We start from the raw sequence: 72,089 nt of genomic DNA on the forward strand, positions 1-72,089 counted from the left end.
AGTCAATGGAAAATGTTGTCGGAAGAAGATGTGTTCCAGCTGCAGATGCTCTATATGCAAAATGTATTTCTTGATGTTACTTACTACTGGTCATAATTTGTCTGAAGATGGACAGGCAGGCATTATCGGTATAAATGTAGATGTACACAACACATCCATTTACCTGCAAGTCTATGATTTGTAATCGCTAACAGGAATAACTGATTGTAATCATCCATAAAGTCAAACTGTAAAATGACTGTAGCTCACCTGGATGTATAGTCAACAGATGAATTATCATATGAGACTGCCTCTTAATACAGTTTGATGACCGTATTGTTAATCAAACAGTTTCTCCATAAATACAGGATTGAACGGAAAATTTCCTCAGTCTGTCAATTTCAGAGATTACAGAGACATTATTCTCAGAGAATATAATGGCATGATTAAGGTGCAATTTTACAATACTTAAAAGGATGAACTATGTGTGTTGAATCTTTCTAAATATATCACACATTTCATTACGTTGTGAAACAAGATGTCGCAAGAGTCAGTAGAGGACATAAAGGAACATTTCATTATTACAAGCACGTCGAACCCTTCCCCTCTCTTTTCTCAAAACAATTCGTGAGAACAAATTTCTCTAATTCAGAAGTCTCAGAGTCGTCTACACCTGACAACAAATATGAATCCATCGAAAACCCTTCAACCTGCAGATCTGGATTAAAATTGGTCTTCAGTAACCCATGCTTCAGAGGAGACTAACGAGATCGAGTGGTCAGGCTCGCTGACTTGGTAGACACGTCATCAGTTTCCAATTGCGTAGATCGTAGATCGATGCTCATGATGTTGATTACTGGTTTGTCTGCCCCAGACTTGATTATTTACAGACCGCCGCCATATAGCGGGAATATTGCTGAGTGTGGCATAAAACTAAACTCACTCACTCACTCAACCTGCCTCAACTCAGACAGCAGACAACCTTCTTCAACTCCCACCAGCAGACAACCTGCCTCAACTCCCACCAGAACCACACTTCCACCAGTGGACAACCTGCCTCAACTCCCACCAGAACCACACTTCCACCAGCAGGCAACCTGTTTCAACTCCCACCAGAACCACACTTCCACCAGCAGACAACCTGCCTCAACTCCGACCAGAACCACACTTCCATCAGTGGTCATGGCACTGAAAACATTCTATTCTACACCATTTTGAAAATTCTATTGAGAGCTTAAGTGAAGGCGTCAAATCCTGGAGATTTGGAACATATTCTTCCTGATACAAAGGTAAATAGAAAAAGCAGAAAAACTTTCCATGCTTCATGTTCAGAAATGCATCTTTTTCAACACATTTTCATGAAGATATTTCTACTTTAAAATGGTTCACAATTTGCACGTGCACGCTAATGCACAACTTGGATGTGTGCGTGTTTCTTGGGGGCATGTCACACATGTCACACACGTTTTCTTTAAACAATGTGAACAGCACACAATGATTCTGTAGCTATCAGATGTTTATAAATACACAAAGTCACCCTTCTGCTGTAAACAACGTATACCGGTATGTGACATGGGTATACCACAAACAGGATAGGCTGGACACTTCAGATGTTCACTAAAACTATCATTTCTTTAGAGAATACATCCACGTCTTTTATTGCATCTCAGATTGCAAGTAAGTTGTTACCAAATTTCTCTTTCAGTTTTGTGTTTATCAAAGTAAAATATTTTACAGTTACCATTTTAATGGTGGAATTTGGTTTTCAATGTATATACAACAACATGTGGTGAACAAGCAGGTGATCTTCCATTTTCAGATGATTTTTTTCAAAAACATTTCAAAAGGCTTCCCATAATTCCAGGTAGCCTAACAAAGATGAAATAGCATCATTCATGACTTTTTCTAGGTCTGGTATACACATTTGGCATATCCTATATAAACACGGTGGGGTTTATGGCAGCAGCCATATTCTGACAAAGTCTTAAACCACCCATTAACAGAGGGCCACTTAACAGAGTCACAAGGCTATGTAGTTCATCACAACATTTATTAATCATTTTTTGTTTTAACAATAATGTTTTGTTAATTCATCAATTTCAGATATTGTCAGCTGCCAGTATTTAAATAATAATTTATATGACAACAACTCATGACAAAAAACCCACAAATGATCAGTACATGATGAATCAAAACAATACTCTGGAAAAATTGAACTCCCACAAATATCTTCACTCATTCCATTGAACATCAGAAGAATCACATGGTAACATTTACTACTTGCTGATTTCAATCTGCTAAACTACAGGTTCACTTTGGAAACAGTTACAGATATGCTTCCAGTATATGGTCATCATCCACAGTGCCTGTTTTAGGACCTTTACCTTGGTGCTTGTTTCATCATCTACTATGACGCTTGTTTCAGGAAACGGGTCATCTATTATGGTGCTTGTTCCAGGAATGGGGCATCAGCTATGATGCTTGTTTCGGGGACTGAGGCATCTACCATTGTGTTTCTTCCTAGATCACATCACTGGGTCATCTACTAATGGTATATATTTCAATGATTGGGGCATCTACTATAGTGGCTGCCCAGCAAACTGAGGAATCTACTATTGTGTTTGCATCACAAACTGAGGCATCTACTATGATGCTTGTTTCAAGAACTGGGGCATCAGCTATGAAGCTTGCTTCTGTAACTGGCAAACTTATTATGGTGTTTGTGTCAGGAACTTGGACATCTGCTATGAGTTTGTTTCCGGAACTGGGGCATCTACTATGGTGCTTATTTCAGAGGTTGGGTTTCTACTATGGTGCTTATTTCAGGGACTGGGGCATCTACTATGGTGCTTTTTTCAGGGCCTGGGGCATCTACTATGATGCTTATTTCAGAGGCTGGGGTTTCTACTATGGTGCTTATTTCAGGGACTGGGGCATCTACTATGGTGCTTATTTCAGGGTCTGGGGCATCTACCATGGTGCTTATTTCAGACACTGGGGCATCTACTATGTCGCTTATTTCAGGGACTGGGGCATCTTCTATGATGCCTGTTTCAGGAACTTGCACCCCAGGTGTGGTACTTGGTTTACAAACTATGTCACCAAGCACACACCTTGCTCCAGAATGCTGTTCATCTTCTGGGATGTATGTTTCAGGAACAAAGTCATCCTCAACGGAGCTGTATTCGAGCATGTCCTCTTTCATATATTTGATTTCAGCAACTGGATCATCTGTCTTGGTTCTTAGAAGTAGGTCATCCATCACAGAGCTTGTGCCAGGGAGTGGTTCATCCATCAGAGAGCTTGTGCCAGGGAGCGGTTCATCCATCACAGAGCTTGAGCCAGGGAGCAGTTCATCCATCACAGAGCTTGTGCCAGGGAGTGGTTCATGCATCAAAGAGCTTGTGCCAGGGAGCGGTTCATGCATCATAGAGCTTGTGCCAGGGAGTGGTTCATGCATCATAGAGCTTGTGCCAGGGAGTGGTTCATGCATCATAGAGCTTGTGCCAGGGAGTGGTTCATGCATCATAGAGCTTGTGCCAGGGAGCAGTTCATGCATCATAGAGCTTGTGCCAGGGAGTGGTTCATGCATCATAGAGCTTGTGCCAGGGAGCAGTTCATGCATCATAGAGCTTGTGCCAGGGAGTGGTTCATGCATCATAGAGCTTGTGCCAGGGAGTGGTTCATGCATCATAGAGCTTGTGCCAGGGAGCAGTTCATGCATCATAGAGCTTGTGCCAGGGAGCAGTTCATGCATCATAGAGCTTGCAACTGAAACCAGGCCTCCCAACAAGTTGCTGGATCTTTGAATTGGTTCATTTAGAGTGCCTAGAAAACTGCCTTCTTCCTCTATAGGTGGTGCTGCATTTTCTGTTTCTACCTCTGTGTTAACTTCAGTAAAAAGTGCTGCCAAGTCACCAATTGTCATTGTATGATCTTCACCACTATAAGCTGTATCAGAAGTTGACATTGACTTGACCATGCTATTGATTCTTTGTTCAATAGTTCCACGAACAAGGAACTTGTGAATGTGTGTAGACCTGAAAATACACAAAACAATATGCCTCATATTTCATAGAATAACAAGCACTAGTCCCCTATGTCCCAGCTTTCATAAGGACATACTAAGAAATCAAAAAGTACTTTTCAAATAATTCAAAGAACTGAAAGTGAGTGAGTGAGTGAGTGAGTTGAGTTTTACACTGCACTCAGCAATATTCCAGCTATATGGCGGCAGTCTATAAATAATTGAGTCTGGACCAGACAATCCAGTGATCAACAGCATGAGCATCGATCTGCGCAATCAGGAACCAATGACACGCTCTCAACCAAGTCAAAGAACTGAAAGAATTTTGGTTATGATCACTACACTGAATGTGAAAATTACGACACTCTTCACTGTCAGCAATACATAATTAGTTGTGTCACTAGCAGTGTCTCCCTTCAAGACAAGCACCAGACAGGAAAAACTTCTTTGCAACATCTACAATAGATCCAGAATAATGGGAAGGTGAATAGAATAACTCCTGATGTAATGGAAGAAGTATTCTTTGAATTAGAGTGGTAAGCATTTTGGATTCATTAATTCTTCTGAATATAAAAAACTCTACTACATCATTACAGGAACATACCTAAGGGATAATTGGGTTTTTAAACCTAGTAATACATAGGATAGCTAACAGTTTTATAATGTAAGTGGAAGATATACCCAGAATTACTTATTTTGATCCCAATTGTTTCATTCCACTACATTCAATACTTTGGGGTACATAATTGTTTCAAACCATCATTCCAGATTATTTGACCAAAATTAAGTGCATGTAAACCTGAAATCATCTCAAAAGGTCTAAATCCAGAATATTGACTCCAACTAACTTACTTTTTATCAGGTCCAAGTCCCCACTAATGTATTTCCGTAGCCTTCTGAGCTCACATAATTCTTCAGATTGTGACTCCTATTACATCACTTCAGGTTCTGATACCATCATATCCCACACCAATATGTCCGACTGATGAACTTATGTCCTTCATGTCTACTCCTATTAGAACCAGTACAAAAGATACACTAACTTTCTCAAGCTGCTGTCGCAGGAAGTACACCTTGCACAGTATGGAAGTGACTGACTGGTGTAACAACCAGACCAAGAATGGTTACAATACAATACAGGTCTGGTTGAATATCCTTAAGGTAGACAGCAATATACCTTTTGCTTGACAGATAATATGATTTGCCAAGTCATTAGGCCAGTTACTGTCAGTCAACTTCAACCATGCCTAATAAAGCATACGACTTTATGGATAATAACTTCTTGTTCATTGCAAAGAGCGATGCTTTGGTGTAGATTCTTACACTGTTTTCAAGTTTAAAGACTGTTAGCTTGAAATGGTGAAAGAATCTACACCGAAACATCACTCTATGCAATGATTAAAGTATGATGATAGCAATACATAAATACAAGAGTTATGGTACTGAGGAAATGGAGGTTTTGTATTTGCAAGAATTATCAATTTAGTTGAATTCTATCTAGCCCTGTCATCAAAGTGTGACCTATGACGTCAATAATATTGACTGAATCAGAGGATTATGGAACAGTGATCATACCCAACTCGTGTGGGTCTTCATGTTTTCAGTCACCAGTGTGTCCGATGTAGACTTCACTATCTACACATCACTGTGAAATATTGCTGACTGGTATTTTATAACATTCACAGACAGAAAGAACTTTTGTGTTCCACATTACTGCTGTGTACAATACTTACTTCGTCTGGCCTATCCTATGAACTCTGCCAACAGCCTGTAATTCCTCAGCTGGGTTGAGAATAGGTTCAACCAGCAAAACATGAGTAGCCTCTATAAGATTCAACCCTTTGGAACCCAAGTGAAGGGGTATCAGTAGACATGTTACATTCACGTCTTCTTTAAATTCTCTGAGGTTTTGCTGCAACAGAACATGAAATACAGTGAATGAGGGGAAATCTCACAAAAAATCAATGTTTATTCCTTATACAGGAAAACTATTATCCCTAACACACCCGCATGATAACCTCTATGTCTTAGAACACGTTCCCCACATTATTAAAATTTCACCAAAAAAATCTTTTACCAAACTGAAATTGAATTGGCATCTAGTTCCTATACTTGAGCAACAGCTTTTTCATGCTACACGTGATAGTTTCACGTCTTCAATCCAGTTTGAATCAAACCTGGTGAGGCATCATCATCTGACTTGTTGATCTTACAATTGTATAATGCTCTACAACTGTCCCATTACAATTGTATAATGTTCTACAACTGTCACGTTACAATTGTATGATGCCCTACAACTGTCCCATTACAATTGTATAATGTTCTACAACTGTCCCATTACAATTGTATAATGCTCTACAACTGTCCCATTACAATTGTATGACGCTCTACAACTGTCCCATTACAATTGTATGATGCTCTACAACTGTCCCATTACAATTGTATAATGCTCTACAACTGTCACATTACAATTGTATAATCCTCTACAACTGTCACATTACAATTGTATGATGCTCTACAACTGTCACATTACAATTGTATAATCCTCTACAACTGTCACATTACAATTGTATAATCCTCTACAACTGTCACATTACAATTGTATAATCCTCTACAACTGTCACATTACAATTGTATAATCCTCTACAACTGTCACATTACAATTGTATAATCCTCTACAACTGTCACATTACAATTGTATAATGTTCTACAATTGTCACATTACAATTGTATAATCCTCTACAACTGTCACATTACAATTGTATAATCCTCTACAAAGTTCTACAATTGTCACATTACAATTGTAGTGATACAATTGTATGATGCTCTACAACTGTCCCATTACAATTGTATAATGCTCTACAACTGTCACGTTACAATTGTATAATGTTCTACAATTGTCACGTTACAATTGTATGATGCTCTACAACTGTCCCATAACAATTGTATAATGTTCTACAACTGTCCCATTACAATTATATAATGTTCTACAACTGTCACGTTACAATTGTATGATGCTCTACAACTGTCCCATTACAATTGTATAATGTTCTACAACTGTCCCATTACAATTGTATAATGTTCAACAACTGTCCCATTACAATTGTATAATGTTCTATAACTGTCCCATTACAATTGTATAATGCTCTACAACTGTCACGTTACAATTGTATGATGCTCTACAACTGTCCCATTACAATTGTATAATGTTCTATAACTGTCCCATTACAATTGTATAATGCTCTACAACTGTCACGTTACAATTGTATGATGCTCTACAACAGTCCCATTACAATTATATAATGCTCTACAACTGTCCCATTACAATTGTATAATCCTCCACTACTGTCACATTACAATTGTATAATGTTTGTGAGACATCCAACACCAAGACCTGAATCCAACATTTCACACTGGACAGGCGTAATGCCACTACTGTAACTGTAATTTCCATATACTACTTATAAACCAGGAATTTGGAAGACCTAAAACACATTAGTTTCGTTGTTACAGCCATGCATCTGGTCTGCTTCAGATGACTTATCCTGCCTCTGCCCTGAGTTGGGTTCCCAGTTCACCAGGGTACCTGTGTTTGTCAGCACCAAGGTGGAAACCATCTGAAAACCTTTGGGCTTTCCTCTCACATCAAACTGACTGGTCCTGATATAACTGGAATACTGCTCCAAAAGGTGTCTCACTCACACACTCACTCACTCACACAGATTTCCTGAGACGGTCAGACCATGACTTTTTGGGATAATTTATCAAGACGTAGGCAGGCAGGAAGGCAGAATAAAAGGCAGGCATTATAGTTTCTGCACACAAATGTATCAACACTTGTTTAATCAGTTTCACCAATTACTTCAATCACGATGCAAGTTGATAGCCCACTTTGATCCACTCCAGTTGAAGTTCACATTTATGTATTAAATAGTTCCAGAAACAATATAAACATTATTCAGGGGCCAAATGAAAACAAACTGACAAACTAGTCAGTAACGAAGACAAGGCCTGGCCCATGACAAAGACAGTTTTAATTTAGTTTAACTATTACCTGTCAACATAGTCATCAGGATCAAACAGTGACTCACTAAACTGTTCCATATGTAAACATTATCAAGCAAAAACAAAGTGCTATACTTAAGGTTATTATTACAGATTGAAATAAAGATGCGGCAAATAGGATTTGGGTGATCCTGGCAGAGTCAGGCTGGTTAAGCTCAAAATTAGCTCAGGGCCCTTGCCCCAGACAGCAAATGGAGCTTCTCCCAAATCAAACCCATGAAAAGAACTTTCCGCAGAATATGAAGACTCCCCAACACTGAAGCCTCCTGCATTACCCAGAGTATCAGGAGAGCTGTGCTCCCAGGAGGTACCAACTCAAGGGCATCTAAAACGATGGGGTGTCGTACAACTTAGTACATAGTAATTCTTTATTTACTAGTCACTAGATCATTAAATCAGTTACATGAAAAATGAATGAAAAATGAAATGTTAACTGTAAACAAGAAGACAAAGTCATCAATATCCCCCGCAATGGCAAAATACTCTTCATGATTATGTCTACGAGTTATGATTATGTCAAATGTTTTGGTGTGTATATAGAAAAGTGGAAGGAGAGTATTGAAAGGTTTTTAAAGTTCTGCTCCAATTCCAGTCTAAGTCAAACCTGTTACCATGGAAATGCCCAAAATATTTTATTCAGAAATCCGAAACTATCAAAAGGCACCAGTACACCACCACACCAAATTAAGTTTTGTGAAGAAATAGTGAACGGTTTTAGAGTTCTGCTCCGGAAAAGAGCACTACCACCAATTTCAGTTTTAATCAAACTTGTTGCCATGGAAAGGACGAAAATATTTTATTCAGAATTCCAAAACTACCAAAAGGCACAAGTACACCACGAGATCTATCTATGTGCCAAGTTTTGTGAACAAATATTGAACGGTTTTAGAGTTCTCCGCCGACAAAGAGCCCTACCACTAATTTCAGTCAAAGTCGAACTTGTTGCCATGGAAATGCCAAAACTATTTTATTCAGAATTCCAAAACTACCAAAAGGCACAAGTACACCACGAGATCTATCTATGTGCCAAGTTTGGTGAAGAAATATTGAACGGTTTTAGAGTTCTGCTCCGGAAAAGACAAATGTGCACGGACGCACGCACGGACGGAGTCCAATTTTATACCCCCCGCAAAACGTGTTGCGGGGGATAAAAATGGTGGCAGCTGTTATTGGTGGCTTTGGCTGTTTCCTTCACTGGTCCTGACAAGCTGTGCCCTTGGCTCACTGCCCATAACAATGTCTTGTTCAGTTTTGACATTCAGACATTTGTCTTCACAAAATCTATATCTAAACTAAGTGCACATTAACATGCACGCTAAATCCAAGGACTTGGGTCATATACATGCATGTAAACATCCCTACCTGAAACTTTCCTGCGATGTGAAGGGATCTGAAAGCTAAGTTGTTTTGCTGCAAAGCCTTGGCTATAACGTCCAGCACATCATGCCACTGAAATGAAGACAATTTATGAGATTAACCATTAAGAGGAATTGGTAGCACAGGTGCAATGAGAGTTTGTCCCTTCTGGTGATAAACAGAATATCATGATACAAAGTGCTACTGTGCTCTGATACAAACTAAACCACACCACAGTACAAGCAGACAAACTAAGGCAGAAATCACAGAAAAATACTCAAGCAGCCATAAAGTTACGAAAATATAATTAATAATATATAATAATAAGTCACTTGCAATTAAAAATCATGCAGGTAGAATGATTTTTGAAAACCACTGTTATATTGACACCAGACAACACTGACAGAAAAAGCAATAAAGCAATTCAGGCTGAACTTTGGCACCACTTTAACCTTCTAAAAAATGGCACATGTCTATAACACTGCTAACCAGGATATGTACGAGACAGCTGATTGACAAGAGTATTACAGTTGAGGGAATCGTGTGAGTTTGGAGCCTTACTTGCATGATTATTTCCCTAGGAATTGTATTGTACTTGGAATAAAGGACAGTTGCGTGAGGGATGTAAGGAGACTTGATTTGATTGGCAAATATAATGGACACCTATATGTTAGTGAAGTTGCCAGACTTCTACATCACAGTAACTGTTGTACTACAACTCAATAAATTTATATTCTGATGAAACCAAAGATCCAATGTGTCAGCTATCAAGTACACTTTCACTTCAAAAACATAGCTGATGTTATATGGGTATCTTCATTATGGTAAGTTAGCAAAATCTCACAAAAATATTACCCTTAAGGAGCGAAAGAAGTCACTACTGGTACAAAGATTTTGTGCAAGCTCCCTTTCAATCATCCTCGATAATCGCCAGGGTATAAGTTACGATCACTCTCCACTATACCCTGGATGCATCCAAGGCTTATTTTAATAATATTACCTCCCTTTGCTGGCTCCGCATTCTCACCGTAGCCAATCAGCTAAGACGCCGTTACATCCGATATTACCCGGTGAGTGTCAACAAAGATAGCGGTCGCAGTTGCAAAGTTTGTTGGCAGTACCACTCAGATTTTTTGGGAAATAATACAGACAAATTGACAGATCTGAAACTTTCAAAAAATATATAAAAGAACTCCTTCTACATCTTTCAGAGTACCTCTGCATCAATTGTGTTGCCAAGTTTAAACGGTTAGATAATTTAAGAAGCGAAAGTGAGTTGTGATTGGCTCGCTCAACTTCCCAGTGTAAACACCTGATTGGATGAAAAGCCAGCCAAGGGAGGTAATAACATCATCGGGGCAAGCCGTGGATGCATCCAGGGTATAGTGGAGAGTGATTGTAACATGTACCCTGGAGATTATCGAGGATGCCTTTCAGTTGGATTTCCTAAAATATATGAACCCCAAACAATCCATTCAGGAGCGTTAAAAATTCCCGCCTGCCCGACTGTCCGGAACGGTCTATTTTCATCTCTGACGGTCAAATTTCAAAAGCAGCCTGTCCGGTGGTCTGGTAGATATTTTTACCCCTAGGAGTAAAAATTTCATAATATCAGACAGGTTCTCTTGTCATCAGTTTGAGGTGTTTAAGGTATTATGGTAATTATGTTAAACTACTTACGATTGGACAGTTCATGTTACGATAAACTTGGTGCATTGCCTGTTAGTGCTATGGAGTTCATTGCGATGCCTACAAACAGTGAATGGAGACTGCGTGAGATAGACTGACTGAGTTTTTAGTTTTACGCCGCTTTTAGCAATATTCCAGCAATATCACGGCGGGGCGTGAGATAGAAATGGCAGTCACAGTTTTTAATTGTTGAAAATCGGACAGGCAAGTTTGTATCCGGACTGGTAATTTTTAAAGTTACCAGTCCGGCTGTCTGGCTTGGAATTTTGGGAGTTTTAAACACTGCATTCATGCACATAATCTGAAACTGCGACAGAACAAGCCTTACGTACACCCTGGGTTCTGGGAATAAATCTATCTAAATCCAAACAACACCTACTGAGATAATTAATATGTCAAAGAAGTGACAGGCACAAACATGACCTCTATACATCATGTCTGTGACAGCACAGCTGCCAGTGAGAGCCATGGAGACATGTTCTAACTTGAGGATGTCATCCGACGTTTTGGATTACTACCAGCAAGCATTTAAAGATGGTAAGGAAAAATAAATGCACTTAGTGTCCTTTCCACATAGTGTCTACAATCCATAAAATGATTGATTGTTTGTTGTTTAATGCCTAGCTAAGCAGTATTCTAGAGACATGACAGCAGTCTTCAAGAGCTTCAGTTTACACAATTGAGATATGATAACATGTGTCAACCAAGTCAGCGAGCCTGACCACGCAATCCTGTTAGTCGCTTCTTACAACAAGCATGGGTTGCTGAAGATCAATTCCAACCCGGATCTTCACGGGTCCATACTAATGGAGGAAGTAGTCAGAAATCTATCCATACCGCAACATAGTGAATGTCTGATGCAAGGGTTGAAGTGGCTTGAGAATTTTCTAGGGACAGAGGAACAACTCTGAATATGTGTCTGTGGAATCAGACTTATCATACCTGAGCTGATTTCTGACTGCCACCATTTGGCAAAGTTCCATAAGACTGGCGCTACAGATACAATTTAAACAATTTTTCCTGAAGAATTACCTCCACCTTCTGTGCTGATGCTAAAATGGGAGGGCATTGGAGCACTCAAAGTATTTATCAAAACACTTCCTGATCACATATAGCAAAGAATGAAATATATCTTCGTCTATTCCTTGAAGATAGCTCACTGGCTTTCACTGGGAGCAGCATGAATGCAATGTTTCATCTTCATCATCCGAGTGATTGTTGCTGACAGATGATTACAAGAGAAGACACTTGACAATGGATGTCAGACAAGAGCCTGTGAGACAACAAGAAACAAGCATACAATAGAAATGAGTGGTCACTAACCGTTGAGAAGATCAGAGCTTTGGCTGTTTGGTCCTCCTTGCATATTTTCTTGATACAACTGACAACTGCCTTTACCTTGGTTGAGTGGCTGCCCTGTATGGAAGATAATCAGGGTGAAAACATTTATAGTGGACATATGATTTTAATTAAATTAACATGCTAAAAATGTAATTTTTTAAGTAAAAATATAATTTTCGGAATAAAATTGATATTTTATACTTATCCTGACTCATGCTACTTGCTTGTCTTCTTCTTCTTGCGAACACAGTGGAACACTTGTATCTCCCAATTGAAGTTCCCTTCAATGTAAAATCACTAATTAGTACTCACGAGTTATCTGTCCCCTCAAAAGCGTGGGAATGAGGGCGCCACCTCCTGCCATGTGCCTCACTCTCTCCTCATATAGCGAGCCCAACACTTGAATTTTCAGGGAAATCCAAAGTGTTATGTGGGGAGGACGGGAGGGCTTACCTCATGAGTCAGGATAAGTATAAAATATCAATTTTATTCAGAAAATTACATATTTTTCCTTATCCTGACTCATGCTACTTGCTTGTAGAATCCGACGGATACGGAGGTGGGAATACAGAATACTTTGGATTTAGATAATTAGTGATTTGTACTGTAATAACTGTAATAACCCATATGGGAACTTCATAAAGGCACTGAATTGATGAATTCCTGCTGCTAACTTATCAGCTGCCATATATGGGTTATTACAATATAAATATTATGATAAAAGTATATACAACATGAATACTATGCTTAAGACTAAATAGACTTAAGCTTGACAATATGATAGCATAAACTTCATAGAGTTTGTTAGCTAATATACTTTCATGATATAACTATAGTACTGAGCTTAAGATATGATTAAACTTAAGCTAAAAAACTTAAGCTAAATATATAATAGCAAAAAAAAAAACTCCGTAGAGTTTGTTAGCTAATATACTTTTATGATATAACCATAGTACTGAGCTTAAGATGTGATTAAACTTAAACTAAATATATAATAGCAAAAACTCAGTAGAGTTTGTAAGCTAATATACTTTTATGATATAACTATAGTACTGAGCTTAAGATGTGATTAAACTTAAGCTACATATATAATAGCAAAAACTCAGTAGAGTTTGTAAGCTAATATACTTTTATGATATAACCATAGTACTGAGCTTAAGATATGATTAAACTTAAGCTAAATATATAATAGCAAAGACTCCGTAAAGTTTGTTAGCTAATATACTTTATAATATAACCATAATACTGAGCTTAAGATATGATTAAACTTAAGCTAAATATATAATAGCAAAAACTCCGTAGAGTTTGTTAGCTAATATATTGTTATGATATAACAACCATAGTACTGAGCTTAAGATAATAAATGAACTTAAGCAAAATATATATAGCATATAGCTATTTAGTATTGTTATAAGATAAGTAGTAAATCTGTAAGATTGACTTATCTTCTCCGAGGAACTGTCAACTGTTGTGCGAGGACCATGGGACCGAAATGGTGGATACATGAGATGTACTTGGTGATATCTCTCAGATAATGGTTGGCAAACACCATATCGGATCTCCAGAAACAACCCTCCATTATGGTATTCTATTCAAAGAGCAGTTGCCGTGTAGAGCAAGTGTAGATGCTAGCTCTCTAATTTCATGAGGATGAGATGCTCTTGGAGGGTCGAGTCCTGCAGCCTTGCATGCACGTAGTATGACAGTTCTGATCCAAATGGAGATAGTAGTATGTGAGACTTCAGTCTGCGTAGCTGTTGATAGAGGAATAAATAATCTCTTGAATTTTTACCTCCTCTGTTTGGATCGGTGGAGATATATTTTCAGTGCTCTTACTGGGCATAGTGATAGATCCATCGTATCATGAGCTCCAAGTATAGATGAGAGAGCTGGGACGTGGAATAACCTGTCTGGTTGACCTGGTAATTGGTTCTTGGCGATAAAATCCCAACGTAGTCCCAAATGCATGATGTTATGAATATCATCAAAGCGTGTTCTCTCGTAATCCAATGCGTAAATCTCTGACATCCTGGCAGCCGTAGCTAGAGATAACAGGAACAAAGTTTTCTGAGTCAGAATTCAAACGATGTAGATTCTAACGGTTCATATGCCTCACTTGTGAGGTGTTGGAGCACTATATTTAGATCCCAAGCTGGAGCGTGAAATTTTTATTTCTGATCCTCCAATCGGAATGCTCGTAGCAAGGCGAGTAACTCTGGGGTCTTGGTTAGCTTGACACCCGTTCTAATAGTTATGACAGAGCTTAATGCTGCAAGATAAGAGGATAAGGTTGAGCCTTTTAGATTTTTAGTCTGACGTAGATAACATAAGTAGTCAGCCACTTGAGGATGAGTAGCATATCTAGCTGTAAATCCTTTCTTTGCAGCATAATTGACAAGACTGTGCCATTTGTCATCGTATCAGTTGCGAGTGGAGTTATGCAAGGCAAGCGTGACTGCTTTGCCGCTCTGGCTGAATAACCTCTCTTATTTAGACACGCCTTGATACAGTCAATACGTGAAGTTGGAATGTTTCTGGCTTTCCGTGTGCTTGTTTGGTGTGCGGATGTATTAACAGATTCGGGCACTTTGGAAGTTGTAGTATAGGTTGTCCGATTTCTTGTATAAGAGTAGGAACCACGTTCTCACTGGCCAGTAGGGCGCTACCAAAAGAGTTGGAGGCTTTGAGTTAGCTTGATTTGAGTAACACTTGTGGGATTAACGCTGGCGGCGGGAACGCGTACACGTTCAGTCCTTCCCATGATATGCTTAGTGCGTCCGTTGCCCATGCTAGTGGGTCTGGAACTGGTGATACGAATGTTGTCAGTTGATTGTTGAATCAAGTGGCAAATAGGTCTATTAGTGGAGCTCCTATTTCCTTGATAATTTGTGCGAATATCTCTGTATGGAGCATCCATTCTGTTGGTGATGGTAGGTGTGGCCGAGAGAGAGCGTCTGCTATTACATTCTTTGCTCCTGGAATGTGACATGCTCTGACATGTATGTTGACATTGTTGATTAAATCGAACAATTGAAAACAGAGTCAATAGGTTCGGGGACCTGGTTGAGCCTTGTTTGTTCACATAAACGCCACTGTCGAATTGTCTGTGAGTATCATCAACTGAGCATTCTGTAGTAAGTTGCTCCAGTGCATTATGGTGTTTATCACTGCTTGCATCTCTAGCAGATATATGTGTAATTTGCTCTCTTGATTGCTCCATAGCCCTGATGCCGTCCTGTTGGCGAGATGAGCTCCCCAACCTTGTAGTGACACGTCTACGTAGAGATGTGATTCCGAATCCGGCTCTATTACGGAGACGCCTATGCAAACATTCGATCTCTTGGTCCACCATAGTAGGTGAGGTTTGACGTGATTCGGTAGACTGAACGGTAGAGAGTCCTCGAGATGCGAATTGATGAGGACTTGCAACGGACGTAATTGTAGTCTGTCTCTGACTGTCATGTCTTGAGCTGAAGTGAGTAACCCCAACAGGCGCTGCCACTGTCGTAGTGGTAGCGGAGAGAGTAAGGCTTGTGGGATTGATTGTTGGATCTTGATCCATCGGTCCTCCGGTACAAATATACGATTCTGCGCCGTTACAATTCAAATACCTAGAAATTGCAGATCTTGCTAGGTTCTAGGTCCAACTTAAGTAGATTTACTAACCATCCTAGTTGTGTTAGTAGCTTGATGATGAAGTTCAACTGTAGTCTGAGACGCTGTGGATCTGGATCCACTTGTATCCCGACGTCGAGGTATAATGCGCTGCGAAGTCCTTGACGATGTAGGTGAGCAACCAGGGGTGATTGCCATCGTTGAACTTTATGTAAAAAATCGCCTGACTGCCGTGCCCTCGTCCTTACTTGACAGGGGAGGTCTCTAATCTCATGAAGGCAGCCCAGTCATGAAGGTTCAGTTTAACTGGACTGTAATGGAGGCTTTGCTCGTTCACTGATATGTTGTTGTCACTTGCAACCTATGTCTTGAACTGTGAACTATGATCGACCTCTGTGTAGGGCGTTGTCCCTCGCGGTCCAATCAGAACAAGGCATTTTGATTCTGTAGTGTACCCGCGCTGTGATGCCACCGGGTGTAGCAGGAACCTTGTATAATTTAGTGCCGTCGTTGATATTAGATCAATCGTGGGTCTTGTCCGTAACTTCCCGAAGTTACACGAGTGACCACGTGTTACGAGGGTTAAAGGTAAACGCGCGAATCTTCCGGCGCGAATTATCTCGCCCTGTAATATTAATGCTGGGTAGGTTATTTTCCTGGCTGCTGTGAATGTAACTTCAGTCTTGAAGATAATGCCGTCGTCCTTATATATAGGCTCAATAAAACTTGCAAGTTGTCAGCTTGTACACTGCATACATCAATGCAGCGTCAAATTTGTAGAATTAATGCTGAACTTGTTGCACATATTTCTTCTCAGGAAATCGTTGACGATTATGTGTTTGACTAGCTGTAACAAGGCTGCTGCTCAATACCGTTATTGAATTGTCTGCAGAACTGCGTAGTGGTCAACTTGGTGTGACTGTATGGCGCCTTGCATGTAAATAATCGTATCGTAGTCCGGGATTGCATACCTAGCAATATATAACAAAATGGTGATTCCTGTGATGATCTGCGAAACGTCGTTGATGCCCTTGATGTAGGTAGTCGGCCTGAAGATCCTTAATAGGCTCTTCATCTGTAAATAGTACTTCGCGTAACTATATAACGTTCAAGTTAAAAAGTTAAGTACTGCGACATCTGTCTTGTGGAAGTCTGTGCGAATACCTACGCGCAGGCTCGGTAATGACATATAGCGTTCTGTTGATAAATAATTACAGCGACGTTCTGCGTTGTAAATAGCCTGTGCGAATGCCTTCGCGTAGGCTTGTAGACGGCATGTGGCATACAGTTGATAGACAAGTACTGCGATGTCTCTGCTTCGCTGGATTCCATCCAGTATCTAATTTCTGCATCCGAGAATACAAAACCCTCTTCTTCTTCTGACGTCGGATCACAGATAATAGAGTGAGGTGGAGTCCTAGATCTATATGAGGATCGACGAGAAGAATGTGGTGAACGGACTGACGAGAGGCTTGTATAGGGAGACCTAGGTGGAGACTTCCTTGGCGAACGCTGGTGGCTTTGTGAAGCTCTCGATGAATCCCTTAAAGATCTTCTGGATGAAGATGACTTGGAGCCACTTAACCTTCGTGGAGTCCTTCGTGAAGGTATCGAGTCAGAGTCCGAATCATTAGATAGGAGCTTGCTTCGCGAACGACCTCTGTGTTCTTCAGGGTCTGAGCTCGGTGAAGCACTCCTCCTTCGTGAAGCCTTTCGCGAATGATGAGGATGTGGGTCCTTCGTGGAGGCGGCCTGGGACGTCCTTTGCGAAGGCTTCGATACGGGTTGGGTTGCCCTTCGTGGAGGCGCGTTTGTGGGCTCTAGGGCCCTACGCGAAGTCATAGCGGGCTCTGGGGCCCTACATGACTGTGAGTGGGGTGGGCTCTGAGGCCCGCGGGTCTGAGGCCTCTGTAAACTGTATCGGTCTTCCATCAGCATCATAATCTGGTTGACCAGATCGTCTGGGACGGTCTGCGCTAATGTAGACGCTGCCCTCTCTATGGTAGCGACAGGACCCTCAGGTAGAATCTCTGGCGTCAGCGTAGGCATCTCTAGCTGCGTGTTGATCTGCGCCTAGGTGACGGTAGCCGATACTGGTCGCTTCTTATGCCGTACATCTGGAATGATAATTGGTAGATCGTCATCATATAAGGTCAATTCTGAAACAGGAAGAATGTCAGATGAAAAATTTTTTAGTAGTCTTTCGACTTTCACTTTCGTCGAAGCTGTAGCCCTGGGGGTGCGGAGCGTACGTTGTGACGACGTAGAAGCTCTCCTGGTCTTAGACTGGGACGACGGGATGTCCTGGGATGCAGTTTGCTTCTTGGATATAGCGGACTGCGTCCCACGCTTCTCCCCCGAGGGTAATTCAAGCGGAACACCAGACGGTAGAGGGTTGTCCGCCAACAGTTGACAGGGTATATCTGACTCTGATCTATCAGCCATGACTAAAGTCTGTTTCCGTGATCTATCTGCTGTACGTCTCAAGACGCAAAATAAATATTTATCAAAGGCAGAATTAGATAATTTTATACAATAATTGCAACGTGAAACAGTAGAGCATGGTGTAGTACAACTAGAGCATATTAAAAGCGGATCAGCAGCAGAGAAACGTAATTTACAAACAGTGCAGATTTTTTATTAACGCAATCTACTGAGCAAGCACGGCAAAACCGTGAATAAAACTGTAGAAACACGAATAAATATCAATGCATCATGTATAAGGATACTAGTTACACCTCTATAGAAGATTATAAGAGGTAAACAACTAAATATAAATAAAGGATATAATGTGTAGGGAGACACAGGCCCTCTCACGTCCTGCTCACTGGGCCAAATAGGAGAGAGTGAGGCACAAGGCAGGAGGTGGCGCCCTCGTTCCCGCGCTTTTGAGGGGACAGATAACTCGTGAGTACTAATTAGTGATTTTACATTGAAGGGAACTTCAATTGGGAGATACAAGTGTTCCACTGTGTTCGCAAGAAGAAGAAGACAAGCAAGTAGCATGAGTCAGGATAAGGAAAAATTTGATATTTTTATACTTATCCTGACTCATGATCTTTTGCTTATCTCCCTTTCCCTTTCGAATGGTAGCGGAACACTTGAATCCCTTGAAGTTCCCGAAGCGGACGTATAAATACACTCACCCACGAGTTACCTCCCTTTGGCCCTTTCCCCACGCAAAACAGTCATAACAGAATTTCTGCCCATGCACTTGGATCTGCTGTGAAATCTCAAGTGTCTTCAACGGGGAGGTTGGGAGGGCTTCTCGTCATGAGTCAGGATAAGTATAAAAATATCAATTTTACTTTAAAAATTACATATTTTTACTTATCCTGACTCATGATCTTTTGCTTATGGATTTCGACAGATTGGTGGTGGGTTAAGCCACTTTGTGGATTCAACAGCTGTCCTTAGATACGTCCTGTATCCCCCCATGGGAACTGCGAAACGGCATTTCCGTGATCCTATTCTTCCAACTTCCGTTATAACTCGGGGGGACCACTTTCTTGTCTTACTTCAATCTCAGACAAGTTGAATCAGGTTGATTCATGTGGCTACAGATAAACTAGTATCTTCCTATTACTAGATATCTCATAACAACCCATAGATTATGATAAGATCTTGATCATAAATAAGTTGTGACCCCTTCACGTACAGGTAAGATCTTTACCCGTACAGGATCTTTAATCACTCATGATAGCCTGTGCTAGACTGTGCGCATGAACTTTCAAACTAGTACTTTCCTTTTAGTAAAAGTTATCAACAAGTCAACGTGATAAAGGGTGAGATTTTCCAACTCAGCGCCTTTGAGGAACTGTTAGTTGCTGTGCTACAACGAGAGGCCCAAATTGGTGAATGCCTGAGATATCTTCAGTGGCTATGTCTCGGAGGTAGTGGTTGGCAAACACCGTGTCCGACTTCCAAAAGCAGCCCTCCATAATTGTTGGTACAGAGCAATTTCCGTGCAGAGCCAGTGTTGATGCAAGTGCTCTGACTTAGTGTGGGTTGGAAGCTCTAGGAGGTTCTTGTCCTGCTGCTTTATAGGCTCTCAATATAACGGCTCTCATCCAGAACGATATGGTCGTTCTTGAGACTTCTGCTGAAGTCTCTGTTGATAATGGGATGAACAGGCGCTTGAATTTTTGTCTCCTTGTCTCAGTCTTTTGAAGATATATCTTCAGGGCTCTGACCGGACACAAGGATAAGTCCTCTATATCCTGTGGGCGAGGGATTGTAGATAGCTCTTGTACGTGGAACTGTCTATCTGGCTGACCAGGTAGCTGGTTCTTGGCAATAAAATCCCATCTAGATGAACTGCATTATGTTGCCCTCTGTCGGATCTGGTTCAACCAAAGTCCAGCCAATGTATCTCTGATATCCGAGCTGCCATGGCTAGCGCAAGCAGGAACAGAGTCTTCTGTGTTAGCAGCTCGAGTGTAATCTAGTCTAGTGGTTCATAGACATCACTCATAAGATGATGTAGAATTACATTTAGATCCCAAGCTGGAGCTCTGAATTTCTTTTGCTGGTCCTCCAGCTTAAAAGATCTCAGCAGAGCAAGTAATTCTGGTACTTGTGTCAACTTGATGCCTGATTTCATGGTAATCACTGTACTGATAGCGGCGAGGTACGTAGATAATGTCGAACCTTTCAGATGTCTGGTCTGTCTAAGATGACACAGATATTCCGCTACTTGAGGATGAGTAGCTATCATCGCAGTGAAGTCTTTCCACCTTGCATAAGTCTCAAACTTCAGCCATTTGTCATCATATAGGTTACGAGTCGATCTGCGTAACGCTAGCGTTACTGCTTTGGCTGCCCTGGCGGAGTATCCTCTTTTCTTCAAGCATGTTTTGATACGGTCCACATGTGCAACTGGAATACTGTCAGGTTTCCGTGGACTTGCTTGGTGTGCGGATGTATGAATAGGTTCGGGCCAATCTGGTAATTTGATTACTGGACTTCCAAGATCTTCTATTAGGTCTGGGAACCATGCTCTCGCTGGCTAGTAGGGCGCAACGAAATTCAGTTGTAGCGTCTGAGTCTGTTTGATCTTGAACAGTACTTTTGGCAGTAGTATCGGGGGCGGAAATGCGTAGGCATTTAGTCCTTCCCACGACATGCTCAGTGCATCTGTTGCCCAGGCTTGAGGATCTGGAACTGGCGAGACAAACGTCTCTAGTTGTTTGTTGAACCTCGTGGCAAACAGGTCTATGCAAGGGGATCCCTAAGGGGAGCCGAAACGCTTCTGGATGGAGCATCCATTCTGTAGGTGACGGGTGCAGTGGTCGGGAGAGAGCGTCTGCCAGTATGTTCTTGGCTCCGGGTATGTGACACGCCTTTATCCAGATGTTTGCTTCCTGTGTGATCTGGAACAACTGGAATGTGAGCTGCAATAGGCTTTGAGACCTTGTGGATCCTTGCCAGTTTATGGAGAATGGCACTGTAGAGTTGTCCGTCTGGATCATCAGCATTTTGTTGTTCAGCAAGCTCGACCATAGTTGTAAGGCGTTGATCACGGCTTTTATCTTTAGCAGATTGATGTGAAGCTGCTGTTCTATATTGGACCACTTTCCCGACGCCATTTGATCGTTGAGATGCGCAACCCATCCCTGCATTGAGGCGTCTTGAGAGATGTGTGTCGAAGGCGGCTCTTGTAAATAGATCCCTCCGCATAAACGTTTCGACCTGTGTGTCCACCACAGTAGATACCTCTTAAGATTGTCTGGCAGCAAGATAGGAGTGACGCTGTCCAGATGTTTTGTCAGGAACCGTTGCAGCGGCCTTAGTTGTAATCTTCCTGTGCGAGTCAAGTCCTGCGCCGAGGTTAGTAGACCGAGTAGACACTGCCATGTTCGTTGTGTTAACGGGGAGATGACTGCTTGTTGAATCATGGCTTGTATCTTGACCCAATGATCTTCTGGGAGCACAATTCGATTCTGTGTTGTGATAATTCTTATTCCCAGTAATTGAAGATCTTGTTTGATTCTAACTCCAATCTTCATCAGGTTCACTAGCCATCCTAGTTGCGTGAGCAACTTAATTGTGAAGTTCAGCTGCTGTCTGAGTTGATTGGCACTTTGAAGAACCTGTATGCCGTCGTCCAGATAACCGGCACTGCGTAGACCTCGATGCTGCAGATAGGTGACGATAGGCTTGGTTATTCATATGAATAATCATAGAGCCGACGATATTCCAAACGGTAGGACGTTCCATTGGAAGGGCTAACCTCTAATTGCAGTGATGATACATCATTTTTCCCCTTATATACACAGGCGATCTGTGTTGACATCGAAGCGTTGTCTATTTATAGCAAGGCTGGTTCCCGTGTAGCATCGGAGGGGACAGGTACTCATACCAACTTTTATCAGCGACAACTTCCAAAATAAACATTGTTTATCCTGCTGTCAAGGTTAGGCATCTATTAGATTCCCATGACAGGCCGTAGTTGTATACTGTTTCCAAGGCTGCCGATGAAGTATTCCCCCGTACCACGGGTTTGTTTACAAATCAGAAAACATGCTGGAGCCTGCTCTGTCAGTGGGAAGCGTTGTCTGACGTGGACCAATCAGCTTCAAGCATGACGTCACCAGTGTTGTAGCAAGTTGGCCTCCATAAAATCTGATGCAATTAGTTGGTTGAGTAAAACCGCGCGTAATTCTACGCCGCACATATAAACCTCTTGACTAAGGGTTGCTCCAAGTGTAAATTCTTGTTCAGTGATATAAATCACTTATTCCCAGCATGACGAAGGAGGCTGTCCAGACGTATGTCTGTATGGATCTTGAAGAAATACCGATGTTGAATTTAGTTGATAGGATATAAAGTCCTAATTCCCACGCTGAGTGACGAGTGTTAATAATATCTGTACGTCTGTTCAAGGATACTTGAAGGCGTTGTTAACCTTAAGCCCTTTACAAAGGTCGCCTTGAGGTTCTCCAGTACTTGAGATATCGGCTTCATAGGTGATATCATATTGGAGTCGAAGTCATCAGCGTATATGCAGTACGTCTCTGTTGGGTTGGAGTGAGTGAGTGAATGACAATATCCGCAGGCCATCTGCTACCTGGTATAAGACCTCAGCATCTGTGTAGATGAAGTGATTCCTATCATCAAGTAGGTTGTTGTCCGAAACAGTACCTATACAGGTATAAGGTTTGTGCAGGTTGTAGAGTTGTGCAGACTGTAACTGTCGAGATCGCACATGTAGATCTTTTTGTTGAGTTTTAAACTCTGACAAAACCATCCGTTTTCATCATTGCTTCGTTTTATTCAGCCGTATGGTAATAGAGTCGACGTCAACATCCTGCCTGTTGGTGTAAGGGTTTGTTAACCCTAGGGTTTGCGAACCCTGTAGATGTCTGCGTTGCTGTTATCTGCCTGTAGATCTAAGAGTTCTCGAACTTTGTAGATGTCTGTAGCTTTCTCAAGGCTGTGCGTAGGTTAGAAGGTACCTTGGATATAGGTTCAATCGGAGGAATAGTCACCGAGTTAAAGTCGTCGTTGCGCATCATATAAGTGTAGACTTCATCTTTATCCTTAGAAAGAGACTCCAAGTTCAACCCGTTGGCAATCCATGCTGTAACCTCCTTTCGCGAACCACTGTCTGAAGATTCCTCCCTATGCGAACGTCTATCCTGGGAATTCTCTCTTCGCGAACCTCTATCTGTAGATACATCTCTTCGCGAACTTATGTCTTATGGTCTTATGGTCTTACCTCTGTCTTATGGTGAGTGACTTCGTGAACGTCTGTGAGAGATATGAGATCTCGACCTAGAGCTGGCTAGGTGTAGGAGCTGGATCCTTCAATGTTCTCGAACGTTGAGGGTTCGCATATGTAGAATTGAGAGAAGGCATCTCATCTCTTCTATCCTCCAAGACGACAGAGTCGTCTGACTGTGGAGACCTTTGCAAAGGTGTACGTTCGCCAACGTAGTCTTGAGACATAGTTCTATAAGGAGTAGGTTCGCACAGGCCCGTAGGTTCGCACAGGTCCGTAGGTTTGCGCACGGTGTCGGTACATGAGAGGCTTTTCCTAGCCTTCGCGTCCTCCTGGAACCTACGTTCCATCATGGCCATCATCTGGTTAGTGAATTGAGTCATAAATTCGCCTGGGTCAAAGTTCTGCATAGGTTGGAGCCGCTGTGGTGTAGACCAAGCGTTTGCGAATGCTGATGAGTTCTGTGCCTAAACTTCACTCCGAGAAGTAAGAGGTAGTTCGTCAAACAGCTGTCCTGCTGTGACTGTTGTAGGGGACGATCGTGTAGTTGTAGAGGTCGATTGAGTCGCTGATCTCATAGATACTTCCGGGAGAAGTAATGGGGGTTCATCAAAGACGTCTAATTCGTGTGGAGGTAATATCTCTTCGTTGAAGGATTTCTGCTGCGTTGATGTACTAGCACGCGTAGATTTGCCCTCCGATCTGGTCACAGATGATTTCTTCTGCATTGTAGAAGAGGATGACATCTTTTTCTTAGCCTGAGACGGAGTCGACTGCGATGTAGACAATCTCTTCTTGGCCCCCTTACCAGCAGACTGCCCCTGTAACGCACTAAACATAGCACCAGTATTATGAACATCAGCAGTAGCAAGCAACATACGGTTTGAAGGCTGATCTCCAGTTTTATCAACCGTGACTTGAGATGACTTTCTCACTCGATCCATGGCACGTCTAGATATAAGACAAATATTGATTAAATTGAAAATTTGATAAACCAACACAATAAGTACAGCACAAGCTGGAAGAACATGGTTTTATGCACGAAGGCACTGGGGGTGAGGATCAGTCACAGATAACCTGTGCCTGCAAACACTGCAAGATTTCATGAAATGTAAACAAAGTTATATGACGATGAAAACACAACTCAAATGTACTAAATTTCTACAAAAAAAAAATTCCAAATACTACATAGTAGTTATAGTGAAATCCATATACATCGTAATTTTGAAGAATAGGACCTAAATATAAAAGGATATAATGCCGTATACGGGACTCCATTTCTCGCCCAACCATCCGCTTGGGCGAAAAGGGAGAGAGTGACAAGTAAGGCAGCTCACCTGACTGTTTTGCGTGGGAAAGGGCAAAAGGGAGGTAACTCGTGGGTGAGTGTATTTACACGTCCGCTTCGGGAACTTCAAGGGATTCAAGTGTTCCACTTTCATTCGAAAGGGAAAGGGAGATAAGCAAAAAAATCATGAGTCAGGATAAGTAAAAATTATATCAATACATAACTGATATATCGGTATTTATATCATGAACTAACAGGCTCTTTTACCTGTACAGTTTGTATATCATTATTCAACTGGCCATAGTGTTAAGTGGCAGCATACAGATTAAGGTTATTTATGATGGTTGTTTGTGGCAGGACACTGATACGCCCATAAAATGTAGTTGTGGCCAGGATTTTATACAGTGGCACCCCCAAAGACAGCTTGTAATTTACAGTGACCTCCCTTAGTTATCACTGTGAGAAGTTTGTTTACTGTCTACTGTCGGTGATACACTAAGACAAAGTATACATTCCTCTGAACCGTTTGTAAGGAAACTGTTTTAGAAGGTTGGCTGTACCCACATCAGGGTGAGTCAAGGAAGACTTGTACGAACAGATTCCTATCTGAAAGCACCAACTTAGTTTTCCTGTTCCACAGTTTCCTGGATTCAAGAATGGGGCACGTCTGAGGGCACGTCTTGGACTGAGACAAATACTGGACAAGAGGAAGTGCACTGACATATGTATATGGTCTGTTATTATTGCTGCTGCTGCCACATATTGGCATTTCCATGATTGTAAACCAAATCCTGTGTGTTTCAATGACATTTGTTAGCTTTTCATTGATCTTGCTGAATCACTGATATTGTTGTTTACTGATTTCAGAATTTAGTTCTCTATGTACCAATTTCTGGATTAACCTTCAGGTTTCAAGCCGGGAATGAGCTTGTGACAAAAGTGTGAGAAATGCTATGTATGTCACTTACAGTCACCATGGTATCTTCTTCTTCCTCAGCAGATTTCCTTGTGCTGACATAAGAGATGTCAGAATGATGTGTTGCCTGGCGACACAGGGCACACTTGAGCGAACGGTTGCGTCCACCAAAGCTGTACTGGTCAGCCATGATCCGTATACAGTCCAGGCAATAACAGTGACCACACAGCAGAACACTCCACTGCACACCAAATACAAAGGGTTGTTATCAGTACAGATCACTGCTTCATTTGTTTGTCATCTTATCTGTCTACCTACTGTAGCTACCCATTACACATCATGGAACCTAAGGTTGGAATTCCTGTACAGTCACTATATCTCTCGGCAAAAATTGCTCCTTTGTGTTTAATATCACTTGTTATGTACATATAACTGAAATATACACCAGTACCCCTATTGTTTCTCATGCACATAATAAAACAAAACATTCTGGATCTATCCATAGGTCTAAATCCAATTTGTTTCTATGTATACTATGCATTAAAGAGTGCCTTCATATTGGATAGACATAGTTTTGTTATGACATGGGAGGACTCTGCAGCAAATTTGCCTGTTACTACTTCAGGCCTACCAAAGAAATCTTTCCCACTGTGCAGAAAAAGGCAGAAAAGCCCACATTAACCGTGGAAATAGCAACATAAACATAATACCTCGCTACTGAAGCAGTAAAAATGGCAACGAAAGACTGAAACTGCAACATTTTTATGTCAGCAAACTCTGACCTCTACTGCTCATGCGCATTACGATCCGCGCTTCTTTCCAATTTCCGAGCAACCGTGAATCACCTCGCGTAGAAAAAGTATTAAATATGTTAAAATAATTGCTGTCAATCGTTTCAAAGTAAATTAAACAAGTGTGCACACAAGTATCATGATGATAAATGCCAAATAACACAACAGAAATACTTAAAAAGGGAATGTAACTTTTGTCCAATCTGTAAAATGTCAACATGCGGTGGAGACTTCCTCTTCCATGTGCTAATGTGCAAAATTGAAGTTGCAGGCTCTTTGTTTTTGTATGCAGTTTTAGCGATTTAAAGTTGCCGTTTTTACTATTTCAGTAGCGAGGTATTATGTTTATGTTGCTATTTCCATGATTGATGTGGGCTTTTCTGCGTTTTTCTGCACAGTGGCAAAGTTTTCTTTGGTAGGCCTCTACTTGATTATCCTCAAGTTGACCTGGCTGCTGTGCGACACTTGATATCAATACTCACTTCCACACCTAAAGCTTTCTGACAGATGGGGCAAGGATCTGGGTTGGAGCCATTCCCATCCTTCCCTTCCTCAGACTGAAACACATAACATGACTTGCCTTAGTTATCTGGTAGGGACATTTCCACCACAAGACACCTGTTGCTGTAAGAGTATATACATATAAACACAGTGATGTGAGTCATTGGTACATCTTACTGCCACTTATATTACTTGAATGAGCTTTTCCTACATACACTAATCTCACAGTTAACCACGTTTTAACATGAAGTCTGCATACTGCAAATACTGGACCTTGGCATTTAACACAAGTAAACACATATAATTGATCATACTTAAGGTTTTTTTCACAGATTATGTGCACTATCTAAAAATCTGAATGAATGAAAGCAAATATTCTTGAGATCTGAAACATGCTTTGCATGTCCCTAGTGTTATCTTATTCCCATCATAAATACTCAAGTTATGTACACAAGGTTCACTGATAGTCAGTTTGAGCTGACACATAATTAACGTGACATTCAATGTAACCCAAAAGAATTGAAAATACATATATATTTATATGGGACAGAAGAACGACTATCTGTTTTGAAGTCTCTAACATTTGTCTCCATAGTACATGTACATGAATTATTATGAATACATGGAATATTGTAAAATGTGAACAGAGGCTTTTTAATATTCCATTCGCTCACTCTTGAAAGTGACACTTCTGTATAAATACTCAACCAAACTAACTCACTCACAAACTGGGGTAGGAGATAATACATGGACCTCACCCTTGCCAAGTTGGTCAGGTACAGCAGTTGGCCCAGTTTCTTCCTCAGCTCCGCCTCAGCATTAGCCTTGTCTCCCACCAGTCTCATTCTATGCACCCCCACCTGCACCACATGGTCTGCATATTAGTCTGATTGTTTGGTCTTACCCTCTGGCTTGAATGCTAATAAACATAAACTCAGTTTCTCTGAGTGACATTTAGAAGTTACAATATTGACAAATGTTATATATATCAACTTCTTTTATTTTGTGAGTGCAACATTTCAAGATATCCATTCCCTACATTGGTAAACCATCAAGTCAAATGAGGAGACTCCTAAAACAACAAGCTCATATAGATACCACCTTCTCATCCTCCTGCCTCAACAACCTTCTCCATGCGAATTGGAAGAAAATCACAACCGTCAACAACAACCCAATAGTGCTATTTGTGAAATAAACTGTGACTGTGGACAAGAGCTACATAGGCGCAACATCCCGACCCATCAAGACCCAAGTGAAAAAATGTCAATCTTCTTATGATGCACTCTTCCATCAAGCCCAGTCAACTGTATAACATACTACTTCCATTTGTTAATTCACTAGCTTCATCAGTTATTGCCTAGTCAGTTATATTAATTTTGTTGTTTTCTTTGTTTCATTCTGTATATACACATCCCCTCTGCTTCATGTTACATTCCTGTTTGACAATGAATCTGTATTGAAACATTGCGCAATAAAGAAATTCTTATAGATAAAGTTTGTCAATGTGTGGGGAGCCCTGAGGTTGCTGTTTTCTCACGTCATCATTGTGTTATGATCCATCAGCCCAATCCGCATCACTTGGAGAATTGAGAAAGTGTATTCTGTACTGACCATAGATATATACTGACAGACATTTGAAACTGAGAGTGAAGAAGATATCTGTTAGTTTGAAACTAGACAACATATAGCACGTTATAAATATAGCATAAATGCTCAGTAGTATCTAACATTTAACCATGTGGATTAAATCAATGTCTGAGATGTGAAACCTTTTTATTAACAAAATAATTGAGATGATGATGGATATGGACATGTCATACATCAAGCATTCAATGTCATACAGACACAGACATAATGAGATCCATCAATCATTGCCACGATACTGCCATCATCATACATAACTTTCAGGCTTAAATAAGTTTAATGATGTTGTACCTGTCCTTTCTCTATTATATTGGGCTGAGGGAGCTCTGGCTGAGGTTCATCTTGTAGGCGGACACGGAGTCGGGTTGTTGCCATGTCCAGTTCATCTACTGCTGACACTTGTTCTCTGGCTGCAAGCCATACTGCTCTCAGAGGCTGACACAGGAAAAACAATCCAAATGTATCCCGTGAGGTGAGGTGAGCCATACTGCTCTCAGAGGCTGACACAGGAAAAACAATCCAAATGTATCCCGTGAGGTGAGGTGAGGTGAGGTGAGGTGAGGTGAGGTGAGGCACTGTCTGTTACCTCTTGATGTTCCTGAATTGATGCTACTGTTACATGATTTCTCACTGCATCACTGGAGGATTCTATCCAAGCTCAGGTTACATTACTGAAGAAATATTGAACTGTGTAGCCAAAATCCCCATAAATCTGTTTGACACATAGGCTAGTGAATATGAAAAACACACCCATGTTGGTGAGATGGGTGTGTATAGGTTTACAAGACGATACCTTAAATTCCTTTTTCAATGCATCCAAGTAACGCATGTGTGCAGCTCCCGCTTCAAGCAAATTCTTCTGACGATGTGGCACTGTAATATAGTACATACCCTATTAAATTGTTTGTGTTGTCATTACAGTGAAAAACTTGAATTCAAAAATATATATTCCGTGCAAAATACAGGCCAGAAGGTCAAATCTGTAGGTTCGTACTACTGGAGATGATATTGCAACATATCTGTTTAGTTGTTTTCTACAAACAACTGATGATAACAACTAGCCAAAATGCCCGACACTTGAAACTATTTACGACATTCATAAATGTTTTTTATAAACTGTTTTAGATTTACTGTCATGTCTTAAACTTGTGAGGCTTTCAGCAAAATGTAAAGAAAATGTACATTCTAAAACTCCAATTCCAATTACTAAAGCTATGTGTGAAATGGAAAGAACATTTTGGGCATAGTGAACACGCTTATACCTATAGACACATGTCAAACAGTGCCACAGCACTATACCTCACCTGTGTAGTCAACACTACTACCTATAAATACACAACAAACAGTACCAGAGCACTATACCTAACCTGTAGTCAACACTTCTACCTATAAATACACAACAAACAGTGCCAGTGCACTATACCTCACCTGTAGTCAACACTGATACCTATAAATACACAAGAAACGGTACCAGAGCACTATACCTCACCTGTAGTCAACACTACTACCTATTAATACACAACAAACAGTGCCAGAGAACTTTACCTCACCTGTAGTCAACACTGATACCTATAAATACACAACAAACAGTGCCAGAGTACTATACCTCACCTGCCTGTAGTCAACACTACTACCTATAAATACACAACAAACAGTGCCACAGAACTTCACCTCACCTGTAGTCAACACTGATACCTATAAATACATGTCAAACAGTGCCAGAGCACTATACCTCACCTGTAGTCAACACTGATACCTATAAATACACAACAAACAGTGCCAGAGCACTATACCTCACCTGTAGTCAACACTACTACCTATAAATACACAACAAACAGTGCCTGAGCACTATACCTCACCTGTAGTCAACATTTATACCTATAAATACACAAGAAACAGTGCCAGAGCACTATACCTCACCTGTAGTCAACACTGATACCTATAAATACACAAGAAACGGTACCAGAGCACTATACCTCACCTGTAGTCAACACTACTACCTATAAATACACAACAAACAGTGCCAGAGAACTTTACCTCACCTGTAGTCAACACTGATACCTATAAATACACAACAAACAGTGCCAGAGTACTATACCTCACCTGCCTGTAGTCAACACTACTACCTATAAATACACAACAAACAGTGCCACAGAACTTCACCTCACCTGTAGTCAACACTGATACCTATAAATACACAACAAACAGTGCCACAGCACTATACCTCACCTGTAGTCAACACTACTACCTATAAATACACAACAAACAGTGCCACAGCACTTTACCTCACCTGTAGTCAACACTGATGCCTATAAATACATGTCAAACAGTGCCAGAGAACTATACCTCACCTGTAGTCAACACTGATACCTATAAATACACAACAAACAGTGCCACAGCACTATACCTCACCTGTAGTCAACACTACTACCTATAAATACACAACAAACAGTGCCACAGAACTATACCTCACCTGTAGTCAACACTGATACCTATAAATACACAACAAACAGTGCCACAGCATTATACCTCACCTGTAGTCAACACTTCTACCTATAAATACACAAGAAACAGTACCAGAGCACTATACCTCACCTGTAGTCAACACTACTACCTATAAATACACAACAAACAGTGCCACAGAACTTTACCTCACCTGTAGTCAACACTGATACCTATAAATACACAACAAACAGTGCCACAGCACTATACCTCACCTGTAGTCAACACTGATACCTATAAATACACAACAAACAGTGCCAGAGTACTATACCTCACCTGCCTGTAGTCAACACTACTACCTATAAATACACAACAAACAGTGCCACAGCACTTTACCTCACCTGTAGTCAACACTGATACCTATAAATACACAACAAACAGTACCAGAGCACTATACCTCACCTGTAGTCAACACTACTACCTATAAATACACAACAAACAGTGCCACAGCACTTTACCTCACCTGTAGTCAACACTGATACCTATAAATACATGTCAAACAGTGCCAGAGTACTATACCTCACCTGCCTGTAGTCAACACTACTACCTATAAATACACAATAAACAGTGCCACAGCACTTTACCTCACCTGTAGTCAACACTTCTACCTATAAATACACAACAAACAGTGCCAGAGCACTATACCCTCAGATGTAGTCAACACTACTACCTATAAATACACAACAAACAGTGCCACAGCACTTTACCTCACCTGTAGTCAACACTGATACCTATAAATACATGTCAAACAGTGCCAGAGAACTATACCTCACCTGTAGTCAACACTGATACCTATAAATACACAACAAACAGTGCCAGAGCACTATACCTCACCTGTAGTCAACACTACTACCTATAAATACACAACAAACAGTGCCAGAGCACTATACCTCACCTGTAGTCAACATTTATACCTATAAATACACAAGAAACAGTGCCAGAGCACTATACCTCACCTGTAGTCAACACTGATACCTATAAATACACAAGAAACGGTACCAGAGCACTATACCTCACCTGTAGTCAACACTACTACCTATAAATACACAACAAACAGTGCCAGAGAACTTTACCTCACCTGTAGTCAACACTGATACCTATAAATACACAACAAACAGTGCCAGAGTACTTTACCTCACCTGCCTGTAGTCAACACTACTACCTATAAATACACAACAAACAGTGCCACAGAACTTCACCTCACCTGTAGTCAACACTGATACCTATAAATACACAACAAACAGTGCCAGAGCACTATACCTCACCTGTAGTCAACACTACTACCTATAAATACACAACAAACAGTGCCACAGCACTTTACCTCACCTGTAGTCAACACTGATGCCTATAAATACATGTCAAACAGTGCCAGAGAACTATACCTCACCTGTAGTCAACACTGATACCTATAAATACACAACAAACAGTGCCAGAGCACTATACCTCAGATGTAGTCAACACTACTACCTATAAATACACAACAAACAGTGCCACAGAACTATACCTCACCTGTAGTCAACACTGATACCTATAAATACACAACAAACAGTACCAGAGCACTATACCTCACCTGTAGTCAACACTACTACCTATAAATACACAACAAACAGTGCCACAGAACTTTACCTCACCTGTAGTCAACACTGATACCTATAAATACACAACAAACAGTGCCACAGCACTATACCTCACCTGTAGTCAACACTTCTACCTATAAATACACAAGAAACAGTACCAGAACACTATACCTCACCTGTAGTCAACACTGATACCTATAAATACACAACAAACAGTGCCACAGCACTTTACCTCACCTGTAGTCAACACTGATACCTATAAATACATGTCAAACAGTGCCAGAGTACTATACCTCACCTGCCTGTAGTCAACACTACTACCTATAAATACACAACAAACAGTGCCAGAGCACTATACCTCACCTGTAGTCAACACTGATACCTATAAATACACAACAAACAGTGCCAGAGCACTATACCTCACCTGTAGTCAACACTACTACCTATAAATACACAATAAACAGTGCCACAGCACTTTACCTCACCTGTAGTCAACACTGATACCTATAAATACATGTCAAACAGTGCCAGAGAACTATACCTCACCTGTAGTCAACACTGATACCTATAAATACACAACAAACAGTGCCAGAGCACTATAAATCACCTGTAGTCAACACTGATACCTATAAATACACAACATACAGTGCCAGAGCACTATACCTCACCTCACCCGCACTTTATTACCCACGAGGTCAACGTATTGGTAGTTGCATACTAATCTCGTAAGTCACACGAGTGTCGTATCGCGTTGACCCGTGTCGTAACGCCTTGACCTGAGATTCTAACGATTTGATTGGATAACCGATGACCTCTCAATTAGGTCACATTCTGACGTAACTATTTTTTCATTCATAACAAGCACGTGAATTCATTCATTCTTCAACTGAAATGCATTGTGGGAATGTAAACATTGCGAACGTTGCCGTGTCGCTGTTTACTTGTGAGTCGAACTGAGACATTATATCCGTCGAAAAACATTAACGCAATGTTTCCACCAGTGATGTTAGCCGAATGAAGCAACTGGAAACCAAGAAACGAGGTGCTACGGAGTAGTTTACTGTAAGAGGCTGTACGAGGCGATGACAACTGACATGCATCGTGACGTCGGTTACCGAGGCAGTGACTTCATTACAGTGTGACGTCATGCAAATATTCCACTACAGTACTTAACTCTTCCGCAACCTCTTTATGAAACCGGTTTCGGTTTAAAACCAAAAACAAATCAAAAATACGCTATTTTGTCAATTTAATGCATGTAAGACGTGGGTAATAAATAAAATACCACACTCGGTCTCATTACATACAAATTATACGAATCTCGTGACCTTCCTATGATATCGTCAGATACCATAGGAAGGACACTCGTTTCGTATAATTCGTATGTAATGAGACCTCGTGTAGTATTCTCTATATACCTCACCTGTATTCAACAGTTTAAAATGTCAGGAACAAAGTTGCTGCAAGTATCTTTAATCAAATATTTACTGCATAAACACTGAGGATGACAAACTAACAAAATATAGTTGATTTTAAATAAATATGACTGGACCTACACAGATTCATACAGTTTCTACATCAGTTTTTCAATATGTACTTCAATGGGCCCAGTCAATCCTCATAGGTGAAATCAAAGTCGAAATGTACATCCTGAAATACAGATCTTTTATTACCCATATGGGAAGGAGGACACAGGGTAGTATATGTTCCTGTAAGTCCCTAGGGAGGTTACACCTTTTGGTGAACGTTGATTGGCTGTTTCAGAAAATACACAGCCAATCAAACTCGCCAAGGCTTGAGAATTACATACTTAATATAACTCGGGAAACATAATCTATCATTCCCCATCACTCATTAGTTATTGTCTTAATCACTTCTGAAACACTGCTACCTATATATGTACCAAATTTAGGAACCTTATGAATAAAAAACCTGAGTAAAGGCCATTAATGATGTGGCAGCCATATTGAAAATATGAGTCAGGCCTCTTATAGTAAGGGTATCATCACTGGTGGGAACAATCATATATAGTTTCTACTTCATCATTTGAGGCCTAATCAAGCCATGCCTTTTTCTGTTTAGTTCTTTGGTATTTCATGAAAATCAACACTTGTAATGTTTACATAATTAAATCAGTATGCTGCACAATATGCCATGTTAGTGGCTGGATACTCTCTGGAGTGTGTTGTCAGTACCCACACAATTGCATAGCCCAAACAGAAAAGTTGAATCAGCTCACTGGTATGATGAGTGCATCACAACAAATGTTGATAGGATGTCTTGCAGCAGCAGGTTTGAAGTCCAGGGTCAATATTATAAAATGTTGACATACTTTTCACACTTTCTGTCACAAGTGTATGTTTCTGTGACAGGTGCAACATGAAAATTTCATATAATTAATCATTTTCCATAGCCCTTAATTTAAATGCTTTTATGGACATATACTGTTTATACAAACCACCATGATGTCTGCAGAAGTTAAGGATGCTCTTGAGAGACTTTTCCACATCACTATCAGCCCAGGTTCCCTGGCGCTTTGTGTTCACTTGATGCACCATCTCCTCACCTTCATCCATGCTTATAATACCCCTGAAATGAATTTAGAATGCATAAGGAGAAAGCATAATTGCAATCTGTTTTGTGAGGTGAGGTGGGTTTTTCTGTCTTTGACCTTTGGTTTCTTCATGACAAATGCCAAAACATTCCTTCAGGGTCATGTGGAAGAAGACCTTTGCTTCCAACAACATCTGGTTAATTATTGTTAAATTCCTGATTGAGCCAAACTACTTGAACACTTCCTGTTGACACAGCGCACAAAACAATGGCTGCACAGAAAACGGCAGCCACCAGCAGAGAAAAGGAAAAGATACGAATAGTCCCAATACTAGTCCCTAGACAGGTTATTGCACATTGAATGTAAATTATTATTCCCTTTCAGTTCTTTGGCGAAAATGTAACTTGTATCCATTAAAAATGTACTTTGATATAAATCAAGTTAAAAAGCTTATCAGGCTTAGATTCACTGTTTTAGAGCTGGATCTAGTATTTGCCAAATAATTGTTGTCATTTAGACGTTAGGCAATTTGTTTGGGTGGTCTTAAACAATATCAAATTACATTTTTTTAATATTAAAAGGCACAATTTAAGATTATGATGTGCTCATTTTGGCTACCACACACTTGCCAACTTTTATCAAGGCAAGATTTATGGATGTCAACTTCTTTATTGTAAATCAGATGTCCTAACTGCCCTTGGTCTGTAGACTAGTACTTGGGATGTTTCGAACAGATTGCACTCCTGAGAAAATTATGTGGAAGCCTTTTCATAAGGTAGCCAAGGATTATGAACCATCAGAATGACCATACGTACTCTATAGCTTGAGGTGGTGGTGTTTAGAAACAGTTGTTGTTCAGGTGCTGGAAAAACAATGTTGACACAAGGGAAATACCTTCCAAGACTTTTTCTCAAAATTATAGCAATGTTGACACAACGGAAATACCTTCCAAGACATTTTCTCCGATATATAGCAATTTTGACACAACAGAAATAACTTCCAAGACATTTTCTCCAACATAGAGCAATTTTGACACAAGGGAAATACCTTCCAAGACATTTTCTCCGATATATAGCAATTTTGACACAACAGAAATAACTTCCAAGACATTTTCTCCGATATATAGCAATTTTGACACAACAGAAATAACTTCCAAGACATTTTCTCCAACATAGAGCAATTTTGACAAAACAGAAATAACTTCCAAGACATTTTCTCCGATATATAGCAATTTTGACACAAGGGAAATACCTTCCAAGACATTTTCTCCAACATATAACAATTTTGACACAAGGGAAATACCTTCCAAGACATTTTCTCCGATATATAGCAATTTTGACACAAGGGAAATACCTTCCAAGACATTTTCTCCAACATATAGCAATTTTGACACAAGGGAAATACCTTCTAAGACATTTTCTCAGATATATAGCAATTTTGACATAAAATGCTGGGATATCAAGCCTTGAACAGCATACAGCGTATCAAAGCATATATGTGAAGAAGCTGAACTGTTCTCCTATAAGTGATGTCTTGCAGAGATGGCAGACTCCATCGTGAAACTTCACCATCTGCAATGTCTTGTGGTAAAGATAGACCTGTAGTTAGAATCTGACACCAATATAAATGTCTCGCAATGGCTTGGCTGGATACACCAGCAAACAAAGAGAGACAATTGTTGGATCAGGAAAGATCATGTTTGTCATTTTCTGATTATTGTTATAATTGATTGACTGAAATAATGTAATTTTCTGACTAAAATTGATATTATATACTTATCCTGACTCATGCTTAATTGCTTGTCTTCTTCTTCTTGCGAACTATAGTGGAACACTTGAATCCCCTTTTGAAGCTCCCTTCAAAAAAGTGGACGTAAAATCACTCACCCCAATTGCCTCCCTTGAAACCATCTTTTGGCGCGAAAAGGTCACATGATCGGCCATGCTTGTTCACTCTCTCCGTTATTTCGAGCCCTGACACTTGGATTTGCAGGGAAATCCAGAGTGCCATGAGGGGAGGTTGGGAGGGCTAACCTCATGAGTCAGGATAAGTATAAAATATCAATTTTAGTCAGAAAATTACATATTTTTCCTTATCCTGACTCATGCTTAATTGCTTGTAGAATCCGACGGAAATGGTGGTGGGTCAAGCCACTCTCGATTCTCTGCTGATTTACGTCCTTATACCCCCTTGGGAACTTCTAATGGCATTTGTCTTTTCTTCCAGCTTCCTCTGATGAATGTGGGGGACCACAGCTTGTCAGATTTATCCTGGAAATCTTCTCCTGACATTTTGTGTGGATTTAATACGACTCCATCTCTTGATGCATGCATCAAGTGGAGAAGTGACCCTACTTCGTGTACAAGTAAGTACCGGGTCTATCACTCATGCTAGCCTGTCTTAGACGTGCGCATGGACTCTAAAACCGTACTCTGATGAGTGTTGGCTTTTACAAGTCACGTGACAAAAGGGTGAGATGTATCTCAGCGCCTTTGAGGTACAGTCAATTGTTGTGCTACAACAAGCGGCCCAAACTGGTGTATGCCGGAGACGTCCTCTGTAGCCATGTCTCTGAGGTAGTGGTTGGCAAACACCGTCTCCGACCTCCAGAAGCAGCCCTCCATTATTATTGATATGGAGCAGTTTCCGTGCAGAGCTAGCGTGGATGCCAGTGCTCTGACTTCATGAGGATTGGAGGCTCGTGGAGGATCAAGTCCTGCTGCTTTATAGGCTCTCAATATGACGGCTCTCATCCATATTGATATGGTTGTACGTGAGACTTCTGTAGGTGTCTCCGTAGATAGAGGGATGAAAAGGCGCTTGAATTTTCGTCTCCTCAATTTAGACCTCTGTAGATATATTTTCAATGCTCTGACTAGACATAAGGATCGGTCTTGCGTATCCTGTGGTCCTAATATCGACGAAAGTGACGGGGTAAGGAATTGTCTGTCTGGTTGACCGGGCAGTTGATTCTTTGCTATAAAATCCCATCTTAGTCCCAGATGCACAAGTTACGGGTTGATCTGCGTAAGGCTAAAGTTACTGCTATGGCTGCTCTGGTGGAATATCCTCTTTTCCCCAAGCACATCGTGATTAGCTCCATGCATGTAGTTGAAACATAGTTGGGTTTCTGTGTGCTTGCTTGGTGTGTGGTTGAATCAGTAGATTTGGCCACTTTGGAAGTTGTAGGATTGGATTTCCTATATCTTGTATGAGGTTGGGGAACCACTCTCTCGCTGGCCAGTAAGGCGCGACCAAAATCAGTTGTAACTTGTTCGTCATTTTGATTTTCTGTAATACCTTCGGTTTTTGTGCGGGTGGAGGGAACGCATATGCGTTTAGTCCTTCCCACGATATGCTCAAGGCGTCCATTGCCCATGCTTGAGGATCTGGGACCGGAGAGACAAATGTTGGTAGTTGTTTGTTGAACTTGGTTGCGAACAAATCTACCAGTGGGGATCCTATTGTCCGAATGATGTCCTTGAATGCCTCTGGGTGTAGCATCCATTCCGTCGGTGACGGATTCATAGGACGGGATAGGGCGTCTGCTATCACATTTCGGGCTCCGGGAATGTGTGACGCTTTTATGTCGATGTTCAGGTTGTCTACTATGCTGAATAATTGAAAGCTGAGGTCCAACATGCTTCTTGACCTTGTTGACCCTTGTTTGTTGATGTAGAACCCCACTGTGGAGTTGTCCGTATGGATCATCAGTTGAGCATTCCTTAGTATGCTGGACCAGTGTAGTAAGGCATTTATGACTGCTTTCAACTCTAGCATGTTGATGTGTAACTTCTGCTCCTGATTCGACCACTTTCCCGATGCCACTTTGTTGTTTAAGTGAGCTCCCCACCCTTAGTGGGACGCATCTGCGTAGAGATGTGTGTTGGATCCCGGCTCTGCTAAGTAGGTTCCTGCGCAGACATTCGACTTCTGTGTCCACCATAATAGGTATGGTTTCAGCTCGTTCAGTAGGACGAATGGATCCAGACTGTCTAGATGATCGTTGACAAACACTTGTAGTGAGCGCAACAGTAATCTGCCTCTGCGTGTCATATCTTGCGTTGACGTGAGGAGACCGAGGAGACTCTGCCACTCTCGTAGTGGTAACGGAGAGAGTAGTGTTTGCGATATCATCTGTTGTATCTTGATCCAACGGTCCTCCGGGATTAATAGACGATTCGTTGAAGTGACGGTTCGTATTCCTAGGAATTGTAGATCATGTGTAGGCTCTAATTCCGATTTGAGATGATTTACTAACCATCCTAGTTGAGTGAGTAGCTTGATTGTTAACGTCAGTTGCCGTCTGAGTAGATTGGGATCTTGATGAGCTTGAATCCCGTCATCGAGGTAAAACGCACTGCGTAGACCTTGTAGGTAGGTAACTGACGATGGGCTTTGTCACTCAAGTAAACAACCAGGGGGCTGACGATATTCCAAACGGTAGTACCCTCCACTGGTAGTGACATCCTTTGAACAGGAATCGTAGGTACTTCCTTGAGTCCTGATGTATTGGGATGTGAAGATACGCATCCTGTAGATCTATGCTGGCTAGATAATCTGACGGACAGATAATCTGTCTGAGTTGTGGAAGATGAACCATTTTGAATCTTGCGCGCTTTCTTAGATAATCCTGGTTTAACTTTTTCATGTTGTAAATCAGTCGGAACTTTTCCTTGGAGTTTTTCTTTGGGACCAGAAAAATCGGGGAGTAGAAACCTGGTGTGACGATTTGTATTTCTTCGATTGCCTTCTGGTTGAGTAGAGTCGTAATGGCTTTGAGTAGTTTCTCCTTCTGATCGGTAGCACAGTTGTACATCTGAGGAGTGCTTGTTAAAGGTGGAACCGCTTGCAGTTCTATCCTGTAACCTCTGTGTAGTATCTGTGATACATAATCGTCTTGTAGAATTCCCCAATTCTTCCAGTAAAGTTGCAGGCGTCCACCCACTGGTGAGGGTTGTATGGGAACGGCTGGGGGTGGAAGACTCCAGTCGTTCCAACCCTGTCCATCAACGTCTAAAGTTCCTGGCACCTCTGAATCCTCTGCCTCTTCCGGGGTTACCTCTAGGAGCTCCGGTGGGGCGACAAAAAGAATCCTTATATCCCTTGCAAGTGCCATATTTCTTGTCTCTAGCTCTCTGTATCCCTGCAAATTTAGATTTGCCACAGTAGCGCTGTGATGTCTGTCTGATAACGGTGGCCAGTGTATCGATGGACTTGATCATCATCACTTCTCTGGATTCCTCGTAACTTCTTTAGCCACGTCCTCAATTTCTCCTGCGAAGATATTCGTTGCTGCCCATGGAGCTCTAAATAGTGCTTTGGTAAACTTCTCACTCCATTTACAGGCTGATAATAGACCTTGTCTTCGTAGCAGTGTTAATCCCGCCAATGTTGACGCTAGGTGTTCTGACATGAACTGTTGGTCTTTCTTTTGGGTTAATAAGGCTGAGTAGATCATACGATCTTCTTCAGATGTAGAGTTTGCAAAATTTCGCAATTAGGGTTTCGTTGATGGCCCTTGACCTGGCTAATCCGAATAAGGTACGTCTAGTGGTTGTGTCTAGTTGTGCTAGCTTCTTGTCCTCCACTTTATAAGTCCTTACGCGAGCGTCATTGATGAGTTTATAGTTTTCATCTACTTCTTGGGCCTTCATGAATGGTTCCATATTGTGTAGTGAAAATCCCTTAGCATTAAACGGTGGAATGCTTTGACTCTGATACTTTGTTGCCTTCTTGAAGGCTGAGCTGAGGTTGTCTGGGTCATCCAGTACCGGATCTATGGGTGGTAGCGTTAGCGTGTCACAATCGTTGTTAGACATCATGTACGTGTAGGCTTCATTATTCTCCTTAGATGGTGATGCAAGCTCCAGACCATTAGCCATCCATGATTTGATCTCTGTATCTGAGAAGATAACTCCTCCATCATCCTCCGGTTTCGATGTGTCTCGTTCCGAAGGTCGTTGCTGTTGGTCCTGATCTCTAGGTGGCGATCTATGTGTAGGCCTGCGTGTTGGCACTCGTGAATGCCTAATTGGAGATGTACTAGGTGATCTGTATCTGCGTGGTGACAACCATGAAGATCTTGCCGAGGATATGCGCGATGTGACCTGTCTCTGTAAGTTGTATGCCTTCGTGAAGGCGTATAATCTCTTCTGTGTGGTGAACGCGTAGACCTCTGGTGCTTGTCTGAGTCCGAGGATGAAGACGATCTGCGATGCCTTTGCGAATGCTCCTCGTCTGTAGCAGGCGTTCTTTCTTGGTTGTTGGTTCCAAGAGTGTCTTCACCAGTGGTCCTTCTGCGAATGCCTTCGCAAGATTCGTCACGATCATTGTTGTCCTCCTGGGCGTTCCCTTCACGAACGTTTTCTTCACACAGGTTGCGTCCTTCATCCCGCTGAGGTGTAGACGATGTTCGGTGCAGTCTTCTCCTGAGTGAACCTACGTTCCATCAGGTCCATCATCTGTTGGGTAAACTGCTGCATAAAGATGCCCGGGTTGAAGGTCTGCGCTGAGAACTGCTGTTGCTGTACAGATGACGCCGCATCTGATAATGTTGAGGTGTCATCTAAGGACTGCCTGTCCTCTCTGGTAGTTGCAGTCTGCGCAGATAGGCCGTCTGACTGCGTTGATATAGTTGCAGACAACAGTGTAGAAGAAAACCTCGTCTTCTTCCCCGTCGGTACTTCAGGGATGAGGATCGGCTGCTCATTGTACACGTCTGCTTCGTCCGATGGTTTGAAATCTGCGGCGAAGGATCTCGACATCTTCGTTGCCCCCATTGACGACTTGACTGTAGACTTGTCTGAAGACGTCTTAGTCTTCACAGCAGATGGCGTCCTGGTCTTCTTAGACTGCGACGAGGATTGTTGAGTCGAAGACGATCTTTTCCTAAGGCCGGAACCCTCAATTCTCTGCTCAGCAGACGTCACCGGCAGCACACTGGAATGATGTACCTCAACAGACAACAACCCACGGTTATTAACGCATTCACCCTGTTGAGACATGACTAATAACTGCCGTCTCAATTTGTCCTTGGCACGTCTTTGAACAGAATATAAATAATTACAAAATTCATTTTGAGATAAATGCTGACAAAGATTACAGCGGAGGCTGGAAGAACATATAGAAGTGCAGTTAGGACATAGTAAATGCGGATCAGCAGCCGACAATCGAAACCTGCAAGAAATGCAAGTCTTCATGAAATGTAAACAAGTTGAGACATGTTGTCAACAACGTGAAAAACGGACAAAATTAGAATAAATTTCAAACCATATTGCTGGTAAATCCTTGATAAAGCCCTTATACAGCCTAAAATTCAAAGGATATATGCCATATAGGGGACCCAAGTGCTCTCACAACCGTCCACTAGGGCGAAGAAGGAGAGAGTGAACAAGCATGGCCGATCATGTGACCTTTTCGAGCCAAAAGATGGTTTCAAGGGAGGCCACTGGGTTGAGTGATTTTACGTCCACTTTTTTTAAGGGAGCTTCAAAAGGGGATTTAAGTCTATAGTTCGCAAGAAGAAGAAGACAAGCAATTAAGCATGAGTCAGGATAAGGAAAAAATCATTGTATCCATATAGATGCATCCAGTAAGATGTGATCAAATCTGATAAACAGAATTGAAATTAGTAATGGGGACAGCAAACAGAGGTAGAAAGTTCCATCAGAAATATTGGTGTACATTACTGATATTTAGATATATTGAGAAACTTTCAGATGTGTGAACAAGTGCATATCTTGTTGAGGCATGACAACCATCATCTCCTATCACTGAGTACCGGATATTATAGCTTGATGTGACTTGATAGCATGGGTCTTACTGGCTAGTATAAGCACATTGTAGAATACTTCATTTCACCAAACTAGAAAGTGTTTTTACTCGTAAAAACAGATGACTCCCCCTTCCCCTCAATTGAGACCTCAAACAATTCATTTGATTCCTTCAATTTCAAAATCTCTAAGTATGAAAATACATATTATTGATAGTATGATATTATGTTTGTCAAGTCTTCATTTAATATCTTTACATTCAATTGAACTTAACTGTTTATCAACAAATCAACAACTCCACAGTTATATTTTACAAAACATTCAGAATTCTAAATGATTCTATTTCGAAATGCATGAATGAATCTGTTGTTTTTCAGTCACAGAGTTGTCTCTAGTCAATAAGATTTCAACAAATGCTGAAATCAAAATCAAATTTTATCACATTCAGTTATGGAAATAACTTTTTCACTGGAATCTAATCAAGAACAAGATAGGTGATATCATGGAAACTGTAGTAGCATGGAACAACATCAAATCTCCGGTATGCTGTATCTCTGATCTCTCATAAATATGATCAATAAGTGTTGAAACAGAAAATAATAAACTTGAAAGAAAAGCTCAAACCCCCATGGCACATCTACATGATATGGAGAGGCAGTATAGCAAATTTGGTGATGATGGGTCTATTAGTTTCAGAATTTTGCTCCGGAAACAAACTTTACACTTCAACAAGACAAAGTCCAAATTGTTGCCATGAAACGAGAAAAAAATGAAATTGAAAAATATCTCAAACACCCAAAAGGCACATATAAATGATATGGAGAGGCAGTATACCAAATTTGGTGAAGATTGTTCAAGTAGTTTTAGAGTTATATTCTGTAAACAATAGGAACTTTGGTCCTGGTGTTGGCATTAGACTGATCTCTGGTAGACATTGTGTCCTTAAGTTTAAGGGGGAAACGGAAAGGAACAAAACATGCAACATGTTTCTCCAAAGCAAGGGTTCCCATCTCCATGACACTTTGTGAGGGTCCTCCTTTAATATGAACTCAACACATGACTTACAAGTTTGAGTAGAGATCGGGGATGGCATCATGGGACACACATCAAACACTAACTCCTGGGATGCTTATATGCAGGTCATAAGTAATAATAATGGCCATTTATAATGCGCCTTTTCCACACACTTGTGCATGCTCAAAGCGCTAACACATTATTACCCTGCATAACCCAAGCTGCCTGTGAGGCGCTACAAGGTTATTAGTCACATGACTTGTCCCACCGGGTACCCACTTTCTGCTGGGTGAACAGAGGCAATTTTGAACACACTCACTTGCCTAAGGTAAGACCACATGCATCACATGAGCTTGGTTGTGGGGCAGGACCGAAGTCCTAGAAACTCTCAGGAGTCAAGCTGCCAAACACTGTCACCCATCCAAGGACTGCCCATGCTCAACGTTGCTTAACCTCAACTGATTTGTGACCTGAGCTCTATGCACAGGACCACACACCATCACACGCCAGGTGAAGTGACAGTTGACACTATGATGGTGACACTATGACGTCATAACTGTGGATTGTGATGTCACATGCATTGTGTCGACGTCATGGTGTCAACTGTCACTGTCACTGATGAATGGATCTGTGATGATCCCAAAACGTTGTGTGGGGAAAAATATAGAAGCTTAAATCCATAAAATATCTTGGTCATCTTTAGACATATCCAAGTCTTTAGAAATATCCAATTCTTTCTACCTTCAACATCTTTAGACATATCCAATTCTTTCTACCTTCAACATCTCTAGACACATCCAATTCTTTCTATCTCCACAAAAACAGAGTTAGAATACTGAACTGCAACCTTCACGCTTCACCTGCCTGTACTTTTGGTGCATTTTCCATACGTCACTTCTTATTTCTGAGCAAATTTATGATACATCTGTCTCATTTGCTGGAGAGGAGACAAAAATTAATCCATGCAATATTAGTTGGCAGGTATGCTGCCACTTGTCCAAATCGAAGAATAACATGCAGGTGATCATGACATCCTTGAGGTCAATATGCATTCTCTAGCAAAATGTCTCTAGCTAGCAATCCCAAGCATAACCTCAGATTCATTTTCTATCCTACACATAACATACCTTTCTCTAAAGGAGAAGATCTTTGCCTCATATGCATTAAACAGCTCATCTGTCTTACAGAAAGGGCATCTGAAACAGAAAGGGAAACAATGTAAAGAGCAAACCAGAAATGTATCCAACATATACATATGTCTGACCCTGCTAATACCAGGCCTACCATACAAACGGTGAACAAATCATCAAAACTGAACTCATATACACCAAAACAGAACAAAAATCACCAAAACTGCAACAATATCCTCTAAAACCGAAACAATACATCTGTAATGGAAGACTAATCGTTTGAAATGGAAACAAAATGCGAGTATCAGCTACAAGAGCACGCGAGAACAGTCGCCGAGCGTACAAAACGGCATTCATAGCATCCCAACACGGCAGTCATAGAATCCCGAAATGGCATACAAATCGTCAAAGATGGCAGCAAGGGGAGACGAATAGGCTTGGTACATAATTGTTTTTCGTCACTATGAGTCTAATCTTGAAAATTTGATATCGGGATGTAGTGCATAAACCCCCTATTGTAGTAAGCTTCAAACCTATGTCCATACTTCTCAGTGTCAGGCTTGCAATTCTACACAATGTGGTCCCTCGTTCGACCGAATAGGATTTCTTGTCAACATGCCGTGGTCCTGTTTCTCTTCAGTTTTGTAAATAAAGTGTTGGGTAAACTGCACTTTACGGGTCCCCAGAAGTTTCGCTACAGACATGCGCAGAAGCCATATTTACATCGAAGCGAGCACTAACGCTGACGCCATTTTTTGTTTGCTCCAGCGAATAACAACATCGCTGTTTTGCCCTTGTTTGGGCCCATTAAATTACCCTTGGATACTAATCGATAATCTTCTCTAGCCCTTCGTTCCTCAACAATGTTTCAGGGTTTGTATTTTTTTCTGGGTTTGTCAATTGCAATGTTTATTCATATTTTAAGAAGACGCTGACATAAAAATACCCCGTTAATGTATTGTTTCGTTGAAATGAAACATTTTAGCCCTTAGATGCTTCAATGTATCCTTCTTTTTCCATTTTCATTTACAATAAACAAAACAGGTAAGTTTACATGATGTGTAGCACAGCAAGAAAACAAATATCGAAACTCTTCACTTACCTTATATTACAAGAACAAATCTGCGCCTGAATTGAATTGACTTACCTCACAAGAACAAATCCGCACTTGAATTAAATTCATCATCTGTGTTTTCATTTTGGATGGCATTTTCTTTATTTTCAGTTTCAACTATTTTAAAATATTGATGGTTTTTGGGGGGGTCAAATACACGGCGGATAAAAGTAAGAAATGTAACGAAACGATCATCAGAACAACGTAAATATTTCTTCCTCACAATGTACTCCACAAAATAACTATCATACAATCCTTTCGTAGTTCCATACCTGGGCAGGGACGCTTTCACACGCTCTCCACATTACTCTCAATTTTATTAGTGCACGCACCATTCTCTGCATTCACAAATTCCTTACTATGATTCACTGTCACATGCTCGTATCCCATCTCATTCAGCCTAGCATACGCCTTCCAACAATCAGAATGAATTATCGAACCCGGTCGCACCCACTTTCTCAGCACACTCAAAAGGGTATCTGCATCACGCTTCTCCACAACTTCCAAAAACATCCTGTTACTTTCTTTCTCGATACCCCCAAACACCCACACACCATCCACTCGCCTTCCTCGGTGAAACTTACGCTTCCCAAACTTACTCTCATCAATCTCAACTTCAATCCCTGGCCCACCTATCATCTCATTCTCCTCTTCCATCACAAACAAACACACATCTCTGCAATAATTAAACCAGTCAACCAAAGTGTGATCAGACCCCAGACGCAACTGCACTCTCACAAAATTCTCTCTCACTTGATAAACCCAATAAAATGTCAATTTCATAATTTCACTAACGGACAAATGAGACTTAAAAAACCAAGAATCACGCCTTGCTACAATTTTATGATTGCATTTTTTATTTGAACAACGCCACACATAACCCTCACTCCGACTCGAATCCTTGCGCTTTCCTATACTCCCACTGTCACACTTCACACACTTCCAACTGAAATTTCCAATCAAACCAAACGCTTCCAACAAATCCATCAACTTTCTCTCATCTCTACACAACTCATACAAATCATCATACACCATTCTCCTTACAGCCATAGCTAAGCAAGTCAAATAAACAATATTGAAATCAAGCGACAAGCAAATTACAACTCACCAACTGTGCGCGTTAAAGTTGTGGCAGTTGTAGTAACCCACTACCTTATTTGGAACATTCGACACGTGCGTCCACAATTGACCAATCAGATAAAAGGCGTCCATCGGGATTTCCCCTTGATTACTAACGATTGGATTGATGTTTTGGAGCATTACTAAAATTCGTGTTTAAAACTATAGATCTTTCAGACGAAGTTTTAAATTAAACTTTTGCCAGTAAACACGAAAATGACCTCCAATTTCGTCTAAAATGTCTCCCTAGCGGAGATCAGCCCGGCTCGCGTGCTTCTCTATATATAAGACGCAGCGCCGGCGCGCGTCACTTACTGCCGAAGGCAGCAAATACCGGCCGGCGTGCTCTCGCAAAGCGCGAGCTATAAAGAATACATTTCTACTTCCGGGTCTGACGACCCGTAAACTGCAGGTGTCCCTAAAGTGTTCATAGCGTCACATTCAACATTACTATATTTTAGTGATTTAAAAAGTTTACAAAAACTTTGTTCATTTTCCGTGAATTGAATATATAAGTTATCATTTTTAAAGTGTACGAGTGCAAATTCAATCCACTGATTAGGGCAGGGATTTCTGTTTCAAGTCCACAGGAAGCGACTTCTTGAGACGTACAATAACAAAGACGGACACATGTTTGTACCTCAAGTTAAGCTTTATTTTTTGTTAAATGATATAAAATGTTTGGGATTGCATGGAATACTTTGAAGTACATAGAAAAGATAAAATTGCAGAATGATAAAATCTTCCTGACACACAATTCACAGTTGAAATTATAGGCAAGTTCATGTTTCCTTCTCTGATGAGAACGCAATGCTACCCGATTTTTGAACTTCTCTTTATATGGCATACACTCAAACGTTGGAATTTTCGGAAGGTTCGGTATCACAGAGATATCTGAAAGAAATATATTCACTGAATGACTTCATAAAAGTAAGATGAAACTAGAAGATATTCATCTGAGAACATGACCATACGTGCCGTGTGAAGCAGTGGCATACAAACATACAAACTAAGAAGAATATGTCAGATGACGAGAGGACTGACACGTCTCTCTCAGGAATCTGTGAATACAAGTTTGAGAAATTTAAAAAAGGCAGTTTGGGAAGTCAAAGTAGAAATGATCACTTAGATATGCAATTCACAGAGAATGAACAAAGTTTTTGTAACTTTTTTAAATCACTAAAATATAGTAATGTTGAATGTGATGCTATGAATACTTTATTTACAAAACTGAAGACAAACTGTAGCACGGCATGTTGACAAGAAATCCTATTCGGTCGAACGAGGGACCACATTGTGTAGAATTGCAAGCCTGACACTGAGAAGTATGGACATAGGTTTGAAGCTTACTACAATAGGGGGTTTATGCACTACATCCCGATATCAAATTTTCAAGATTAGACTCATAGTGACGAAAAACAATTATGTACCAAGCCTATTCGTCTCCCCTTGCTGCCATCTTTGACGATTTGTATGCCATTTCGGGATTCTATGACTGCCGTGTTGGGATGCTATGAATGCCGTTTTGTACGCTCAGCGACTGTTCTCACGTGCTCTTGTAGCTGATACGCGCGTTTTGTTTCCATTTCAAACGATTAGTCTTCCATTACAGATGTATTGTTTTGGTTTGAGGATATTGTTGCAGTTTTGGTGATTTTTGTTCTGTTTTGGTGTATATGAGTTCAGTTTTGATGATTTGTTCACCGTTTGTATGGTAGGCCTGAATACTGGACCAGACAAATATCGTTCTTATAGAGATTGCCCACTGAGATACTATGTTGCAGTTTAACCCTACTATGGAGACATACTGACTCCAAACCTACCATCATCAGGCAGGGTAATGGCTCTTGGTAGGATGAACACTGGTTGAACCTCTGACCTTATACTCTGGCCAGATACTCAGTCAACTAGACCATGTAAGGGGTCTAAAGCATTTTCTCAATATTGTGTACACCCAAGGTACATTTTTTGCAAAGTTCTTACATCTGGTTTGAGAAAACACATACCAATGCATTATAAATAAGAAACAGAGAATCATATGCCGCTAGTTTCCGTAACAACAAATGTTATAAGACCTTCTGAATTGATTATATAATATCTGGTTTGAGGAAACACATGCCCAATGCAGGACAGCTTTGAAAGGGAAAGGTCAATGCCTTTAGTTACCTCAGCAAGTTATAAAAGCTACCTCAATGTTATAAGCACCTCGGATTAAAGAACCTTGAACTTCAACCAAAAACTGCTGAAAACCCATACATCTAAAATTGAAGTAAATTCTACTCATAAAAAACCTGCACCATAACCTGACATTGCTTGACATCACCAGAAGTGTACTCATAGCCTGACATTGCTTGACATCACCAGAAGTGTACTCATAGCCTGACATTGCTTGACATCACCAGAAGTGTACTCAGAACGTGACATTGCTTGACATCACCAGAAGTGTACTCATAGCCTGACATTGTTTGACATCACTAGAAGCATACTCATAGCCTGACATCGCTTGACATCACCAGATGTGTACTCATAGCCTGACATTGCTTGACATCACCAGCAGTGTACTCATAACCTGACATTGCTTGACATCACCAGAAGTGTACTCATAGCCTGACATTGCTTGACATCACCAGAAGTGTACTTATAGCCTGACATTGCTTGACATCACTAGAAGTGTACTCATAGTCTGACATTGCTTGACATCACCAGAAGTGTACTTATAGCCTGACATTGCTTGACATCACCAGAAGTGTACTCATAACCTGACTTTGCTTGACATCACCAGAAGTGTACTCATAGCCTGACATTGTTTGACATCACTAGAAGTGTACTCATAGTCTGACATTGCTTGACATCACAAACAGTGTACTCATAGCCTGACATTGCTTGACATCACCAGAAGTGTACTCATAGCCTGACATTGCTTGACATCACTAGAAGTGTACTCATAGCCTGACATTGCTTGACATCACCAGCAGTGTACTCATAACCTGACATTGCTTGACATCACAATCAGTGTACTCATAGACTGACATTGCTTGACATCACCAGAAGTGTACTCATAGCCTGACATTGCTTGACATCACCAGAAGTGTACTCATAACCTGACATTGCTTGACATCACCAGAAGTGTACTCATAACCTAACATTGCTTGACATCACCAGCAGTGTACTCATAGCCTGACATTGATAACAAGAATTGTACTCATAACCTGACATTGCTTGACATCACCAGCAGTGTACTCATAACCTGACATTGCTTGACATCACTAGAAGTGTACTCATAGTCTGACATTGCTTGACATCACCAGAAGTGTACTCATAGCCTGACATTGCTTGACATCACCAGAAGTGTACTCATAACCTGACATTGCTTGACATCACCAGAAGTGTACTCATAACCTAACATTGCTTGACATCACCAGCAGTGTACTCATAGCCTGACATTGATAACAAGAATTGTACTCATAGCCTGATATTGCTTGACATCACCAGAAGTGTACTCATAACCTGACATTGCTTGACATCACCAGACGTGTACTCATAGCCTGACATTGCTTGACATCACCAGAAGTGTACTCATAGCTTGACATTGCTTGACATCACTAGAAGTGAACTCATAGCCTGACATTGCTTGACATCACCAGACGTGTACTCATAGCCTGACATTGCTTGACATCACCAGAAGTGTACTCATAGCCTGACATTGCTTGACATCACCAGCAGTGTACTCATAGCCTGACATTGCTTGACATCACCAGAAGTGAACTCATAGCCTGACATTGCTTGACATCACCAGACGTGTACTCATAGCCTGACATTGCTTGACATCACCAGAAGTGTACTCATAGCTTGACATTGCTTGACATCACTAGAAGTGTACTCATAGCCTGACATTGCTTGACATCACCAGACGTGTACTCATAGCCTGACATTGCCTGACATCACCAGCAGTGTACTCATAGCCTGACATTGCGTGACATCACTAGAAGTGTACTCATAGCCTGACATTGCTTGACATCATCAGCAGTGTACTCATAGCCTGACATTGCTTGACATCACCAGAAGTGTACTCATAGCCTGACATTGCTTGACATCACCAGAAGTGTACTCATAGCCTGACATTGCTTGACATCACCAGAAGTGTACTTATAGCCTGACATTGCTTGACATCACCAGAAGTGTACTCATAGCCTGACATTGCTTGACATCACCAGCAGTGTACTCATAACCTGACATTGCTTGACATCACCAGAAGTGTACTCATAGCCTGACATTGCTTGACATCACCAGAAGTGTACTCATAACCTGACATTGCTTGACATCACTAGAAGTGTATTCATAGCCTGACATTGCTTGACATCACCAGAAGTGTACTCATAGCCTGACATTGCTTGACATCACCAGCAGTGTACTCATAGCCTGACATTGCTTGACATCACCAGAAGTGTACTTATAGCCTGACATTGCTTGACATCACCAGAAGTGTACTCATAGCCTGACATTGCTTGACATCACCAGAAGTATACTCATAGCCTGACATTGCTTGACATCACCAGAAGTGTACTCATAGCCTGACATTGCTTGACATCACCAGCAGTGTACTCATAGCCTGACATTGCTTGACATCACCAGATGTGTACTCATAGCATGACATTGCTTGACATCACCAGAAGTGTACTCATAACCTGACATTGCTTGACATCACCAGAAGTGTACTCATAGCCTGACATTGCTTGACATCACTAGAAGCATACTCATAGCCTGACATCGCTTGACATCACCAGAAGTGTACTCATAGCCTCACATTGCTTGACATCACTAGCAGTGTACTCATAACCTGACATTGCTTGACATCACAAGCAGTGTACTCATAACCTGACATTGCTTGACATCACCAGAAGTGTACTCATAGCCTGACATTGCTTGACATCTCTAGAAGCATACTCATAGCCTGACATTGCTTGACATAACCAGCAGTGTACCTGACTGCTTGACATCATAACCTGACATTGCTTGACATCACTAGAAGTGTACTTATAGCCTGACATTGCTTGACATCACCAGAAGTGTACTCATAACCTGACATTGCTTGACATCACCAGAAGTGTACTCATAGCCTGACATTGCTTGACATCACCAGAAGTGTACTCATAGTCTGACATTGCTTGACATCACCAGATGTGTACTCATAGCATGACATTGCTTGACATCACTAGCAGTGTACTCATAACCTGACATTGCTTGACATCACCAGAAGTGTACTCATAGCCTGATATTGCTTGACATCACTAGAAGCATACTCATAGCCTGACATCGCTTGACATCACCAGAAGTGTACTTATAGCCTGACATTGCTTGACATCACTAGCAGTGTACTCATAGCCTGACATTGCTTGACATCACAAGCAGTGTACTCATAACCTGACATTGCTTGACATCACCAGAAGTGTACTCAGAACGTGACATTGCTTGACATCACCAGAAGTGTACTCATAGCCTGACATTGTTTGACATCACTAGAAGCATACTCATAGCCTGACATCGCTTGACATCACCAGATGTGTACTCATAGCCTGACATTACTTGACATCACCAGCAGTGTACTCATAACCTGACATTGCTTGACATCACCAGAAGTGTACTCATAATCTGACTTTGCTTGACATCACCAGAAGTGTACTCATAGCGTGACATTGCTTGACATCACCAGAAGTGTACTTATAGCCTGACATTGCTTGACATCACCAGGAGTGTACTCATAGCCTGACATTGCTTGACATCACCAGATGTGTACTCATAGCATGACATTGCTTGACATCACCAGCAGTGTACTCATAACCTGACATTGCTTGACATCACTAGAAGCATACTCATAGCCTGACATCGCTTGACATCACCAGAAGTGTACTCATAGCCTGACATTGCTTGACATCACCAGAAGTGTACTCATAGCCTGACATTGCTTGACATCACTAGAAGCATACTCATAGCCTGACATCGCTTGACATCACCAGAAGTGTACTCATAGCCTGACATTGCTTGACATCACTAGCAGTGTACTCATAACCTGACATTGTTTGACATCACAAGCAGTGTACTCATAACCTGACATTGCTTGACATCACTAGCAGTGTACTCATAACCTGACATTGCTTGACATCACAAGCAGTGTACTCATAACCTGACATTGCTTGACATCACCAGAAGTGTACTCATAACGTGACATTGCTTGACATCACTAGAAGTGTACTCATAGCCTGACATTGCTTGACATTACTAGAAGCATACTCATAGTCTGACATCGCTTGACATCACCAGATGTGTACTCATAGCCTGACATTGCTTGACATCACCAGAAGTGTACTCATAGCCTGACATTGCTTGACATCACCAGAAGTGTACTCATAGCCTGACATTGCTTGACATCTCTAGAAGCATACTCATAGCCTGACATTGCTTGACATCACCAGAAGTGTACTTATAGCCTGACATTGCTTGACATCACCAGAAGTGTACTCATAACCTGACATTGCTTGACATCACCAGAAGTGTACTCATAGCCTGACATTGCTTGACATCACCAGATGTGTACTCATAAGCCTGACATTGCTTGACATCACAAGCAGAAGTGTACTCATAACCTGACATTGCTTGACATCACTAGAAGCATACTCATAGCCTGACATTGCTTGACATCACCAGCAGTGTACTCATAACCTGACATTGCTTGACATCACAAGCAGTGTACATTGCTTGACATCACAAGCAGTGTACTCATAACTGACAATGCTTGACATCACCAGAAGTGTACTCAGAACGTGACATTGCTTGACATCACCAGAAGTGTACTCATAGCCTGACATTGCTTGACATCACTAGAAGCATACTCATAGCCTGACATCGCTTGACATCACCAGATGTGTACTCATAGCCTGACATTGCTTGACATCACCAGCAGTGTACTCATAACCTGACATTGCTTGACATCACCAGAAGTGTACTCATAATCTGACTTTGCTTGACATCACCAGAAGTGTACTCATAGCGTGACATTGCTTGACATCACCAGAAGTGTACTCATAGCCTGACATTGCTTGACATCACCAGCAGTGTACTCATAGCCTGACATTGCTTGACATCACTAGAAGTGTACTCATAGCCTGACATTGCTTGACATCACCAGCAGTGTACTCATAGCCTGACATTGCTTGACATCACCAGAAGTGTACTCATAGCCTGACATTGCTTGACATCACCAGAAGTGTACTCATAGCCTGACATTGCTTGACATTCTTGACATCAGAAGTGTACTCATAGCCTGACATTGCTTGACATCACCAGAAGTGTACTCATAGCCTGACATTGCTTGACATCACCAGCAGTGTACTCATAGCCTGACATTGCTTGACATCACCAGAAGTGTACTCATAGCCTGACATTGCTTGACATCACCAGAAGTGTACTCATAACCTGACATTGCTTGACATCACCAGAAGTGTACTCATAGCCTGACATTGCTTGACATCACCAGAAGTGTACTCATAGCCTGACATTGCTTGACATCACCAGAAGTGTACTCATAGCCTGACATTGCTTGACATCACCAGAAGTGTACTTATAGCCTGACATTGCTTGACATCACCAGAAGTGTACTCATAGCCTGACATTGCTTGACATCACCAGAAGTGTACTCATAGCCTGACATTGCTTGACATCACCAGAAGTGTACTCATAGCCTGACATTGCTTGACATCACCAGCAGTGTACTCATAGCCTGACATTGCTTGACATCACCAGATGTGTACTCATAGCATGACATTGCTTGACATCACCAGAAGTGTACTCATAACCTGACATTGCTTGACATCACCAGAAGTGTACTCATAGCCTGACATTGCTTGACATCACTAGAAGCATACTCATAGCCTGACATCGCTTGACATCACCAGAAGTGTACTCATAGCCTGACATTGCTTGACATCACTAGCAGTGTACTCATAACCTGACATTGCTTGACATCACAAGCAGTGTACTCATAACCTGACATTGCTTGACATCACCAGAAGTGTACTCATAGCCTGACATTGCTTGACATCTCTAGAAGCATACTCATAGCCTGACATTGCTTGACATAACCAGCAGTGTACTCATAACCTGACATTGCTTGACATCACTAGCAGTGTACTCATAGCCTGACATTGCTTGACATCACCAGAAGTGTACTTATAGCCTGACATTGCTTGACATCACCAGAAGTGTACTCATAACCTGACATTGCTTGACATCACCAGAAGTGTACTCATAGCCTGACATTGCTTGACATCACCAGAAGTGTACTCATAGTCTGACATTGCTTGACATCACCAGATGTGTACTCATAGCCTGACATTGCTTGACATCACTAGCAGTGTACTCATAACCTGACATTGCTTGACATCACCAGAAGTGTACTCATAGCCTGATATTGCTTGACATCACTAGAAGCATACTCATAGCCTGACATCGCTTGACATCACCAGAAGTGTACTTCATAGCCTGACATTGCTTGACATCACTAGCAGTGTACTCATAGCCTGACATTGCTTGACATCACAAGCAGTGTACTCATAACCTGACATTGCTTGACATCACCAGAAGTGTACTCAGAACGTGACATTGCTTGACATCACCAGAAGTGTACTCATAGCCTGACATTGTTTGACATCACTAGAAGCATACTCATAGCCTGACATCGCTTGACATCACCAGATGTGTACTCATAGCCTGACATTGCTTGACATCACCAGCAGTGTACTCATAACCTGACATTGCTTGACATCACCAGAAGTGTACTCATAATCTGACTTTGCTTGACATCACCAGAAGTGTACTCATAGCGTGACATTGCTTGACATCACCAGAAGTGTACTTATAGCCTGACATTGCTTGACATCACCAGGAGTGTACTCATAGCCTGACATTGCTTGACATCACCAGATGTGTACTCATAGCCTGACATTGCTTGACATCACCAGCAGTGTACTCATAACCTGACATTGCTTGACATCACTAGAAGTGTACTCATAGCCTGACATTGCTTGACATCACTAGAAGCATACTCATAGCCTGACATCGCTTGACATCACCAGAAGTGTACTCATAGCCTGACATTGCTTGACATCACCAGAAGTGTACTCATAGCCTGACATTGCTTGACATCACTAGAAGTGTACTCATAGCCTGACATTGCTTGACATCACCAGAAGTGTACTCATAGCCTGACATTGCTTGACATCACCAGCAGTGTACTCATAACCTGACATTGCTTGACATCACCAGAAGTGTACTCATAGCCTGACATTGCTTGACATCACTAGAAGTGTACTCATAACCTGACATTGCTTGACATCACAAGCAGTGTACTCATAACCTGACATTGCTTGACATCACCAGAAGTGTACTCATAACCTGACATTGCTTGACATCACTAGAAGTGTACTCATAGCCTGACATTGCTTGACATTACTAGAAGCATACTCATAGTCTGACATCGCTTGACATCACCAGATGTGTACTCATAGCCTGACATTGCTTGACATCACCAGAAGTGTACTCATAGCCTGACATTGCTTGACATCACCAGAAGTGTACTCATAGCCTGACATTGCTTGACATCTCTAGAAGCATACTCATAGCCTGACATTGCTTGACATCACCAGAAGTGTACTTATAGCCTGACATTGCTTGACATCACCAGAAGTGTACTCATAACCTGACATTGCTTGACATCACCAGAAGTGTACTCATAGCCTGACATTGCTTGACATCACCAGAAGTGTACTCATAGCCTGACATTGCTTGACATCACAAGCAGTGTACTCATAGCCTGACATTGCTTGACATCACCAGAAGTGTACTCATAGCCTGACATTGCTTGACATCACTAGAAGCATACTCATAGCCTGACATCGCTTGACATCACCAGAAGTGTACTCATAGCCTGACATTGCTTGACATCACTAGCAGTGTACTCATAACCTGACATTGCTTGACATCACAAGCAGTGTACTCATAACCTGACATTGCTTGACATCACCAGAAGTGTACTCAGAACGTGACATTGCTTGACATCACCAGAAGTGTACTCATAGCCTGACATTGTTTGACATCACTAGAAGCATACTCATAGCCTGACATCGCTTGACATCACCAGATGTGTACTCATAGCCTGACATTGCTTGACATCACCAGCAGTGTACTCATAACCTGACATTGCTTGACATCACCAGAAGTGTACTCATAATCTGACTTTGCTTGACATCACCAGAAGTGTACTCATAGCGTGACATTGCTTGACATCACCAGAAGTGTACTCATAGCCTGACATTGCCTGACATCACCAGAAGTGTACTCATAGCCTGACATTGCTTGACATCACCAGAAGTGTACTCATAGCCTGACATTGCTTGACATCACCAGCAGTGTACTCATAGCCTGACATTGCTTGACATCACCAGAAGTGTACTCATAGCCTGACATTGCTTGACATCACCAGAAGTGTACTCATAGCCTGACATTGCTTGACATCACCAGAAGTGTACTCATAGCCTGACATTGCTTGACATCACCAGAAGTGTACTCATAGCCTGACATTGCTTGACATCACCAGCAGTGTACTCATAACCTGACATTGCTTGACATCACCAGAAGTGTACTCATAGCCTGACATTGCTTGACATCACCAGAAGTGTACTCATAACCTGACATTGCTTGACATCACCAGAAGTGTACTCATAGCCTGACATTGCTTGACATCACCAGAAGTGTACTCATAGCCTGACATTGCTTGACATCACCAGAAGTGTACTCATAGCCTGACATTGCTTGACATCACCAGAAGTGTACTCATAGCCTGACATTGCTTGACATCACCAGAAGTGTACTCATAGCCTGACATTGCTTGACATCACCAGAAGTGTACTCATAGCCTGACATTGCTTGACATCACCAGAAGTGTACTCATAGCCTGACATTGCTTGACATCACCAGAAGTGTACTCATAGCCTGACATTGCTTGACATCACCAGAAGTGTACTCATAGCCTGACATTGCTTGACATCACCAGAAGTGTACTCATAACCTGACATTGCTTGACATCACCAGAAGTGTACTCATAGCCTGACATTGCTTGACATCACTAGAAGCATACTCATAGCCTGACATCGCTTGACATCACCAGAAGTGTACTCATAGCCTGACATTGCTTGACATCACTAGCAGTGTACTCATAGCCTGACATTGCTTGACATCACAAGCAGTGTACTCATAACCTGACATTGCTTGACATCACCAGAAGTGTACTCATAGCCTGACATTGCTTGACATCACTAGAAGTGTACTCATAGCCTGACATTGCTTGACATCACCAGCAGTGTACTCATAACCTGACATTGCTTGACATCACCAGCAGTGTACTCATAGCCTGACATTGCTTGACATCACCAGAAGTGTACTCATAGCCTGACATTGCTTGACATCACCAGAAGTGTACTCATAACCTGACATTGCTTGACATCACCAGAAGTGTACTCATAGCCTGACATTGCTTGACATCACCAGAAGTGTACTCATAGCCTGACATTGCTTGACATCACCAGAAGTGTACTCATAGCCTGACATTGCTTGACATCACCAGCAGTGTACTCATAACCTGACATTGCTTGACATCACCAGAAGTGTACTCATAGCCTGACATTGCTTGACATCACCAGAAGTGTACTCATAGCCTGACATTGCTTGACATCACCAGCAGTGTACTCATAGCCTGACATTGCTTGACATCACCAGAAGTGTACTCATAGCCTGACATTGCTTGACATCACCAGAAGTGTACTCATAGCCTGACATTGCTTGACATCACCAGAAGTGTACTCATAGCCTGACATTGCTTGACATCACCAGAAGTGTACTCATAGCCTGACATTGCTTGACATCACCAGAAGTGTACTCATAGCCTGACATTGCTTGACATCACCAGAAGTGTACTCATAGCCTGACATTGCTTGACATCACCAGAAGTGTACTCATAGCCTGACATTGCTTGACATCACCAGAAGTGTACTCATAGCCTGACATTGCTTGACATCACCAGAAGTGTACTCATAACCTGACATTGCTTGACATCACCAGAAGTGTACTCATAGCCTGACATTGCTTGACATCACCAGAAGTGTACTCATAGCCTGACATTGCTTGACATCACCAGCAGTGTACTCATAGCCTGACATTGCTTGACATCACCAGAAGTGTACTCATAGCCTGACATTGCTTGACATCACCAGAAGTGTACTCATAGCCTGACATTGCTTGACATCACCAGAAGTGTACTCATAGCCTGACATTGCTTGACATCACCAGAAGTGTACTCATAGCCTGACATTGCTTGACATCACCAGCAGTGTACTCATAGCCTGACATTGCTTGACATCACCAGAAGTGTACTCATAGCCTGACATTGCTTGACATCACCAGAAGTGTACTCATAACCTGACATTGCTTGACATCACCAGAAGTGTACTCATAGCCTGACATTGCTTGACATCACCAGAAGTGTACTCATAGCCTGACATTGCTTGACATCACCAGAAGTGTACTCATAGCCTGACATTGCTTGACATCACTAGCAGTGTACTCATAACCTGACATTGCTTGACATCACCAGTGTACTCATAACCTGTGTGACATCATAGAAGTGTACCTGACATTGCTTGACATCACCAGAAGTGTACTCATAGCCTGACATTGCTTGACATCACTAGAAGTGTACTCATAGCCTGACATTGCTTGACATCACCAGCAGTGTACTCATATAGCCTGACATTGCTTGACATCACCAGAAGTGTACTCATAGCCTGACATTGCTTGACATCACCAGAAGTGTACTCATAGCCTGACATTGCTTGACATCACCAGAAGTGTACTCATAGCCTGACATTGCTTGACATCACCAGAAGTGTACTCATAGCCTGACATTGCTTGACATCACCAGAAGTGTACTCATAGCCTGACATTGCTTGACATCACCAGAAGTGTACTCATAGCCTGACATTGCTTGACATCACCAGAAGTGTACTCATAGCCTGACATTGCTTGACATCACCAGAAGTGTACTCATAGCCTGACATTGCTTGACATCACCAGAAGTGTACTCATAGCCTGACATTGCTTGACATCATCACTAGAAGTGTACTCATACATTGCCTGACATTGCATTGCTTGACATCATCAGACAGTGTACTCATAACCTGACATTGCTTGACATCACCAGAAGTGTACTCATAGCCTGACATTGTTTGACATCACTAGAAGCATACTCATAGCCTGACATCGCTTGACATCACCAGAAGTGTACTCATAGCCTGACATTGCTTGACATCACCAGCAGTGTAACTCATAACCTGACACATTGCTTGACATCACCAGAAGTGTACTCATAGCCTGACATTGCTTGACATCACCAGAAGTGTACTCATAGCCTGACATTGCTTGACATCACCAGAAGTGTACTCATAGCCTGACATTGCTTGACATCACCAGAAGTGTACTCATAGCCTGACATTGCTTGACATCACCAGATGTGTACTCATAGCCTGACATTGCTTGACATCACCAGCAGTGTACTCATAACCTGACATTGCTTGACATCACCAGAAGTGTACTCATAGCCTGACATTGCTTGACATCACTAGAAGCATACTCATAGCCTGACATTGCTTGACATCACCAGAAGTGTACTCATAGCCTGACATTGCTTGACATCACCAGAAGTGTACTCATAGCCTGACATTGCTTGACATCTCTAGAAGTGTACTCATAGCCTGACATTGCTTGACATCACCAGCAGTGTACTCATAGCCTGACATTGCTTGACATCACTAGAAGTGTACTCATAGCCTGACATTGCTTGACATCACCAGAAGTGTACTCATAGCCTGACATTGCTTGACATCACCAGAAGTGTACTCATAACCTGACATTGCTTGACATCACCAGAAGTGTACTCATAGCCTGACATTGCTTGACATCACCAGAAGTGTACTCATAGCCTGACATTGCTTGACATCACCAGATGTGTACTCATAGCCTGACATTGCTTGACATCACTAGCAGTGTACTCATAACCTGACATTGCTTGACATCACCAGAAGTGTACTCATAGCCTGACATTGCTTGACATCACTAGAAGCATACTCATAGCCTGACATTGCTTGACATCACCAGAAGTGTACTTATAGCCTGACATTGCTTGACATCACTAGCAGTGTACTCATAGCCTGACATTGCTTGACATCACCAGAAGTGTACTCATAACCTGACATTGCTTGACATCACCAGAAGTGTACTCATAACCTGACATTGCTTGACATCACCAGAAGTGTACTCATAGCCTGACATTGTTTGACATCACTAGAAGCATACTCATAGCCTGACATTGCTTGACATCACCAGATGTGTACTCATAGCCTGACATTGCTTGACATCACCAGCAGTGTACTCATAACCTGACATTGCTTGACATCACCAGAAGTGTACTCATAGCCTGACATTGCTTGACATCACCAGAAGTGTACTCATAGCCTGACATTGCTTGACATCACCAGAAGTGTACTTATAGCCTGACATTGCTTGACATCACCAGAAGTGTACTCATAGCCTGACATTGCTTGACATCACCAGATGTGTACTCATAGCATGACATTGCTTGACATCACCAGCAGTGTACTCATAGCCTGACATTGCTTGACATCACTAGAAGTGTACTCATAGCCTGCCTGACATCACCTAGAAGTGTACTCATAGCCTGACATTGCTTGACATCACCAGAAGTGTACTCATATAGCCTGACATTGCTTGACATCACCAGAAGTGTACTCATAGCCTGACATTGCTTGACATCATCACTAGCAGTGTACTCATAACCTGACATTGTTTGACATCACAAGCAGTGTACTCATAGCCTGACATTGCTTGACATCACTAGCAGTGTACTCATAACCTGACATTGCTTGACATCACAAGCAGTGTACTCATAACCTGACATTGCTTGACATCACCAGAAGTGTACTCATAACCTGACATTGCTTGACATCACCAGAAGTGTACTCATAGCCTGACATTGCTTGACATTACTAGAAGCATACTCATAGTCTGACATCGCTTGACATCACCAGATGTGTACTCATAGCCTGACATTGCTTGACATCACCAGAAGTGTACTCATAGCCTGACATTGCTTGACATCACCAGAAGTGTACTCATAGCCTGACATTGCTTGACATCACTAGAAGCATACTCATAGCCTGACATTGCTTGACATCACCAGAAGTGTACTTATAGCCTGACATTGCTTGACATCACCAGAAGTGTACTCATAACCTGACATTGCTTGACATCACCAGAAGTGTACTCATAGCCTGACATTGCTTGACATCACCAGATGTGTACTCATAGCCTGACATTGCTTGACATCACAAGCAGTGTACTCATAACCTGACATTGCTTGACATCACCAGAAGTGTACTCATAGCCTGACATTGCTTGACATCACTAGAAGCATACTCATAGCCTGACATCGCTTGACATCACCAGAAGTGTACTCATAGCCTGACATTGCTTGACATCACTAGCAGTGTACTCATAACCTGACATTGCTTGACATCACAAGCAGTGTACTCATAACCTGACAATGCTTGACATCACCAGAAGTGTACTCATAACCTGACATTGCTTGACATCACCAGAAGTGTACTCATAGCCTGACATTGTTTGACATCACTAGAAGCATACTCATAGCCTGACATCGCTTGACATCACCAGATGTGTACTCATAGCCTGACATTACTTGACATCACCAGCAGTGTACTCATAACCTGACATTGCTTGACATCACCAGAAGTGTACTCATAATCTGACTTTGCTTGACATCACCAGAAGTGTACTCATAGCGTGACATTGCTTGACATCACCAGAAGTGTACTTATAGCCTGACATTGCTTGACATCACCAGGAGTGTACTCATAGCCTGACATTGCTTGACATCACCAGATGTGTACTCATAGCATGACATTGCTTGACATCACCAGCAGTGTACTCATAACCTGACATTGCTTGACATCACTAGAAGTGTACTCATAGCCTGACATTGCTTGACATCACTAGAAGCATACTCATAGCCTGATATCGCTTGACATCACCAGAAGTGTACTCATAGCCTGACATTGCTTGACATCACTAGCAGTGTACTCATAACCTGACATTGTTTGACATCACAAGCAGTGTACTCATAACCTGACATTGCTTGACATCACTAGCAGTGTACTCATAACCTGACATTGCTTGACATCACAAGCAGTGTACTCATAACCTGACATTGCTTGACATCACCAGAAGTGTACTCATAACCTGACATTGCTTGACATCACTAGAAGTGTACTCATAGCCTGACATTGCTTGACATCACTAGAAGCATACTCATAGTCTGACATTGCTTGACATCACCAGAGAAGTGTACTCATAGCCTGACATTGCTTGACATCACCAGAAGTGTACTCATAGCCTGACATTGCTTGACATCTCTAGAAGCATACTCATAGCCTGACATTGCTTGACATCACCAGAAGTGTACTTATAGCCTGACATTGCTTGACATCACCAGAAGTGTACTCATAACCTGACATTGCTTGACATCACCAGAAGTGTACTCATAGCCTGACATTGCTTGACATCACCAGAAGTGTACTCATAGCCTGACATTGCTTGACATCACAAGCAGTGTACTCATAACCTGACATTGCTTGACATCACCAGAAGTGTACTCATAGCCTGACATTGCTTGACATCACTAGAAGTGTACTCATAGCCTGACATTGCTTGACATCACCAGAAGTGTACTCATAGCCTGACATTGCTTGACATCACCAGCAGTGTACTCATAACCTGACATTGCTTGACATCACAAGCAGTGTACTCATAACCTGACATTGCTTGACATCACCAGAAGTGTACTCAGAACGTGACATTGCTTGACATCACTAGAAGCATACTCATAGCCTGACATTGCTTGACATCACCAGATGTGTACTCATAGCCTGACATCGCTTGACCACACCAGAAGTGTACTCATAGCCTGACATTGCTTGACATCACCAGCAGTGTACTCATAACCTGACATTGCTTGACATCACCAGCAGTGTACTCATAACCTGACATTGCTTGACATCACCAGAAGTGTACTCATAACCTGACATTGCTTGACATCACCAGAAGTGTACTCATAGCCTGACATTGCTTGACATCACCAGAAGTGTACTCATAGCCTGACATTGCTTTGACATCACCAGAAGTGTACTCATAGCCTGACATTGCTTGACATCACCAGAAGTGTACTCATAGCCTGACATTGCTTGACATCACCAGAAGTGTACTCATAAGCCTGACATTGCTTGACATCACCAGAAGTGTACTCATAGCCTGACATTGCTTGACATCACCAGAAGTGTACTCATAGCCTGACATTGCTTGACATCACTAGAAGTGTACTCATAGCCTGACATTGCTTGACATCACCAGAAGTGTACTCATAGCCTGACATTGCTTGACATCACCAGAAGTGTACTCATAACCTGACATTGCTTGACATCACCAGAAGTGTACTCATAGCCTGACATTGCTTGACATCACCAGAAGTGTACTCATAGCCTGACATTGCTTGACATCACCAGAAGTGTACTCATATATTGCTTGCCTGACATTGCTTGACATCACCAGAAGTGTACTCATAGCCTGACATTGCTTGACATCACCAGAAGTGTACTCATAGCCTGACATTGCTTGACATCACCAGAAGTGTACTCATAGCCTGACATTGCTTGACATCAGTGTACTCATAGCCTAGAAGTGTACTCATAGCCTGACATTGCTTGACATCACTAGAAGTGTACTCATAAGCCTGACATTGCTTGACATCACCAGAAGTGTACTCATAGCCTGACATTGCTTGACATCACCAGAAGTGTACTCATAACCTGACATTGCTTGACATCACCAGAAGTGTACTCATAGCCTGACATTGCTTGACATCACCAGAAGTGTACTCATAGCCTGACATTGCTTGACATCACCAGAAGTGTACTCATAGCCTGACATTGCTTGACATCACCAGAAGTGTACTCATAGCCTGACATTGCTTGACATCACCAGAAGTGTACTCATAGCCTGACATTGTACTTGACATCACCAGAAGTGTACTCATAGCCTGACATTGCTTGACATCACCAGAAGTGTACTCATAGCCTGACATTGCTTGACATCACCAGAAGTGTACTCATAGCCTGACATTGCTTCTGACATCACTAGAAGTGTACTCATAGCCTGACATTGCTTTGACATCACCAGAAGTGTACTCATAGCCTGACATTGCTTGACATCACCAGAAGTGTACTCATAGCCTGACATTGCTTGACATCACTCAGGAAGTGTACTCATAGCCTGACATTGCTTGACATCACCAGAAGTGTACTCATAGCCTGACATTGCTTGACATCACCAGAAGTGTACTCATAGCCTGACATTGCTTGACATCACCAGAAGTGTACTCATAGCCTGACATTGCTTGACACAGTGTACTCATAGCCTGAGTGTGACATCATAGTGTGACATTGCTTGACATTGCTTGACATTAATTTCAGAAGTGTACTCATAGCGCTTCATTTTGACATCACTAGAAGTGTACTCATAGCCTGACATTGTTTTGACATCACCAGAAGTGTACTCATAGCCTGACATTGCTTGACATCACCAGAAGTGTACTCATAGCCTGACATTGCTTGACATCACCAGAAGTGTACTCATAAGCCTGACATTGCTTGACATCACCAGCAGTGTACTCATAACCTGACATTGCTTGACATCACCAGTAAGTGTCCGACATTGCTTCATAACTGTAATACTCCATAACCTGACATTGTTTGACATCACCAGAAGTGTACTCATAGCCTGACATTGCTTGACATCACCAGAAGTGTACTCACCATAACCTGACATTGCTTGACATCACCAGAAGTGTACTCATAGCCTGACATTGCTTGACATCACCAGAAGTGTACTCATAGCCTGACATTGCTTGACATCACCAGAAGTGTACTTCATAGCCTGACCTGACATTGCTTGACATTGCTTGACATCACCAGAAGTGTACTCATAGCCTGACATTGCTTGACATCACTAGAAGTGTACTCATAGCCTGACATTGCTTGACATCAACACACACTGAAACACACATCAACAGTTGCAGACTTGCTAGGACAAACACACACTGAAACACACATCAACAGTTGCAGACTTCTGCCAAGCACCAAACACACACTGAAACACACATCAACAGTTGCAGACTTATGCTAGGCCCCAAACACACACTGAAACACACATCAACAGTTGCAGACTTCAGCTAGGCCTCAAACCCACACTGAAACACACATCAACAGTTGCAGACTTCTGCTAGGCACCAAACACACACTGAAACACACATCAACAGTTGCAGACTTATCCAGTTACTGAAACACACATCCAAACCAAACACACTGAAACACACATCAACAGTTGCAGACTTCAGTTAGGCCCCAAACCCTCACTGAAACACACATCAACAGTTGCAGACTTCTGCCAAGCACCAAACACACAGTGAAACACACATCAACAGTTGCAGACTTATCCTAGGCCCCAAAACCCACACTGAAACCCACATCAACAGTTGCAGACTTCAGCTAGGCCCCAAACACACACTGAAACACAGTTGCATAGTTCAGTTAGGCGCAAAACCCACACTGAAACACACATCAACAGTTGCAGACTTCTGTCAGGCCTCAAACAGACCCTGAAACATGCAACAACAGTTGCAGACTTATCCTAGGCCCCAAATACACAGCGAAACACACATCAACAGTAGGAGAATTATGCTAGGCCCCAAACACACAATGAAACACACATCAACAGTTGCAGACTTCAGTTAGGCCCCAAACCCACACTGAAACACACATCAACAGTTGCAGACTTCTGCCAAGCACCAAACACACAGTGAAACACACATCAACAGCTGCAGACTTATCCCAGGCCTCAAACACACACTGAAACACACATCAACAGTTGCAGACATCAGTTAGGCACCAAACACACACTGAAACACACATCAACAGTTGCAGACTTCTGCTAGGCCTCTGACCCTCATTGAAACACACATCAACAGTTGCAGACTTATGTTAGGGCCCAAACACACAATGAAAACACACACATCAACAGTTTCACACTTCAGTTAGGCCCAAAACCACACTGAAACACACATCAACAGTTGCAGACTTCTGCTAGGCCCCAAACACACAGAAACACACATCAACAGTTGCAGACTTCTCTTAGGCCCCAAACACACACTGAAACACACATCAACAGTTGCAGACTTCAGCTAGGTACCAAACACACACTGAAACACACATCAACAGTTGCAGACTTCAGTTAGGCCCCAAACACACACTGAAACACACATCAACAGTTGCAGACTTCTGCTAGGCCTCAAACACACACTGAAACACACATCAACAGTTGCAGACTTATGTTAGGCTTCAAATACACACTGAAACACACATCAACAGTTGCAGACTTATGCTAGGCCTCAAACACACACTAAAAACACACATCAACAGTTGCAGGCTTCTGCCTAGGCACCAAACACACAGTGAAACACCAATCAACAGTTGCAAACTTATCCTAGGCCCCAAACACACACTGAAACACACATCAACAGTTGCAGATTTCTTCTAGCCTCAAACCCTCACTGAAACACACATCAACAGTTCACTTATGTTGAAACACACATCAACAGTTGCAGACTTCTGCTAGGCCTCAAACACACACTGAAACACACATCAACAGTTGCAGACTTCTGCCAAGGCACCAAACACACACTGAAACACACATCAACAGTTGCAGACTTATCCTAGGCCCCAAACACACACTGAAACACACATCAACAGTTGCAGACTTCTGCCAGGCACCAAACCCACACTGAAACACACATCAACAGTTGCAGACTTGCTAGGCTAGTTGGGCCTCAAACACACACTAAAACACACATCAACAGTTGCAGACTTCTGACTGCCCAAACACACACTGAAACACACATCAACAGTTGCAGACTTATGCTAGGCCCCAAACCCACACTGAAACACACATCAACAGTTGCAGACTTCTGCTAGGGCACCCAACACACACTGAAACACACATCAACAGTTGCAGACTTCAGCTAGGCACCAAACACACACTGAAACACACATCAACAGTTGCAGACTTATCCTAGGCCCCAAACACACACTGAAACACACATCAACAGTTGCAGACTTCTGCCAAGCACCAAACACACACTGAAACACACATCAACAGTTGCAGACTTATGCTAGGCCCCAAACCCACACTGAAACACACATCAACAGTTGCAGACTTTCAGCACAGGCCCCAAAACACACACTGAAAACACACATCACACAGTTGCATAGTTCAGTTAGGCGCAAAACCCACACTGAAACACACATCAACAGTTGCAGACTTCTGTCAGGCCTCAAACAGACCCTGAAACATGCATCAACAGTTGCAGACTTATGCTAGGCCTCAAATACACACTGAAACACACATCAACAGTTGCAGACTTATGCTAGGCCCCAAACACACAATGAAACACACATCAACAGTTGCAGACTTCAGTTAGGCCCCAAACCCACACTGAAACACACATCAACAGTTGCAGACTTCTGCCAAGCACCAAACACACAGTGAAACACACATCAACAGCTGCAGACTTATCCCAGGCCTCAAACACACACTGAAACACACATCAACAGTTGCAGACATCAGTTAGGCACCAAACACACACTGAAACACACATCAACAGTTGCAGACTTCTGCTAGGCCTCTGACCCTCATTGAAACACACATCAACAAAGGCAGACTTATGTTAGGGCCCAAACACACAATGAAACACACATCAACAGTTTCACACTTCAGTTAGGCCCAAAACCACACTGAAACACACATCAACAGTTGCAGACTTCTGCTAGGCCCCAAACACACAGAAACACACATCAACAGTTGCAGACTTCTCTTAGGCCCCAAACACACACTAAAACACACATCAACAGTTGCAGAATTCAGCTAGGTACCAAACACACACTGAAACACACATCAACAGTTGCAGACTTCAGTTAGGCCCCAAACACACACTGAAACACACATCAACAGTTGCAGACTTCTGCTAGGCCTCAAACACACACTGAAACACACATCAACAGTTGCAGACTTATGTTAGGCTTCAAATACACACTGAAACACACATCAACAGTTGCAGACTTATGCTAGGCCTCAAACACACACTAAAACACACATCAACAGTTGCAGACTTCTGCCAAGCACCAAACACACAGTGAAACACCAATCAACAGTTGCAAACTTATCCTAGGCCCCAAACACACACTGAAACACACATCAACAGTTGCAGATTTCTGCTAGGCCTCAAACCCTCACTGAAACACACATCAACAGTTGAACACTTATGTTAGGCTTCAAATACATACTGAAACACATCAACAGTTGCAGACTTCTGCTGGGCCTCAAAACACACTGAAACACACATCAAAAGTTGCAGACTTCTGCCAGGCCAAACCCACACTGAAACACACATCAACAGTTGCAGACTTATGTTAGGCCTCAAAAACACACTGACACACACATCAACAGTTGCAGACTTCTGCCAGGCCTCAAACCCACACTGAAAACACACATCAACAGTTGCAGACTTCTGCTAGGCCTCAAACACACACTGAAACACACATCAACAGTTGCAGACTTATGCACAGGCCTCAAACACACACACAAAAACACACATCAACAGTTGCAGACTTCTGCTAGGCACCAAACACACACTGAAACACACATCAACAGTTGCAGACTTCAGCTAGGCCCCAAACACACACTGAAACACACATCAACAGTTGCAGACTTCTGCTAGGCCTCAAACCCACACTGAAACACACATCAACAGTTGCAGGACTTCAATGTTAGGCTTCAAACACACACTGAAACACACATCAACAGTTGCAGACTTCTGCTAGGGCCTCAAAAAACACACTGAAACACACATCAAAAGTTGCAGACTTCTGCCAGGCCCCAAACCACACTGAAACACACATCAACAGTTGCAGACTTATGTTAGGCCTCAAACACACACTGAAACACACATATCAACAGTTGCAGACTTCTGCCAGGGCTCAAACACACACTGAAACACACATCAACAGTTGCAGACTTCTGCTAGGCCTCAAACACACACTAAAACACACATCAACAGTTGCAGACTTCTGACAAGCACCAAACACACAGTGAAACACACATCAACAGTTGCAGACTTATCCTAGGCCCCAAACCCACACTGAAACACAAATCAACAGTTGCAGACTTCTGCTAGGCACCAAACATACACTGAAACACACATCAACAGTTGCAGACTTCAGTTAGGCCCAAAACCCTCACTGAAACACACATCAACAGTTGCAGACTTCTGCTAGGGCCTCAAACACACAATGAAACACACATCAACAGTTGCAGACTTCTGCAGACTTTTGCTAGGCACCAAACACACAGTGAAACACACATCAACAGTTGCAGACTTATGCTAGGCACCAAATCCACACTGAAACACACATCAACAGTTGCAGAATTCTGCTAGGCCCCAAACACACACTGAAACACACATCAACAGTTGCAGACCTCAGTTAGGCACCAAACACACACTGAAACACACATCAACAGTTGCAGACTTCTGCCAGGCCTCAAACACACAGTGAAACACACATCAACAGTTGCAGACTTCTGCTAGGCCTCAAACACACACTGAAACACACATCAACAGTTGCAGACTTCTAGGCCTCCAAATACACACTGAAACACACATCAACAGTTGCAGACTTCTGCTAGGCCTCAAACACACACTGAAACACACATCAACAGTTGCAGACTTCTGCACAGGCACCAAAACACACTGAAACACACATCAACAGTTGCAGACTTCTGCTAGGCCTCAAACCCACACTGAAACACACACATCAACAGTTGCAGACTTATGCTAGGGCCCTCAAACACACACTGAAACACACATCAACAGTTGCAGACTTTCTGCTAGGCCCCAAACCCACACTGAAACACACATCAACAGTTGCAGACTTCTGCTAGGCCCCAAACCCACACTGAAACACACATCAACAGTTGCAGACTTCTGCTAGGGCCAAACACACACTG

General features: G+C 41.9%; 1 protein-coding gene across 1 annotated transcript; it reads right to left on the reverse strand.

Moving 5' to 3' along the window:
• Positions 1-2,008: 2,008 nt before the first annotated feature.
• Positions 2,009-47,258, reverse strand: LOC124285251 (E3 ubiquitin-protein ligase SHPRH-like). Its single transcript, XM_046721452.1, has 13 exons — positions 47,056-47,258; positions 45,485-45,553; positions 35,473-35,603; positions 29,729-29,808; positions 29,227-29,370; positions 28,050-28,151; positions 27,273-27,347; positions 26,052-26,240; positions 12,440-12,532; positions 9,434-9,520; positions 5,740-5,918; positions 2,809-4,019; positions 2,009-2,776 (listed from the first exon to the last, which is right to left on the reverse strand). Exons 1-13 carry the CDS (start codon positions 47,256-47,258, stop codon positions 2,724-2,726), a joined length of 2,616 nt encoding a protein of 871 aa, XP_046577408.1. The 3' UTR covers positions 2,009-2,723.
• Positions 47,259-72,089: the final 24,831 nt, after the last annotated feature.

The sequence above is a fragment of the Haliotis rubra genome, unplaced genomic scaffold, assembly GCF_003918875.1.
Source record: "Haliotis rubra isolate DU_JTF1 unplaced genomic scaffold, ASM391887v1 Scf356, whole genome shotgun sequence".
Taxonomy (NCBI): domain Eukaryota; kingdom Metazoa; phylum Mollusca; class Gastropoda; order Lepetellida; family Haliotidae; genus Haliotis; species Haliotis rubra.

Excerpts from the sequence above, each read along its gene's own strand:
- LOC124285251 (XM_046721452.1), bottom strand. The coding sequence starts at position 47,258 with ATGGAAGAGGAGAATGAGATGATAGGTGGGCCAGGGATTGAAGTTGAG. Across the intron at positions 29,371-29,728 it reads CATTGAAAAAGGAATTTAAG|CCTCTGAGAGCAGTATGGCT; the intron begins GTATCGTCTTGT and ends TTCCTGTGTCAG. Across the intron at positions 2,777-2,808 it reads CACCATAGTAGATGCCCCAG|CCTCTGAAATAAGCACCATA; the intron begins TCCCTGAAATAA and ends GTAGAAACCCAA.